At 37.9% G+C, this 60,361-nt stretch overlaps 1 protein-coding gene across 1 annotated transcript; it reads right to left on the reverse strand.

Annotated features, from left to right (window-relative positions):
- Positions 1 to 15,934: 15,934 nt before the first annotated feature.
- On the reverse strand, positions 15,935 to 38,604 carry SEC22B (SEC22 homolog B, vesicle trafficking protein). Its single transcript, XM_074188584.1, has 5 exons — positions 38,371 to 38,604; positions 28,653 to 28,762; positions 23,941 to 24,101; positions 21,857 to 22,003; positions 15,935 to 18,017 (listed from the first exon to the last, which is right to left on the reverse strand). The coding sequence occupies exons 1-5, from the start codon at positions 38,443 to 38,445 to the stop codon at positions 17,863 to 17,865; spliced, it is 648 nt and encodes a 215-aa protein (XP_074044685.1). The 5' UTR covers positions 38,446 to 38,604; the 3' UTR covers positions 15,935 to 17,862.
- Positions 38,605 to 60,361: the final 21,757 nt, after the last annotated feature.

Here is a 60,361-nt window from a genome sequence, read left to right on the forward strand (position 1 = left end):
ATCAACAAGCATTTATTTATTCTTAATTTTTAATTTTTTTTCAATTACATGCAAAGATAGTTTTAAAAATTCATGTTTTGTAAGATTTTGAGTTCCACATTTTTCTGCCTCCTTCCTCCCTTCTCAAAACAGCGAGTAATCTGATATAAGTTATATTTCATATTAGTTATGAACAAGTATTTATTAGGAGCTTACTATGTACTAATAAAAGGAGTTATAAAACAAGGCATCAGAGGGTGGCTAGGTGGTGCAGTGGATAGAGCACCGGCCCTGAAGTCAGGAGTACCTGTGTTCAAACCTGGTCTCAGACATTTAATAATTACCTAGCTGTGTGGCCTTGAGCAAGCCATTTAACCCTATTTGCCTTGCAAAAAGCTAAAAAAAATAAAATGAAACATTTCTTTTTCTCTCTTATTGCACTCAAAAAATGAATACTGGGGATATATATATATATATATATATATATATATATATATATATGTTCATCCAAAAAATGCAATTGTACATATATATTTATGCATGCACATAAATATGCATATACTTGTAAATGTGTATTTGCATATAATGTACATAAAACACATGCAATAGACATGCATATCTACAAATATATAACTACACACATATATGCATATGCAATCCATGTATGTGTTCCTATATATGACCATATCTATACCTATATATTTAATCTCTATCTAAAAATATCAAACTCTCTATTTTTTTAAAGATATTAAGTGATAGTCTCCAGTCTGTAAATTTCTACTTGTTGAAAGTAGCATTAGACCTGATAAAAAACCAAAGCTTAAAATATGGGAAAAAAAGAGGTTACTCATCACAGGCTTTGTGATGCTACTTCAGGCTGCCCACCCCCAGACCTAGTTCTTGGCTTTCTCCTCCTACAACCCCTTTATACAGACTAGTAGTCATCTTTTGATGAGGAATTCACTAGGGAGACATCTGCTTCAGAGAAACTGGTTTGGTCGTACCTTTGCTGCCCTCTTCTGGGAACAACTGGACAGGATTTTAGTTGGGTCTTTCAAAAATTCATATACTTGATTATTTATATATATATATATATATATATATATATATATATATATATATATATATAAAATAACAGGATCCCAGGAGTAGCATCATATAGAAACAGGATTTATTTGAACACTCATGTAAACAAGAATGTATCCTCATTGTAAGCCAGGACCTTTGCAACTAAACCAGAAAGAATCTGATTGTCACCAGTCCAAATATCCTTATTGGGTTCATCTTGAACAGATACCAGCCCATAGTGTCGATTAAATTCATCAAAATTTATGAAAGATATAAACCAAGAACCAGAAGGGAGCTCATGAAGTCTTAACTCCTTATTTGAGAGATGGGGAAACTAAGACTCAGGGAGATGATCCTATTTCAAAAGACTCTTTCCTTCACCTGGAAACCTTGCCTCTCCCTCCTATTTGTCACACCTTTCCCTAGTTTCGGAGTTTATTTGTTCACTCCTTTTTCTTTTTCTTTAGTTATATAATTCTTCACATCTTTTTTTCTCAGGTTAGTGGTTAATTGAACTGATCCTTCCTTTCTTCTTTGATTTCTTTCATTTGTTAGGGGTCTTATTATTTCTTGTAAAAAAAGATTTCTTCACACCCCCCCCCTCCTTTTCTCGGTCTTTAACTTGTATTCTTACCCTCCAACAATCCAGCCCCTAACTTGCTCTCTCAAAGTTACTAATGATACAATCAGTCCCTCAGGCTCACAACCTAGGAATCGTAATGTGTAACTGTACGCTTTATTAACTCTCACTCCCCCCACCCCATCTAAGTTGTTACCAAGGACTATTGCTTTCACCTTTGCAACCTCTCTCCACTATGCCCTCTCCATCCTTTCTCTCCTCTGACTTGTGATGTAGACCCTCATCACCTCACAGTTGGACTATTGTAATACTCTGTTGGTGGGTCTGCCTGCCTTAAGACTTTCCCCACTCCAATCCATCTTCCATTCAGCCACTAAAGTGATTTTCCCAAGCTCAGGTTCAACCATGTTACCTCCCTACTCAATAAATTCTCCAGGAACAAAAACAAAATGGTCTGACATTCAAAGCCCTTTATCACCTAGCCCCCTCCTACCTTCCTGGTCTTCTTATACCAATGTCTACCTTTCAGTCCAATGACACTGGCCTCCTAGCTATTTCACAAACAATACACTCTATCTTTCAACTACTGGCTTTTTCTCTGATAGCTCCCTGTGCCAGAAATGTTCTCCCTCCTCGGCTCCAGCTACTGACCTCCCTGGCTTCTGTTAAATCCCAATTCCAATCCATCTTCTATAGGATCACTTCCCCATCCCCTCTGAATTAGGACTTTCCTTCTGCTGGTTATTTCCTATTTACCCTACATATAGCTTGATATACATATATGTATGTATTCATAGCTACATATGCTTACATGTTGTTCCCCTATTAGACTGTTAGCTCCTTGAGGGCAAGGATTGTCTTTTAGCTCTTTTTGTATTCCTAGTACTTTGAACAGTAACTATCCCTGAGTAAGAACTTACTAAATGTTGATTTATTGATTATACCTATTACTGCTTTAATGTCTATCATCATTGTGGAACTAAATCTTCTAAATTACCCCTTTGAACTCCATTTTGTAAACTATTTCTATTTTACTGAGATGTTGCAAAGGTGAAATAGAATATATAATATAAATCTTATCCTTTCTCCTCATTTTTTCTGTTGTGCCCCGCTCTCTTGGAAGTTATTAATTCTTATAGGCCATAGAGGGAAGATATTAGTGTTATCTATGGATAGAAATTTTCAGGACCTAGATCTTGTGGTCCATTTCTACTCCTTTCCCTCCTCATGATCATTTCTATTCTTACTTGCCATGTAATTTCCTCTCTGGGTTCATGTCTTAGTTGGCTCCAGGAGCTCTAATTTTCCTTTTCCTGAGCTAGGATGCTGGCCATGGAGGCAAAACACTCCTATAGAAACTAAGTTCCAATCTCTCATTACAGATTATGACTTCCTCCCTTCAGGAGTATTCAATGGAATCTCTTCCAACCACTGAATCAAGATTTCTCCTTTTATTTCTTCCTGTTTCAATTTTTTCCCTTTGCCACCTCATTCATTCCTCCATAGACTACCTTTTCCCTGAGAGATTATGAGTTATTTTCTCTTTATATTTTACCATTCACTTGATTAAGAGGCATCATATCTTCCCTTCTAATTTCTATTTCCCTTTTATGCCATCCTTTCATTCTGCAGGTCAATTCTCACAAAACAAACTAAAACATTAATTCAACTGTAAATGAAGGAGGGGTTAAGTTTAGTTCATAATGTTTTGGGGTTGGTTTTCCACTATCATTTTTTCAGTTTCTTTTGTTTTCATTTTCACTACCATGGCTATTTCTAGAAAGAAATCTCTTTATGGTCCGTTTTTTATTTTTTAATTTTTGTTCCATAGTTTTTTCTTAGCTTCCCCCCCCCTTAATAGCATCTAGATAGTGTAATTTATTGGTCTACTTGTACTTTCCTTGGTAACTGTATTTAATGATCTTTTTGTGTTCCTATTGTTTGGTGAATTGCAAACATTTGGGCTTTTAGTTATGTTTGTTTTATCTTGTTTGGTATGATGCCTTATTGAATATTTATCTGATAATTAGGATCAGATTTATTGTGCTTATTGTATCTTGATATTCTTTTCAGAATATATTTTTCCATTCCCTTCAGTGGTTTCTAGTGGGTGCAGTAAAGCTTTGTTATCTGAATTTCCTTTCCTTTATATTTAAAGTCTTTCTATTGACAACTTGCAGGATTTGTTGTGGGTCATTGAAATTGATATATTTAACCACTATGTTTTTGGAATTGGTAACATAGATCTGTATATGTGTATGTGTGTATATGTTTTCCTAGAGGCAGTCTATGGATTCTTTTGATTGCTGAGGTAAAGAGAGATAAAGGAAAATAGAAAGTGCCCTGGCTGGTTTGATAGTTTTGATTGGTACTTTGTAGTCAGAAATTCTGAGCAATTTCCTTGTATTATGGTTTTCTGATTTATGCTCTTCTGGGTCATTAAATTTTGTCTATGATTTGTCTTTGAGATCAATGTGTTTTGGTTGTATAGAGATCATATGTTCCTTTAATATTATTGTATTGTGCTTCTCTTCTTCCATATTGTCTTGGACTTCAGTATATTTGAATTCCCAACCAATTGTTTCTCCTTTGCTTCTGTGGAAATACTTCCCACCATGGAATCAAATCATTCTTTCCTGTTGTGCAGGTCATAAATTTTGCCACCGATTCCTTTTTGACTTCTGCTTCCAATGTTTTTATTTCTCTCTTGAACCATTTGGGAACTACTATGGTTCTATGCTCTCTGAGAATTCTTACTGTTCTCTGCCTCATCTCATTAGGTGTTGGTTCAATGTATTTTGACTTACAATATTTAATTAGAGACATCTGCATTTATTTAACTGTCTTTGGTGGTCATTTCCCCTTCTGTTCTAGTATTATCTCTTTTGATTTATCTGTACTCTAGATTTTCAACTAAATTTTCTTCCTGAGATGTTTGGTAATTTCATTTATTCCCATTATATTCCCCCATTCATTTCTCATCTTCTTTGATGGCAGATCTTCAAGGGTAGTTGTACTTTAAAGCTGCTGGGAATGTACTTTTCACTGGCCTCACTCAATACCTGCCCCAAGGGCCTTCTGGAGAGACAGATTTAGCCCCAGTTGGATGCCAGTCCCATTTCCTTCAGGCCTGGTACAGAAGCACTCCTTCTGTCCAACACCCCCACACACACACACACACAAACACACATTCACACACCACTAACAAACTAGCCAGGGCACTTTCCACTTTCCTTTATCTCTCCTTCCTCAGCAAATGGGTGAGCAGAGTTGAAGTCCACAAAAATGATGGAGTGAGGGCAAGGGAGTGTGCTGGCAGAAACTATAGCAGCAACAATGAAATTACTGAATGGATCTCAGAGTACAAGCTAGTGGATTGAGTTATGTGTCCTGACAGAACAAGGAATTGAATAAACCTGTTAAAGATTTGCCTTTTCTCTTGCTAATTTATAAGATTGTTATCCTCTTAGGTTTCTTTGTGTCTTAGCCTTTAAAGATGAGTGCGTTTCCTTTAACTCATGTGCATAATTCCAATTTTGGAAAATTTTGAGAGTTCAGGAGGTCTTATTGGTGCTATGACTCTTAAATGTCCTAAATTTAAAAGAAAAAAAAATCTTGTGACAAATACATATATTCAAACAAAACAATACATCATCTTATCTTATCCATGCTCAATATTGAATGTATAATTCTGCACTTTAAATCGCCTCTGTCTTGAGGAAGGTAACATAGTACTTCATCAGACCTCTGGAATCATAGTTGGTCAGTCCAAATCTCCTTTTGTTATTCTACAGTGCTCAAGACAACATTTGAACCTATTCCACTGCTTCCCAAACCAGAACCTGAACTCATCAGCAGCTTTGCTCCCTGATCATCTAGGGAAACTAAATTGTCTAGGCAATCACCCATTACCTCCTGAATCTATCACCTAAGTTTTGTGAAGACCTGGAAAGGACATTCTAATTGGAAGCTTGGGAATGATTACTTCTTTCCTAAAGAATTCTTATTTCCTTTAAGATTCAGTTAATGACACCTTCTAGGTGAACCCTTTTTCTGATTCCCCTAATGGCTAGTCCCTTATTCTCAAATTACCTTGTATTTATTTTGCATACATATCTATGTATATGGGGTCCCCCCCCCTCAAATGTAAACTCTGAGAGAAGAAACTGTTTTTTTGAATTTCTGCAGCTAGTACAGCACTAGCACATAAAGTAGGCATTTAATAAATGATCGTTGATTGATTCCTTGCCAATCCAACAAGCATAAATTATATTCTGATTTTCTGTTAATCCATTTAGCTGTATTGGTGTTATCCATTTTAAATTGTTAATGCCCCAAAGATTAAACTAATTTGGTTAGATCTGCCCAATTTGAATGATAGGCATATGATAATAGGCATCAAGTGTTTGGGTGATACATGATCATTTAGGAATAGATAGAATCATCAGGCTCTTCATTACTAACAAGTTTCCGGACACCAGATCTTTGTCACTAGGACAAGCCCTGGGCAGATGTGGATTGATAGGATGGGACCTTGTGGCATCACTACCTTCCTTCTCTACTTGTACTCATAAACTGCTGAACTGCAATGGAGGATTGCACATCTCTATGCTCATTAAGTCTGCTAAGTTTGTCATCTAATCTCAACTGAATTCTCCGTTCTATATGATGATTGTTTTAGTCTTTCTTGGTTGAATCTCTATTGCAGTCTCCATTTAAGAGGATTGGATGGCTGCTAGCATACTCTCTGGCTTTTAGAATTCTATGGTTTTAATTATTTCCTCTTTTGGAAGTAAATCTTCTGTCATCTGACTATATAACAATACCATCAGGATTTCACTTTAACCAAATAAAATGATATTCTTCAGCCCAATTGCCATCTTCTGTTTTTGAAATGTCCAATTAATGACAATGACAATAACAATATTAACAACTCAAATTTATATGTTTTACAAATTGTTACAAATTACATATTGTAACTCACAGTAGATAGAATAAAATGTTTATTAAGTGTCCGTTGTGTTTAGAGAATTATCTTAGACCCGGGGGGGGGGGGGGGATGAGTTAGAGGTACTTGGCATGGAGGAGATAAGACTCAGAGGAGACATGGCAACCGTCAAATATTTGAAGAGCTGCCATATGGAGGAGGGATTAGACTAGTTCTGTTTGTGGTCAGATAGGAACTAGATACAATGTGTGAAAATAGCATAAGGGCAGATTTAGGGTTGATGTCAAGAAAAATGTCCCAATTAAAACTCCTGAAAAGTGAGTGTGCTGCCTTGAGAGGTAATGAGTTTTCCCCTTATTGAAGGACATTGAACAAGACCAGGTCAGATATATCACAGAAGGAATTCTTATCTGCATTGCTTTGGATTAGGTGGCTCCTAAAACCACTCCTATCCTCCTTCCAACTCTGTGCATTCTAGCTCTGATCATTTGTAAATAAACTGCTCTACTAAGCACTTCCATTTCTTCTCCCCTCCCCTGCTTCCCAACCTTCTGCAATCTGGCTTCCAAGCTCATCATTCAACTGGTCTCTTCAAAATCATCAATGTTAATCTCCAGACCTCATGGCTTTTCTCAATTCTTATCCTTGATCTCTCTGCAGTCTTTGACACCGTCAGTAATTCTCTTCTCCTGACTGTTCTCTCCTACTTAGAGTGGTGGCACTGCTCTCTCCCCTGGTTTTCCTTCTATTTGATAGCTCCCTAGGTCTCCTTTGCTATAGCTTCATCCAGAGCATACCTACTAACTCCAGCTAAGGCACTGTCCTGAATTCTTTTCTCTTTTTCTCTCCTTAACTGTAGACCTCATAAGTTTCTATTGGTTCAATGACCATCTCTATTCAATTGATTCCCAAGTGTATTTTATCTAGCCCCATTTTCTCTCTTGAGCTCTAATCCCACATCACCAACTACCTTCAGACTGGATGCCCTCAAACTCAACATATCTAAAAAAGAAATCAGTATTTTTCCTCCAAAACCCTGACTGTACACACACATTTTCCAAAGAAGTCACAAATGAACAACTGTTCACACACACACAAACACCTTGAGCCAAAATTCTGCCTTAGACAATAATAAACACATTCTCCTACACTCACACGCATCCAGTGGTTCATTTGGAAAAGGAGTTGAGATATTAATAACAATGTGATGCGTTAGTCTAAGTAATTAATGTTATTTTACTTCAACAATACAATGTCTTTTTTTAGGGTCTGTTTTCCTGTGTCCATACTTCATCAGCTACAACCCCTGCCAAAATTTATGAACTCTTTTGGTTGCTATGACCAAAAAAATTAATCAGCTTGTGGTTAGTCTCCTCATGACATACCTTTTTTTTTTTAGGTTTGTGCAAGGCAAATGAGGTTAAGTGGCTTGCCCAAGGCCACACAGCTAGGTAATTATTAAGTGTCTGAGATCCGATTGAACCCAGGTATTCCTGACTCCATGGCCAGTACTTTATCCACTGCACCACCTAGCCGCCCCATGACATACCTTTTTAATGCAGACTATCACATTCACTCTTCAAACTTCTTCCCTGCTGCAACACACGTTATTGCTTCTCCTATTTTTTCTTTTAAATCTTGAATGATCTGATCATCTGCTACTATCCATGCTCTCTCCTCTTCTTTTAGGCTAATCTGAGAGAATTATCTTGTTCTGGCTACCTCTATTTCCTTTCCTCACTCTATTAACCCTTCTGGAATCTGGCTTCTGATCTCATGATCTCTTAATTGCTTAATCTCAGTCCTCATCTTTCCTGTCCTCTCTGCAACTTTCTGACATTATGACCATCTCCTGGAGACTTTCTTCTCTGTAGGTTTTCAAGACATTATTTTGTCTTCATACCTCTTCTCCCTTCTCTTATCTGATGGCTCTTTCTCTGTTTCCTTGGGTGAATTTTCATTTAGGACACACTAATCACAGGTGTCCCTCATGTTTCTGTCTTGGACTTTGTTCTCTTTTCCCTCTATATTATTTGATCTCAATAGGTTCAATTATCTCTGTGCATATGACATATGCAGTACCACTCTCTCTTGAACCCCAGTCTCCTGTCACCAATTGCCTTTTGGATATCTCCAAATGAATGTCTCTTAGGTCTCTCAAACTCAACAAGTCTAAAATAGAATTAATTATTTTTGCCCTACCTCCCAAACCAGTTATTAACATCTTTGGTGTTATCCTCAGCTCCCCACTCTTACTTAACCCATGTATACAATATTATCAATTTGTTACTTTTCCCTTGACATATTATATAACTCCCCCATCCAATTACAGGCCCCCAAAACCTCTCACTTAGACTATTTTAATAGTAATAGACACTCTAATTCAAAGGTAGGGAATCTCTGGCCAGGTGCCAGGGGGCCATATTGGTCTGGTGTTGTCAAGGCAACCAATTCAATATATAGCTTTTTAGGGGTGAATTGTTTGACCAAATGTAACCTGCAAATGATGTTATATTCAAATGGTTCTTGGAAGAAAAAGTTCCCCATTCCTCTAATTGATCTCTCTGCCTTTTTCCCCCCTATTCCAGTTATCAAAATGATTTTCCTTAAGCAAGGAACTGAACATATTATTCCATCCTTCCTACCCCCCCAAAATCTAAATATTTACATTCAATTAAATTGTAATAGCTCCTTATTATCTTCAGGATTGGATTTAAAATCCTGCTGGACATTCAGAGCCCTTCCCAACCTAGCCTATCTCTATCTTTTCAGTCTTCATCTTTCAACTCCACCTATGTTCTTGCACTGGCTATGCACCATGCTGCAATGTTCTCTTTCAGCTTCTCTAACTCCTTTCAAGAGCTAGCTAAAATCCTACTTTCTATAGAAGTCCAACCTCCTTTCCTACTTCTTTGCAGTTTTTTCCTGCCTTCCATGAGATATATTTTTCATTTTCCATATATTTTGTATTTTCCTAGGTATTTACATTTGTCTTTCTTATTAGAATGTGAAGTCTTGAAAGCAGGGACAATGATTCACACAGTGCCTGGCCCGTTTTTGTAGCTGAGTCATTTCAGTTGTATCCAATTCTCTGTGACCCTATTTGGAAGTCATCTTGGGTGAAGATACCGGAGTGTTTTGTCATTTCCTCCAACTCATTTTACAGATGAGGAATCTGAGACAGTTAAGTGACTTCTTCAATGCCATTCAGTTGGTAAATATCTAAGGCTGGATTTGAACTCAGGAAAATGAGTCCTGATTCCAAGCCTAGTGTTCTATCCACTGTGCCACCTACCTAGTCATCCACCTGGCCCATAGTAAGTACCTAACAAATGATTGCTAACTCCCTGACACGGATCAATCTTGAAAAGTCTGGCAGAAGATTTTGGTTCCCTTGAAATATTGCCTTCAGGAATTTAGGACACCTCTAAATCACAAAATGAGTCATCAAAGTAGAGGAAGCAATAATTATGTCTTCTACTATGGTGAGACTACATCCAGGATACTATTACAGACCATTTGCTGGGTATAGTTCTGGAAGACACGGACAATATTCCCGAACAAGGGCAAATAGGATAGTGAAAGAATGCATTAATTACTGGAGGAAAAAAAGGGGGGTAGAGTTGGGAGAGAGGGCTTTTAAAGTATTCAAAAGGCTATCTCATTAAAGGATTCAGTTTACCCTATTTAGTGCCAGAGGGACCAAAGGGTGGCAGTCGCAATTCAATTTCATCTCAATATAAGGAAAATGTCCTAATCTTTAGAGCTGTAAAATGTGAAGTAGTCTTCCTTTGGAGGTAATGGGAGGTCAAGTGCAGCCTAAAGACTTGGTGGGCATGCCATAAAGCCCAAGAGTCAGACTTCTAAGTTTGCTCTCTGAGGTCTTAAACTATGACTATAATTAGCAACAACACGCCTTTACTGTTTCTATGGCAGGAGCCTAGGGTAAGTTTAAGCTCTTTTTAAGGTAAAAAGTTTAGGACAAATAGACTTGTCTGGAGGAAATATAGAAGAGGGCTAGCCAGAGGTCTTGGGTCCACATGGGGATACAAGGGTTAGGGAAACAAATTCCAGAAGGTCTGAGTCATCAACAGCCATAACAAACAGAACTCAGCAGAAAAAGAGGAGGGACTGGACATCTAGCCCCACAGATGGTGGGTGGACTAGCACTGGACTAGACAGACCTAATGAAGGACCTAAAAAACATTAAGGCCTAGTCCTCTGCCACTAAAGATCATTATCATTTAGCACAGAATCTGGGACACGTAGGCACTTAATGTTTACTAAATTGAAGTAATTTATAATTTTCCTGTCTTAAAATTGCTGTGGTAACTTGCCCTTTCTGTATTCTTGCCCCCAGATTCAAAAGGGTGGGACAGTTAGGCGGTACAGTGGATAGATTGCCAGGCCTGAAGTCAGGAAAACTCATCTTTCTGATTTTAAATCCAGTCTCAGATTTTTTACAAAGTTTTTGCAAGGCAATGGGTTAAGCGACTTGCCCAAGATCACACAGCTAGATAATTATTGTCCGAGGTCAAATTTGAACTCAGGTCCTCCTGACTCCAGGGTAGGTGCTCTACCACTTCACCACCTAGCTACCCCTAGCCTCAGACATTTACTAAAATGTGTGTCCCTGGGCTAATCACTTAACTCTGCCTAAGTTTCCTAATCTATAAAATGAGCTAGAAAAGGAAAAAGCAAACCACTCCAGGGTCCTTGCCAGGAAAATCCCAAATGGGGTCACAAATGAATAACAATGGTTAATGGATAAAGATGACTTCAAACCCAGAAAAACCTGTATTCAAGTTTCATTTCTGACACATACAAGCTATTTGATCTTGAGTAAGTGACAAAATTTCTCAGGAATCTCTCTAAGATTATAAGGAGCAGAAAAATTGCCATTATAGAGGGATATTTGTTGCATATACAAATGAAATCAGAGCTAAAGGTCCAATCCCTTCCACCACCACCCCCCAAAATGGAGGAATAGAATCTTAAAAAATGAAAACCTAACACATGCTGTTTTTAGGAAGCACAGCAAGTTTAGGAAGGAAAAGGTCAGTATTTACTTCCCCAGGCAAAACTGGGTGACAGGGGACTGAATGGCAAACAAAAACGAAAAAACAAGTCAAAATATCTGTAAGGGGGCACTGCAGTCAAGTCTTAATTTGGCTATAGGTCATTATAGGGACAAGGATAGTCACCAACTTGTATAATGCAGGTTATCTTGATGTTTAATGCCACAGGTGACATGGCTTTGAAATTGCAAATGTAACTATTTTCAAACCTTTTGCTCTTAGGATCCTGTACTCTTCAGAATTTCTGAGGACACTCTCCTAAAGTGCTTTTGTTTTTTGTATCTATTGATACTTATATTAGAAATTGAAACAACTTAGTATTATTATGAAAAGTTTTGATTTCAGATTCCTTCAAAGGGTCTCAGAGATTTCCAAGGGATCCCTGAGGACTAAGACAGCAGTGGACTTTGATTTGGGGAGGTAAATAAGTGGATGAAAGAAAAGGGGAGCTTAATTATCCTTAGAAGGCAGAGAGTGTAATGAACTAGGTAAGATCCTAGCTTGAAATCAAGACCACCTGGACTTAAATCCCACCTCAAAAACTTACTGTGACACTGGGCAAGTCACTTAGGACCTCAGATTCCTGTAAAATGAAGTAACTATATCCTGACTTCTAAGGTCCCTTCTAGTTCTAAATCTATGACAAACCTATGATTTTGGGGGTACAATAGGAAGGAGTTCATTTTTACTAACTGTACAAAAAGACTTCTAACTCCCTAGCTCCTTGAGGGCAAGAACATATTTTTTTTTGTTTTTGCCTCTCTTCATATCCCCAGGGGCTTAGCAAGGTGTAGCTCAGAGTAGGCACTGAATAAATGAGAGATAATAGGCAAAGTACATTGACAGTTAATTTGAGTTTTTCCTTAGAGAGGAAGGTGCATTTTCAAAACCATTTTCTGTTAAACTTAGAAAACATCACGTTTGTCAAGGTGGAAATATTAGTCTTAAAGAAATCATAAAACTGGTAGTCCAATCCAGTCTTCCACAACTTTCACAAGAACTTGTTTATTAGATTGTGATCCTTTTGAGAACTGGGATTCTCCCTATACTCCTAATAACTAGTGACACCTAGTAAGTAATCTAGATTGCATTCCTTTAGGGCAGTGATTTTTAAAATACTTTGAGCACTTCTACCAGTGTATGTCTATTTATCTATCTATACATATATGCATTTATATTTATTTATAAATTTTTAATAAAATTTTAATAATTGTGTTTACTATAAAGCACATAAAACAAACTTAAAAATGAGTAAAATTGAAATATTTGGTCTCGGAGGCAACAGTGATCTACCTATTTGTATCAAAGTAGGAATGACATGGTCAGATCCACCCATGACAGAGTTGTTGGTGTTGGAACAAAGACTGAAGCACATCTATTATTATTATTATTTGGGGGAGGGTGCAGGGCAAATGGGGCTGGGTGGCCTGCCTGGGGCCACATAGCAGGGTGATCTTTGGGTGTCTGAGGCCAGATTTGGACCCGGGTGCTCCTGGCTCAAGGGCCAATGCTTTGTCCGCCACCCAGCCACCCCTACTATTGTTACTATTTTATTTTATTTTGGGTCTTTTTTTTTCTTCTTTTAGGTTTTTGCAGGGCAGTGGGGATCAGGTGGCTTGCATGTCACATGGCTGGGTGATTGTTGGGTCTATGGGGCTGGATGTGGGCTCAGATGCTTGTGGCTCCAGGGCTGGTGCTTCGTCCATTGTGCCACCTGGCCATACCTACAATTATTTTTTTTAATTTAAATTTTTTTCTCTCTCCCCTTTATCGCCCAAGCAAGTCTATATTCATGGGGGGAGGGGTATTTTGTTTACTCTTAAACAAGAATATTTTATTAATGTAAAAAAAATTGTACAAAATAAGAATTAAAAATAAATTCAAAAAAATAACTAAATTTTAGAAATACCAATTGGGTGGCAGTTGTGTGGAAGATGGACTGAGTAGGGAAATCAAGTGGGACTTTACTGTCACAGTTCAGGGGATAGGTCATGAGGGTCTGAGAGGTGCCTATGTTGAGTCAAGTGAGAATGAATGAGAGACGTTCTGGAGGCTGTATCAACAAGACTAGCTAACTGACTGGCAGAGGTGAATGGATAGTGGTCGACAGATGTTTAGAAAAAAGATGGGCTCTTAGACAAAAACAATGTAGTGGGATTTTAGGTACAGATTAAACCCTATCTATATTTGATCATCCTGTGCAACTCAACTAGATGTCCCACCAAAATGAAAAAAGATGCATGGGTTGGGGGAAGGGAGGATGGTTAGGGCTCTTATCAGACACTGCCTGGGTGTGCTGCTGGTGCAGGTATCAGGGATGCAATTAGGCTATGATTATCTAGAGAGGCTGAGGCCTGGAACAGAAAGAGGAGGTTGGGGGCTAATACTGCTACTAGGGAAGGGGAAGGATTAATGAATGTTGGGGGGGATGAGTGAAGGGGGGAATATGGGTTATATAGAGGAAAGTTCCAGGACTGACTTGTAGAACTGAAGCTTCAACTCTCTACTATCCCCAGATAGTTCCTTCCAATTCAAATCCATATCTGCAACTATTCTACAACCAACCATCAGAGGTCTAAGTCATGCAGTCAGGATGACTTGAGACTTGCACCCGAGTTTTAACTAATAGTCGGCTCTTTCTGCATGATTTCATGAAGCTGCTCACTAATGTTATTAATATTTGTAGAATGCCTAGAACTCCAATCTCTATCCTGTCTCACTTGACTCCTTATGCCATTTGTCTCTTTAAGGAGATGCAATTTAACAGTATTGAGAACAAGCTATTTCTTTTGTATACAAGCAGTACACATGAGAAGCAGTGCAGATAGAATACTGGCCTTGGGAGTAAGGCCTCAGCCACTTATTAGTCACTTATACTACACATTCCTTACTTCTTCCTCTGCCTACAAAAGGTGGTTGGGTTGTTCTTTGCAGCTACATTAACAATTAAGTGATGCTTCAGAAAAAAACAATACTGTACAATATTGCCTGATATGGTGCTCAATATACATGGCGATCAAAAAGTGCTTGTCTCATTTACTTCACATGACTAGAATGAGCATCACATGAGGAAAGAGATGCAATGTTTGAGTGTAATATTATTCACTCAGTGTATTCTAGCACTCCAAATTAAAGAACATTTAATCTTCAATTGTCCTTCTCATCATTCTTTTGAGGTGTCACCAAAATCCTTCTCCTGTAGTTAAGTGGTAAAAAGAAAACTTACGAGTAACATCAGGGTGATCTGGTTCTACCATTAATTACATGAATTAGGCACATAACTTGTGCCTAATACTCAGTTTCTAGCCAAAAGCAAGTCTTTTGGGGAAGGAACTCGGGAGGGGGGAAAGTTTAGTTTGCAAAATAAGTTGAGGGAGAGAGAAGAGGGGATGACAGATTCAGGATTATGTCCAAACTTCTCACTGACAAGTAAACTGAGACCCAAGGAAGGTTACCTGGCTTGCTAAAGGTGATTGGGGTACAAAATGGCAAAATCAAGATGGACACATAGGCAAATGATTTGCTCCAAAGGACAGAATGAAGACAGAGGAGGGCAAACTGAAGAGAAGCTGATTTCAACTCAATCTTAAATTGGAAAACTTCTGAATAATTAACATAATTGTCAAAACCCAGGATTGGCTTTTCTTAGGCAGAGGGTGGATTTCCCCATCAAAAGAGCTCTTCAAAGTGAGGGAGAGTGGCTGCTTGATGAGAGGGGAGCCCTTGTTTAGGTAGGAGTTAGAAAAGATGGCCCACTAGAAGGTTTCCAAGTCAGAGATTTTGCAACTGGAAGCATGATGGACTAGTTAAAAACAGGGATTCTGATCCCAGCTCTGAAATCTTAGAAGAAACTAATTTTCTTGCGTTTCTTCCTTTGTCCCTTCTAACTCTAATGTGATTCTTCAAATTGGGAACTTTATCCTTTCTGATGAACTGTAATCAAACTAATTGTTCTAGGGAGGTTTCACTGATTTCTCTCCACAATGGTTTTGAGTTTTTGGTTTTAACCTTTTGATAAATTCCATTTAGTTGTCTTTCAATCAGTGTCCCTTATCTAGAAACACTATCAGGAATACTCAAAGTGAAAATCTTGTCCTCTTACTTTTTTATTTCCCCAGATGCTCATTTCCCAAATAAAGCAAAAAAAAAAAAAATTCCCCTACTCCTTTATATCCATTCAATAACTTTTTCCTATGAATTTTGAAACAAAAATGTACTCAGGTCAGCATATCTGGTAAAAGTATGGATGTACATCATGAACAAAACTAGACAACAGCAAACTTCACAAAAGAAGGGGATATTTTTAGAAGAAATTTATTTCATTGCTGACTCTCAAGTGGCAGCATTCAAATTTTATCACACTGCCACATTCTCCACTGCTGAATGGCACCAAATCTTAGGGCACCATATTGGGTTCAATCTTCAGTCTTTCACAGACCTATAGAGCACGAACATTCAGCTGTGTGTAGAGACAAGATTTGGGGGGGACTATTTCTATCTACAAAGAGCAACTTTTGATTACCCCAAAAAACCAATCACAAATTGTTTTTTGATCTTGGACCAGTTTCTGATGAACTGTAGTCACACCATTCATTCTGAGGTCTGCTGATTCCTATCCATGCTGAGGTCAGAATAGTTGCTACTATACCAAGTTTTCTCAGAAGGTTCTAAGTAAATCAGGAGAGACAAATCAAATTTCTTTTCATGTCATAGTATATGAGAAAACAGTCCCTCCCAACTCCTAATCAGCATACAGGAACTGGATCTTGGATAACCCTTCGAACTGAAGACATTTTTAAAGTGCTGAGGATTAAGCTATTTCTTAAACAATATTTTTTTCCTCTGGGTAGGAGATACTAAAAAGGCTGTGTGAGATCTTTCCTCACCTTGCCTCAGTCCTTATGCATAAATTCTCTCCTTTTCAAAAAATCCACTTCCAAAAGTAAAAGAAAATTTCTATCACCCTAGGGTGGGAAAAACAAAAGAGTCAGGAGCTTAAGAAAGAGCAAACAGGTGAGGGAAAAGAGTGGATATGAGGTCAGATTTCATTCTATTAGGTATTAAAAATATAGCAAATGAGATTTCTATCCTTAGAAAGATAACTTTCTTAGAAAGTATACACAAACAGGAGGAACAATGATTTTTGACAGACTTCCTTGGTTAAAAATATTTGTAATAAAATGCACAGAAAACTGAAATCAAAAATTGATTCTCTACATGTATGAAAATTTTCTATTTTCTACTCTGAATTATAACTAAAAATGTTGGTCATGAAGCTTAAGATTGTTGATCAAAGTGACCTTTTCTGTCTTTGCTCCCCCAAGTGCCCATCACAGAAATAAAAATGGGGAAAAACAAAAAAAAAGCAAAAAGTGAATAAATAGAAATGAGAGAGGAGCTGGAGCAAGTGCTGAGCCTCTACCCAGCATTACTATTAAGTCACACTTGCTCTCTTCACTGTATTATATGAAACAAGATTTAAGGAAGAAAATTAAGATCTTTCAATAATAGTTAACTTTTATGTTTAAGAATTAAGTTGTAGAATGTCTGTTACCTTCCTAATCAGGGAGGGGATACGGTATAATTTCAAGGCAGCTCAATTTAATGTTCATTTAACCCCAAAGCAATTGTGCAATAAGCAAAATATCAGAAAAGGAAAACAACAAAGTTAACTTATCACAGGAAGAAAAAGACATTAAGATATGTACAGATATCAGCCTTCACATAGAGGAGTCTTGAGTGGCCATTGAAGATCCAGATTCCAGGAAAAAACCAAGCATTACCCACATCAGGAATGTTCACTGGCACTCAACAGTTTCCATTTGGGTTGCCCTCGCTAAAAGGAGGAACAAGTTGGTGCCGGCAGAGGTCAGTTAGTGCGAATCCCACTAATGGATCCATTCCATAAAGGGAATGCCCTTGTCAATGCTGCCTAAGGTTCAAAACAAAAGGGGAGGGGGGGTGTCCTACTGTTCCCTAACATAAACAATTTGCCACCCAAGAAAGTCTTCAGTCCCCAACAAGACTTTCTTCAGAGGGTTAAGCTTCACTAAATAAGGGGTGGCCTGTGGTATTCAGGACAACATTCTTTCAAGGCCTCCAGAGTCACAAGTCCCATTTGGATCCTAATGTACCCGGGCCTCAGCGTCCTGCAAAGAGACGCCTGCCGTGGTTCAGGCTCTCCCCTGCCAAGGATGGCATTCACCAGCTCAGAGCCACCAGAACCGTACGTACACTATCAACATGATAAAAAACACGGCAACAGCCGCAAGTTTGGCATAGGTGGAACGCATGTTCAAATACTTCGCATCCTGGCGGTATTTCTTGGACAAACTGGACAGATTGTTGGCTTTGGAATCCAATGCTGTCAAAAAGTAGAAATAGAATAAAACAAATTAGCTGATGAGAGGTATGACCAACATCTCTTCAATACAATCAAAGCCCCTCCTCTTCTCTCTTGGTTTATTGTGCTATGGAATTAATAATTGTCATGAACAGTACTCACTCACTGAGAATATCAAAGGATTCACGTAATTTAGGAGTAAGGGGAAAGCTGCACCAAGCTGTGTGGATTCCTAACTGTACCATATAAACAGGCTCTAGGGGTTCTCTGAATTCTTAAAATATTCTGATACCTGTATTTCAATAGAATTATTTCCATCGTAATCCACATTTAAAACATTATTCTGAGAAAGGTTAAAAAGTTTCTTTAGATTGCCACAGACATTCATGACACAAAAAAAGGTATATATCAACATAATATATCAATATCCCTTTATCAATTTTAATAGAAATAAATTCCTCAGGAAATGACAACTAGGACCCTTTTTTTTTCATTTCAAGATTATGTTGAAATAAACCAGTGAAAATCCAAGAGTCACTTTCCCATTATAAAAATGATTCGTTATTAAAAATAAGCTTCCATTAACCAAGTTCTAAACAAGGCATTAAGATGGGGGAGGGGAGGTAGAGGAAGGCTAGGCACCGACTAGGGTCTGTCCTGTGTCACTGTATAATCCTTAAGGACCTTCTGAAACATCAAAGACTAAGTTATGCATAATGGCAAGGGATCAGTCTTATTAGATGAAAAAAGGTTCAATAAAAGAAATTTATTCAGAATGGTACCTGCCATTGCTGGGGAGGAACAGATTTAGACTAGTCTCTTCCTCATGCTACATATAGAGAGCCTTGTGTGAATAAGTTCACGTTCAGAATGTGGAAAGAAAAGAAACTGTGTCATTCTTACCATCCTGAACTACCTAAAGCAGGGAAACTGAGTAGACTTTTCTTGATTCTTCATGAGAAGGGCAGCAATCAAAAGACTTTATTGCTCATCCTTTAATGAACCAAAACAAAACAAAACAAAACAATAAACCTGAACCCTCCAAGCATTTCCTTTAATTCAGGTCTGCCCACAAACTACTTATTCACGGCAAAGAGTGAGTGGCCTAGACTATGAGAACCACTACAACCATGTCCTCTTTATGTGGTATTTGAAGATTTATACAATGCTTTCCTCACAACTCTGAGAGTTAGGGGTACAAGACTTTTTAATCTCCATTTTAAAAATAAGGAAAACTGAGGCCCTAAGTGGTTAAGTAACTTATCCATGGGCACCCAACTAATAAGTGAGGTGGTATTCCTGACTGCAAGTCCAATACTCTATCCATTTTATCAGTTCTAAGTCTATGCTTCCAGGAAATACTGGAATACTCCATGCAAGTCTGACACTCTGAAGCTTCATTTTGGCCTACAAAAAACCCTGGTTATGGAAGGTTATACTAAAAGAATGATGCAACCAAAGGGGCTATCAAGCTGGAAAGGTCTCCATGGACCCAGCCAAGGATACTTATGTCTGCCATCTGAGGACCGGCCTACCTGGTCAGACAAGGCTGTGCACAGACTGAGGATGAATTTTTTTAACCACAGCAACTCATGAAACTATTTAAGGCATGAAAAAATGGTCTTGCGATTATATGCACATGGTTATCTCTCCTTCTAGAACATATACTAAGGAGGCAGACAGGTTTTTGCCTTTCTTTCTATCCCCAACATAATGCCTAGAACATAGTAAAAGTTAAAAAATGCCTAGTTGATGGCTTGATGGAAGAACTTTCCATCTCAATGACTTTACAGATTTTGAATTAACTACTTGACAAGCTTTATTAAATGCTGACAGATGGCTATTTGATGTATTTTTTATCATATTTAAATTATTTAAAAATGGATCACTTCCCCACATATGTATTTATATTTGTTTGATGCCCACATGCCAAGTCTTAGGAAGACTTCAATTTTTAAACCTAATTTTACCAATGAATTTAGCAATTCATTAAACTTCTTTATAACAGAAAACTGTCATGAAGGTAAATATAAAGCTATTTCAGAAAACAATATAATTCCTATATTTCACCAAAAGTATAAATAACAACTACAATAATATAAGCTCAAGTTTCACCAATATTCCATTTGCTAGACACTGTCATGTCCTTTCCCATTAATAAGGGTCTCTCTTACGTCAGAAACAATAGGAATACTTTCTCAATATATCTAAGACTTTTTATACTTAATGGTTGAAAGGTTTAGGAAACAACAATAAGTCAAATTGGACATAAGATTGGAAACTAGGATTCAATTACAACATTTAAATAACACAAATGTTACTACAGTTGAAGTGAAAAAGAATTTCCACTTAAGAGTTCATTCTTTTACTCTTTTAAAATTTTGCAAAATTTGCTTTTTAAGCTAAATCTGTATGGGTGTTCCTTAGAGAATGTTTTTGGGGAATTGGGTGTGTTTGTTGAAAAAATTTTGCAATGCACTTTTGATGAGGGAAAAGGTGAAAGGAGAGAGAGAAAAGAATAAGTGGGGATTGGGGGGATAATAAGATAGAGGAAAATATAGCTAGCGACAGCAACTATGGGGGAAAAAAATTGAAACAAGTTTCTCTGATAAAGACCTCCCTTATTTCTCAAACATAGAGAACTGAATCAAATTTATAAAAAATAAGAGCCATTCCCCAATTGATAAATGATCAAAAGATATGAAGTTTTCAGATCAGATTATCAATATAAATATATTTTTTAAACGTCCTACCTCAAAACTGATAGGAGTGGAACAAATTTGAGGTACTACCTTATACCTATTGGATTGGCTAATAGGAAAAGAAGGAGAAACATGACAAAGGGTGGAAGGGATATAGGGAAACTGAGACAATGATGAACTGTTGGGAGAGTGCCACTGCCAGGTCTATATTCCACAAGAGATGAAATACAGGAACGAAAGAACCTATGCATATAGGGATACTTAGAGCAGGGCTCTTCTGGGGCCTTGGGGAATGGTGATGAATAAACTGAGATGAAATGCTGTTCTGTTATGGGAAATGATGAACAAGATGCAAAGTAAAAAATTTACAGGAGCAGATGCCATGGAAAATGTACCTTATACAAAGTAACAGCAATTTTGCAGGATGATTAGGTGTGAGTGACCTACTTTTTCTCAGTAAAGCTGTAATCCAAGAGAACTCTAAAAGACTTAGGGGATTATGTTTACTTTTACAACATGACTTTACTTTTACAACATTAGTACAGTAATGTTTTTCATGGCCAAACATTTTTAAGCTACACCAAATAACTTGCTTTCTCAATTTGGGGACCAGGGTGAGAGGATGGGAGAGAATTTGAACTCAAGGTTTTGGAAGGAAATGTTGAAACTTGTTTTGCACATGGCTGGGGGAAATTTTTAAAATAAAAATTTAAAAAATATCAAAAGAAAAAAAGAAAATTTTGCAAGGTTAAACTAAATGTGGGCATTGTATTTACTTTTAAGTTACCCATTAGCTCTATGAGATAAGGCTAATTATGCAAGAATGTGGCAAATTAGGTAGGAAAATAAATGGAAAATAGGAGGCAATAGTACAAACAACCTTAGTGGTTGGCTTACCACTAAGGGTAGTAAAAATAATAGCAAAAGGAGACATCTGGCATAGAAAATATTCTGTGCCTTCTGAACACCAGTACCGATTAAAAAACGAGAGAAGCTAGTGATAGGTCTTACAGAAAGCAACCAAAGAAGTTTCTCAGATCTCTTAAGTCTCTAAGAGGCTTCTTACTATAAAGGACCCCTTAACCCATCTACTACCCATCCTTTTGAAATAAGAGTGTCCTGTTTACCAGAACCCCATTGCTCTTAGGACAAAGGTACCTGAGAGTGTTTCCCCTCGCTGTAATACTTCTTCAATATTAGCCACCATGATTCTCTGCACATCTTGTAATTCAGTGTTGATGGAGCCCAGGTTTCTTCGTGCACGGCTGTCAATGTACAGTTTTTTGGTTTTCTGAATGTAGGTATCTGGAAAAATGAAGCAAGGGGACATTAACAAATACTCTCATATGGGTCTGGAGTTCCCCAAGACCCATACTGAGGGGATACAGAACTTCCTGACATAAGATAACTCATTTTAGGGCATTTCTAAGGAGGTGTTCTTGAAATTATCAGATATATTTCAGGTCTGTTGTTAGAGCACCTAAAATGTTTAATAATGAATTGCTCCTTTTCCAAGAGGAAAGACATTAGAATTCCTTTATGTTATGCAGCAATTATGTAATGTAAAGGAATTCAAATAGGCTGATCAACCAATCTCCCTACTAAGAAGACAGCAAAAAATATAAAAGATTTAGTTTAAACTAAAACCCCTATGTAATAATTAATTTATAAGCCACTATTAATAACTAGTCTCAGGGGCAGCTAGGTGGCGCAACGGATACAGCACCTGGAGTCAGGAGGACCCGAGTTCAAATCCAACCTCTGACACCTAGCTGAGTGACCTTGGGCAAGTCAAATCACTTAACCCCATTGTCTTACAAAAACCAAAACAAATAAACCGAAACAAAATAAAATAAAAAAAATCACATGCAATAATGATCAAACATAGAAACTTGCCAGAAAACTAAAGGAAAAGCACAGAGGAACAAAAATGCATTGTGGCATGAATTACTTCAAAGTGAGACTTTTCAAACTGCATTCCAAAAACTCTTTAGTGGTCAATTATCCAGGTATATGAACATCTTTCAGGAATAAAAAGTCATTAATTCTTCTTTTTCTTTTTAGGATTTTGCAAAGCAAATGGGGTTAAGTGGCTTGCCCAAGGCCACACAGCTAGGTAATTAAGTGAGTCCTGATTCCAGAGCCAGCGCTCTATCCACTGCGCCACCCAGCCACCCAAGTCATTAACTGTTAATTCTTGCCTGCACCATCACAACTAGACCCTGAACTTTCAAGAAAAAAGGCTGCATGTTTGTGTTTATCATTTCAACTTTTAGAAGTTGAAAACTACCTGTTAAAAATATTCTCCAGTTATTCTCCACTATCCATCACCTTCTCTAACATACATGTTTAACTTCAGTACTCTCAAGTTTGAGGATAAATCACAAATTTTGAAATCAAATCTTACAGGAAAAGTTTTGCAAAAATATTTATTGTTCTTATTATCATCCTATCTTCCTATCTGTACTTCTGACAGTCCTGAACAATGAAAGTTTTGCATGCCTTCCATTTTTATTATAATGACTCTCATGGGCTAATTTTAACTTGTTCCTTATTCAAATAGAGCTGTATTTTGTTTATGAGTGAAATTTCAAAAACTAAGCTATAGACTGAACAAATTAGCATATACTAACACTTTCTAAAATTACACAATACAGAAATTCTTTTTCCATATTTACCGTTTCTGAAAAGTCTTGATGAGCCAGCCACTCCCCACTTAAACCTCCAGAATACAAGATAACAGGTGCCTCCTACTTTAAGGCATATTCTTGCTTGCTTACATTTCAGAGGCACATACATGAGTATGGCTGGCAGGTGGGGGGACATTTAACCTGATTTCAACATGGGGAATGTTCCACTTAACTGCTTAAAGCAGATATCACCCTCATATCTAAAACCCAATATCACTTCCTACAACCTGAGACAGATGCTGATATCCATGCACTATTTGTTCATATGCTGAGGGTATTTTCCTGTTTTTCAACAAATGAAAAGACAACTGATATTTCATCATAAATGGGGGCAGCATCTGATACAGTCACCGATCTGAAATTGCTTCTGGGACTCTAGATAAAGCTACAATTCTTATTCTAAGTAAAGCAAAGAGCCACTTCAGATCTTCAGTATCACCATTAATTCTTTCCCCCAAGCCTGTGCCCTTGGTAGTACAATACTTAATAAAGCAAAGAACTCCTTCTAGTTGTTCTGACACATCAACAGCACAGGACAAGATAAAGCCTCACCAAATTCAATGAAGGAGTAAGGTCTGGAGACAGTGGGCACCTTCTTTCCATGTTGTTCATCAAATTCAGAGTGCAGATCTTCAAGGTAGGCAAATGCCAGCTTTTTGGGGAAAGCAGCTTCACACAAAACCAGGTAACACACTCCCTGCTCAATAATGTAACTGGAAAGAGAAAAAAGTCAAAAAAAGCAACCATACAATCAATGAAGTTTCTAGCATGCAAATGCTTTCCTGAGTTCTCACATTTCCTCTTGTTGCCACAAGAGGGCTTGGCTCTTACCTAGGTCTTCTTCAGCCTGGAAAGTCAGAAAGACAAATCATAAATAGCACGTTATTTAGGTCAGAGAATAATAAATTTTCCATTAACTAAAAGTATATTCCAAAAGTAGGAATAATTTGTTTGAATAGCACTTTATCATTTTACTACTAAAACTTTGCTTGTTAGTAACAGAATTTCTTCACAAACAAATCTTGAGAATTTTTACTTGCAAATCCATTCAGACTATAATTACATTTATTGTATTTATACTTAAATAGCAATGTGAACCTTTTCAAATGTACCTAAAAATTGGATGCCAACCCTAAAATTATGGAAGAGGTTTGAGATCATTTAATTCAGACAAGTCACCCCATCTGCTCAGTTCAACAGTCATACATTCTTTGCCTTCTATGTGCTAAACACTGTAAGAGCTACCAGGGAACTGGAGCAGGTACTACCAAAAAAAACCCCAAAAACAAAAAAGTCCCTGCCTTTGTGGAGCTTATACTCTAAAAGAGGAAGGAGTCACACCAACAATGTTAGATTGAGGCAGGTTCACAGGAAAGTCAGAGGAGGAGAAATGATCCAAGGAAAGTTTTCTGCATGAGGTGACCCCTGAACTGGGCAATGAAGGCAGGAAAAGACTCCAATGGGTGGAGATATGGGCAGAATCCACTTGAAAGTTGAATATGAACACACAGCACTGAAACAGAAAAGCTTCAGGAGACCGTGGAATCACAGTGGCCAGGAACAGAACTGAGCAGCAAGAGAGACCAGTGTTGGGGAGGCCCTGTTAGGAAGCTGTTCTGGCTCTGCTCCTCTGCCTCTCCTCTCTTTGGTGGCCTGGAGAAGTCCATCTTCAATTGGTGCCTCTGCTTCCTTTCCTCTCACTCTCGCTTTAATTCTCTGCTGTTTGGCTCTCTCCAAAGTTACTAATGATCTCTCTTCAAGAAAAAAAAGTTTTTAAGGGGATCTTTATTTTTAACATCATCAGTTTTCTCCAGTGACTCTCCCCCCTCCCAGACAGCTATCTCATATTAAGGAAAGAAGTAAGGAAGAAAGGAAGGGAGGGAGGGAAGGATACATTGGAAAAAATTCAAAAATGTGAACAATTGCAACACTTCTGAACCAACATTCTCTATGCAGGGGTGGTTTGAAAATGTACTCTCATGTGTCTTCTTTCAAATCATCTTTTATCTTTACAATTTGCCACATTCATTTTTGATGTGTGTACCACTGTACTTTCCATTTATAATATTATAATCAACGGGCATATTGATTTCTTGGTTGTGCTAACTTCACTCTCATATTCATATTGATCTTTTCATGCTTTTCTGTATTTATTATATTTATCATTTCTTACAGAACAGCAATATTTCATTACATTTATGCACTGCAATTTGTTTAGCCATTCCTCAATCAATGAGTATTCTGTCTCTAAATTTCTGCTGTCACAAAAAGTAGTTCTATAAACATTTTGGTGTATATGGGGGTTTTCTTCTTATCGATGTTGTATATAAGTACTAATAATTTCTTTATTTTTAATTTAAGTAATTAAAATCTCCTCCCCATTATCTCTTAATTGATAAATTTAATGGCCTGTTCTCAATTCTCATCCTTCCTAACCTCTTTTTACAGACTTTGAGATAATTGATCAACTATTTGATACTCTTTTCTCTCTGGCTTTTCATGACATTATTCTCTCCAGATTCTCCTCCTCTCTGATCATTCCTTTTCAGTCTCCTTAGTTGGGTCTTCACATCAAGCCTAATTGAAGGAGTTTTTCTAAGGCTCTTTCCTGGACCTTCTTTTTCTCTCTCTCTGTAATTTCTTTTGGTGTTCCCATAAGGTATTATTATGTCTATGCAGATGACTCTGAGATTTTAGTTCAGTTTTAACCTTTGTTCTAAACTGTCATTTGGAGATCTCCTCTTGAGTCCAGTGTTTCAGTAACACGTTTTCTATTTAGATCTGGTCTTTTCATCAGGAATGCTCAAAAATTCTCTATTTCATTAAAAGATCCCTGCCCCAACACACACACACACACACACACACACACACACACACACACACACACACCAATTATACTCAGTTTTGCTGGATGAGTTATTCGTGAACCAGGGTGAGAAAGCAAAACAAGAAAATAGATATGTGACTGGAAGAATGAAAATAAAAAGGGCAAAAAAAAAGTCTGGATAATTTTATTTATCTTGGTCCAAGAGAATAGATGATAAAAATCCCTTTCATCTGTTCTGTAGAGAGGTAGGGGACTTATGGGGGGGTGGGGGTGGGGATACTGCATCCATTGGTTTTTCTAAGCTATTTTCCTTTATTACAAGGGAAGGCCAAATGGAACAAAGGAGGTACATTGGGAAATAATTCATGTTAAAATAATAGCTGTTGTTTCTTAAATGAAAGTGGATGAGATCACTATTGAACAAACAGAAGACCAAGAACAGGATCTAAGACAGACAGAGACACTGATCGACCAAAAGACAAAAAGACAGACACACACAAGCTGGTCACAGAGATAAAACAGAGGAAAAAACCAAGGCAGTACAGTGACATGGAAGCTAAGGAAAGCAAGAATATTAAATATTGAGCATGTAAAAAGAAAGAAAAAAAAATCTGTGCCTGTTTTTAAAGAATACTGAGGTATAAAATGAAGCAGGCCACTCAACTACAAATTTGTTCTCCAGCACTAAGTGCTTGTTTATGATCTTCTAAATTATTCAGTTTTAAGTACTATGAGAATTCTTATTTATTTACCCTTCCTTCTTCCTTTTTCATCCCTTCAATCTTCCCATTATATTTCAGATATAAGATAGATGAGGGATAATTGAGGAGGTGAAAATGATCAATTAGTCATCAGTTCTAATAAGATATATCTGGTAGGGGAAGAGTTTAAAATTGGATCTGTGAATCTATTATGCTACTCTTATTTCTCATTACTAAGAATAATTTAAGTTAGCTGTACATGTAAATACACTTTGTTCACACTCCCTCTGGTGCAGGACTATATTAGTTTATGCAATAAATTATCAAAGATGAGCACTAACCTGATAATACTTAAGTCAGAACATCATTCTGTTCAAGTGCTCCCTGTTATCAATCTAGGTAATCATTTGCATCCTAGGTAATCATTTGCATCAGTCAATAAAAATCATACAATTGTTTACTTTTAAACATAAAATAGCTTTGCTAACTTTTTTTTATCACTTTTCTTATCCTTTTGTTTATGGTATTGATCTGCCTGCTTCATCTATCACCAGGACTACTGAGTCAGCCTAATACCCTGCTCCCCCATACCCTCCATTCAATATCCTTTGCCCAGTCTCCAAATTATTATTTTCAAAACAAATGTGTGATCATGTAATTCTCCTGGTCAAAAATCTTTGATAGTTCCTTACTTCCTCTAGGATGAAACATCAACTCCTCAACCTGACATTTAACACCCTCTGCAATCTGGCTCTCCACAACATCTCAGACTTCTTTCTGATTAGTTCCTCTTCAGGTCCTGTGTACCAGGTAAAAGGAACCACAAGCTGTCTGTCCATCGCATCGCTCTACCTTCCCCCATCTATCCTTGCTCAAGTCTGGTGGAAGGCCTAGGGCCCCTCTTCTTCTTCTTCCTCCTCCTCCTCCTCCTCAGTCTCTCAGAAGCCTGATACTTTTTCAAGAATCAGCTCAGCTGCTGTTACCTCCTAGAAGGCTTTTTTGATCTTCCTCAGATTACACTGTATGTCCTCATCCTCAGACATGTTTCCTCGAGAAGAAAGCTTATGGAGGCCCAGGCCTGTTTCCTTTGTCTTTGTATCTACATGTGATAGGACTTAATACAAGTATGACGAAATGAATGACTTTTTTCTTCTCCCAAGTATATGTAATGCTTCTTACCTCTTCCTTGCTGTATCTGATATAACATTTAATAAAACTTTGCAAATATGGGTCAAATTGCCTCACTTCTCTAAATGATGGTGTCAAGTGTCAAAGAGTTTTCCATGAATGTCCTAAAAATTATTTTCTTTTTTTCCCCTTGACTATAAATATGCCATTTATGGAATTAAAGGCAAATTGTTCTTAAAAGTTCCATTTACAAATGAAACAGAATAATGCAAGTCCTATTCTTTCTGATAAAACATTTTTACTATTTAGGTGATATTTGCAAAACCAATATATTTTCCTGAGTTAATTTTCAATAAATGAAAGATCCATGAATAGTTCAATGATACAAAAAGAAGTAAATTTATTATTAGGGATTTAGGGGGACTTTTATTAATTGATTAATTATTTTCTTCTGTAGAATGAGGTATTGATCTTTAACTTTCCTCATTGCATATTCCATTTCCCTTAAGTTCAGATCTTCCAATTAGATTCCGACATCCTAGTCAAATATCCCCAATTTAAATCACTTCACTCAAATGATCATAAACAAATGAATCAGTTATACTTACTGAAAAGTCATGGCTCCTGCTTCCAATGTACATCTTGTAGGGGACTGTTCATTCAATTTGCGAAAAAGTTGCTTGGCCTGGCTCTGGTACTGTTGAAGGTCCCGGCCAGACTGAAGGAGAAATTTGAAATTCACATAAGAACCAACAAGAAAGCTGATTTATTAAAGAACTTCACCATAAACCTCTCTGAAAAAATACTCTGATAAGAATTTACTCTTCTACAGAGTTTTAATATTTAGAGAATACTTTATATTCCTTTTATTATTATTATTATGGAAAGTGGAAACCATATTTCTATTGCACAAAAGAATATGGCCTAAAGTCACTTAAGAAAATTCACATAAGCTATCTACCTAAAACCTACATGAGCATACTTTATATATAATTTAGTAGTCAGCTATATAGTTTACTATAAAAGCCTCAAATTGGAAAACAAAACTTCCAATCCCAGTCCCCAAACTGGGTTTACTCTATGGCCCACATTCTTTTTTTTTTTATTTAGGTTTTTGAAAGGCAAATGGGGTTAAGTGGCTTGCCCAAGGCCACACAGCTAGGTGTCAGAGACCAGATTTGAACGCAGGTACTCCTGACTCCAGGGCCGGTGCTTTATCCACTATGCCACCTAGTCACCCCTATGGCCCACACATTCTTATAACCTGCATTCATTCATTTATAAGATAAGGAAAAGAATATTTCTGGCACACAACTATAAATATTATGATTGGAAATACACCACATTTCATTCTGTGAGAGAGAGTGAGAGAGTGTGTGTGTGTGTGTGTGTGTGTATTACAGATTTTTTGACCTAGAGCTTGAAGAGTCCATAGAGCACATTAATCAAGCATTCTTGTTTTTATACATGAGGAAATGAGAAAGAAAATGCCTCGCCTAACAATCCACAGAGAGCAAACAAAACCTAAACAGAATGCAGGTCATTTTTTTTTCAAACCTCTCTTGGTCTATTATGCATGTGGCCTCATTCAAGATAAGTTACTCATAACACTAATAAACTAGACTTATCAAAAGACAGTTCAGCATTATGACAGGAACTGCCCTGCTCCTTATCTTTTTTATTTGCATTATCACAACATAAGATGCCATATACTTGATTTTCAAAGAAGTTCAAGGAGACAACCTGGGAACTATAGCCTGATGAGTCTGACTTTCAGATCTGGAAACTGGTAGAATTGTTTTAAAAAACAAAACAACTCAGACTATTAAATAAGTAAGAAAATGAGAAAGTCAATAAAAGGAAATTACATTTAGAGTATATCTGGGTAAATAAGTGACTAGGTGGAACCAGTGTATAGAATTTAGCTATATTTTCAAAAGGCCTTCGCTATGGTTCCAACATGATTAAAAATTTTATCATGTGATTGAACTGATGTTTCATCATGGACAATTACTTTAAATATAGGAATTATGCTAAGTTAAAATGTCCACCTTTCTAGTCAAAGAATATTAGGATTCCCTGGTGGAATCCAAAGTGGAGATCAGAATCTGATGCCAAGGGGGTTATGACAGCTTGAGAGATTGATATGGTGAGACACATCATATCCTGAGTCTCCCTCATGACAGACTTGTAGGTAGGGCTTTCAACAAAGCTCTCATTACACCATTTCTGTCTGTCTCTTTCTCTCAAATTCTCTTCCAAACTTCCCTGCTATTTCTGAGGACATATGAACCACTACTTTTTTTTAAAGAAAGAGTTTATTTATTTATTATGAGTTTTACAACTTTTACCCCTTTCTTGCTTCCCTCCCCCAACCCCCACAGAAGGCATTCAGTTAGTGTTTACATTGGTTCCATGTTATACATTGATCTCAGTTCAATGTGATGACAGAGAAATCATATCCTTAAGGAAGAAAGATAAAGTATGAGATAGTAAAATTACATAATAATATAATTTCCCCCCCCCCAATTTGATTGTAATAGTCTTCAGTCTTTGTTCAAAGTCCATAATTCTCTGGATACAGATGGTATTCTCCATTGCAGATAGCTCAAAGTTGTCCCTGGTTGTTGCACTGAAGGGATGAGCAAGTCCATCAGGGTTGATCATCACCCCCATGTTGCTGTTAGGGTGTACAATGTTTTTCTAGTTCTGCTCATCTCACTCAGCATCAGTTCATGCAAATCCCTCCAGGCTTCCCTGAATTCTCATCCCTCCTGGTTTCTAATAGAACAATAGTGTTCCATGACATACATATACCACAATTTGTTAAGCCATTCCCCAATTGAAGTACATTCACACTTAATTTCCAATGTTTTGCCACCACAAACAGGGCTGCTATGAATATTTTTGTACAAGTGATGTTTTTACCTTTTTTTTTTTTATCATCTCTTCAGGATATAGACCCAGTAGAACCACTACCCTTCTGATTAGCCAGGTTTACAGTCTCATCTGTCAACGTCAACCTCCTAACCTCCCCCCACAAGCCAACACCTGTGTCCAATTGTGACTGATTCTATACCCCTTACTTTTAACATTTGTCCCCTTTACTCCACTTACACAACCATCACCTTACTTCAAGTTCTCATCACTTTTCACCTGGACTATTGTGACAGCCTCCCTTAATCGGCTTTTCTGACTCAAGTCTCTCCTCTTCCAACCTTTCCTTGGCTCAGCTGCCATTATGATTTTCTAAAGCACTTTGACGTTCATTCACAATGATGACCTTCAGTCATCAAGAAAAAGTTTTGTTTTAGTGTTCTATGTATTCTATTTAAGAGGTTAGGAGATGCAATTTGATAGAATCTAATTTAGAAAACGGTTAAAATAAATTTTTTTAGTTTACTCCAGAGTTAAAAAACCCCATTCCCAAGGTTTTACCATATACATTGCTGTACACTAAGTACCAGTTAGCTCAAGAAATGTCAAAAAACAAAAATAAAAGTTCAATAGGATTTAAACAAATTCATTAATAAGAGAAACTAGAAAATTTCAGAATATAATTTAGGTGGATATCACAAGAGGGTAATCCTTGCTTTTATCACAAATAATATCACTTAGTGATGTTACACAACATCAATTAAACCTCATTTGGCATAATATTGAAATTAGATATTCTTCTACAGGATTTAAATTGCAAAAAAATTTGTTACCTCTAAGGATATTTTTATTTTCTGTTTGTTCTTACTTATCTCTTTCTTATTCCTATGACTTCCAATGACCTATATTTTAAAAAGGGGCTTAATATTCTTATAAACCCAAACTATTTTTAACAGCCTGTGAACAAGAAAAATTTCAATTAATAGGATGTAAAAATTTAGTCTAGAATAAAAAATTAATGCCTTTAAAGCAGTAACACAGTTCTTAGTGACAAATATAGAGGGCAAGATCATAAGATGTAGGCCCCAAGTAGACATTATCCATCCACATAGTTATCTAGTGTAATTTCCTAATTTTACAGTCTAGTAAGTCCCATCTAACTCTAAGATCCTGAGAAAACTGTAGAAACTTACATGTTAAAAACATGTAACAGTTCACAAAAGGCACTTTCCTCACAATAATTTTGTTAAGATTGGTAATATAAATATTAATGATCATATTTTAGAAATGAGTAAACTGAAGTTAAGAGACAGAAAGTACAGGAGGACTATGGATTAAAAATTGTAACTGCTACCTGAAATCTCATAATCTGAAATTCTCTACAAAGTATAAACATTATTTCTTAAAATGCTTATTTAAAGCCCATCCCCATCCCCACCCCAATCAGTTATTATTACAATATTCAGTATTATTTCTTGGCAATCTTGGTATAACCTCATTTGAAACTATGTTGTAATAGATTTGTCTTCTTTCTTCCTTGTTTGCATCTGACCCTTCTAACTTCTAACAAACAGAAGGATGATACTCTATGCTAGAGCAAAATACCAAGAAGCTTTTGTGAACCTCCTTTTACGTTCATACAGCTTTAGTTTGTTTAAAACTGCAATGAAATTTAGACATGGTGAATAGAAAATTATTAAAATTTAGCATATGGCAGCAATTTTTCTATAATTTATCAAACAGTAGTTTTTTGCCTCCAAATCATATTAGATTTGGAGAACTACTCTACTATTTAAAATACATTTTACAATGAATCTTGTTATGAAGCAACATTTTCATAGGTATTAAAACATGCCCATGAACAGAGATGGCAGGTATTCATTTGGAAGGTCAAATGAAAGTAAAGACACCAATGCAAATTAAACTTCAAATTCTTGTTTTACAATAAGCAAATGCAAAAATTTCACTAAATTGCACTGGTTTCATATATTTAAAAATCTTTTGTTTAAGGAAATGTAATATTTTTATTATATATATATATATATGTATATATATATATATATATATATGCATTACAATGTTGTAAAGGTAATTTTTGTTATACTGCACAAAAAATTTACACTGAGAGTTATCTGACCAATTAAGCATTTTAGTATATTCTTCCATGGTCTAAGCCCTATGTAAGTGCTGGGAATATGGGGAACATCATTAGTCTTATTCACAGGAAGACACCGCTTAGTTCCTAACCTTAATCTTGAGGGTCCTGTTTATTATTTAATATTATGGTGAATAGTTCAAGTTCAGGAAGCCAGATCTGACAACTATGATTGATCTCAATATCCATAAAGTATAAGTACTGCTTTATAGATGCTTCTTATTTTCAATCGAGGTCCACACAGGACCAACTATGCCAAGTCCCCATAGAATATGCTCTTCTTCTTTATCCTATTTTCTATTCATAAAACTGTGGCAATAAAATAAAAATGTGACTGCAGGCAGCATAAGATGACAGAATAGATTAAAATCCCCATTCCAAAACAAAATCTAGGGGTTTTTGAAAAGTTAATTAAGAAATCAACTTTCTATTTACAGAAAATGTTATAGGCAGTACAAGGTTTTCCTCCCTTGGACTGAACAAGTGGCAGTATCAAATGCTGTCTGCTGGCTTCAAAAGAGTGCTTAGCTTAGCCCATTCCATCTTAAATTTCTGTTTACCTCAAAATGTGGCCAAAAGCCAGAAGTAATAAGAACCTGCCTCCAAAAAGTAATGAGATGTTCAATAACTGGCTTTTAAAAATTCTGCTGCACTATGGATAATTTGTTGATGTGAAGCTCTTTCTTCTGCCCCCCCCCCCCCCCCCCAGTAGCTTTACCTTCTGCTTCACTCTTGTCTCTGCCCCGGCCAAGCTAATTTAAGAAGAGGGAGGAACACAGTTCAATTAGGGAGAGCAGGCCAGAAAAGAAGGAAGACCTAAAGAGAGCTTGAAATAAAATTAGGAGAATGGAGGACAGAGCAGCACAATGTGTTTGCATCTCCTGCTGTCCACCACACTGCTAGCTAAGCATCAAAGAGGAGAAGGTTTGCAAATAACTGTCTATCCCTGTGTGAGGATTTTCTGTTGCTTTACATCATGGCAATCACTGTTCGTCTCCAATCCTGTAACTAAGAAGAAAGTGCTTAGAAAGGAAGTTTAAGGATAAAATTCTTGATCATTTGATCCATAGCTTCCCCAAATAAGGAGTTAAGTATCATAAGGCTTTATTCTGGGTCCTCTTCTGTTTTCTTGATATTTTCTTTCGGTGGCATCATTAGGTCACAGATTTAATCATCATTTTACTGCTGATGACTTCCAGATCTATCTACCCAGCCTTGGCCAGGCTCCCAGTCTGACTGTATCTTGGACATTTCCATCTAAATTTCCAGTAGACATCTCAAACTCTGTGGATCACTGTCTTTCCTTCAAAACACCCCCATCCCACTTTCATGAACTTCCTTCTTTCTATTGAGGGTGCCACCATCCTTAGTCATTCAGATCTGCAATACTGGAATCATCCCTAACTCCTCAGTTTCCCCCCCATGTATACAATTTGTTGCCAAACCTTACCCATGTTACCAAAACAACAAAACCCATATCCATGATCCTTTCTCTATTTACACTCAGTATTTAGTGTTCAAACCCTCAACATTTCTCATCTGAATTACTGCAATGGCTTTTTTATTTTTAAAAATATTTTATTTATTTAAAGCAATTTATTTAAAGCAAATCAATTTAAGTGAGTTGTCCAAAGTCACACAGCTAGGTAATTATTAAGTGTCTGAGGTAGGATTTGAACTCAGGTACTCCTGTCTCCAGGGCCAGTGCTCTATCCACTGTGCCACCTAGCTGCCCCCTGCAGTAGCTTCTTAACTGACCTCTCCCCTCTTCCAATCCAATGCACAAAGCTACCAAAATGGTATTCCTAAAATACAGGTTTTAACACCTTTGCTCAATAAATTCCAGTAACTCCCTATTATCTCTAGGGTCAAAAAAAAATTCCTTTAAGTAGTCTCTCCACCACATGTTGGACAGAACAAATATTTTCAGCTTTATTACAGATGGTTCTTCTTTAACAATTACAGTTCAACCAAAGTAGCTTCACACAACACTACTGAACTATCTCTGCAGACTGCTCAAGGTCATTTCTTAGACCCCAGCTAAAGTGCCATCCTCTTTCTCTACAAAGTCCTTCCTGGTGGCTCCCTTACCCATTACCTTATGTTTATTTTGTGGGCACCTTATAAATGTATCTTGTCTTTATCTCCTCGGTGCTTAGGCATGATCCCTTGTACATGGCAGGTTACTAAAATGTGGACTGGAATGTCTTTTCCTCACTTATAGAAGTTAGTTCTAACTTTAAACAGGAAATAATTTTTAAAGGTCTTTCAACAAAATGGCTACAAGAGAATGCCCTCCTACTCCCTACCTCTGATTTCATTAAATGGGTCTGAGAAAAGTCCTAATATGATTTCATGTTTTAACTGGATCACCTAAATTCAATTACATCCAACAAGCCCTGGAGATCTGAAGACGAATGATGAAGATATCGGTTCTACTCTTGAGGACTTTATACTCCAAAGAGGAAAAGAAAGTCTATTTACATAGCACATACCACAAAACAGAATGTCTTAAGAGATTCAAACCAAGTGCTAGGAGACTTCAGAGATTAGGAAGGAGCCCCTGAGATGGGTCTAGCAAGAAAGGAAAGCTGTTAATAATTGGATGTAAACAGGGGCATCTATCACAAGCTCAGGGGAAAATGTCACCTAAGGCCTAGATGGATGGAATCAAAGAGGAAGGTCAAGCAGTACAGAAAGGATTGAACCCTGAATAGAAAATACTTTGAATCTATGACATAGCTGGGGAGCAGCATGAATCAGCTTAATTCTCCAATATCACATTCTGGATTTAGAAATTCTTTTTAGCACTGAAATGAACTGCAATAATTCCAGTTTCCCCATTTACAAATGAGAAAAATGAGCTCAGAGAAATCTCTAAACCTGAACAAAAATAGTTTAAAAATCAGCAAAGCTAGGTTGCTGACTCTAAATGCAGTGATTGTTCCACTATTTCATGGTATCATATATTAGAAAAGACAAAAAATTGTTCTATTATTCCAGCTCAGGAAAAGGCACACCTATTATTAACTGATTTCACTTTTTTATAAAGCAACTTCATTTCAAGATTCTGTGGTTCTTTTCAACATTCTTTTCACTTATATTTGTTCAGAAATAGTTTCAGTCCTTTAATATATTTTAACTACATACCTCCTCAGCTTAAATTTTGGTTGCTTTGAAAATCTGAAGCACAAAATTTTCATTTGTATTGTCCATTCCTATCTTTTAATGTCAAAAATAAATGGCCAATTTTAGTAAAAAAGCTTATCAAATATAATACTAACTTTTTAGATTAACTGAAGCCTGTCTTTAGATGCTTTGATTCCAATAAATTCTGATAATTTAGAACTATCAAACTACCATATATTCAAAATTTTAAAGTTATTCACCTGTATTGCTTAGCTTTCAGCTGTAAAATCAAAATCAAATGTCCTATCTGAGAATGTGTTTCCATAGGTATTAATAGAACAAAGATGCTATTTCTTATGGTAGCTGAAAACAATCTCCACAGGCCTCATCTCTAGCTCTGAAGGACAGTACAGTCTATGGCTCATCAAGAACTTCAGACTTTGTGAGATAAACTTATAGTAGCAAAGCTTTTTATCCTGGATAAAAGTCTTAACTAAAGAGGTATGATAGATAGTAGTTAGTAAAATTAAATTATAACTTTAGAGGTTCCTAACTGTAGAAGTGTTCTTGACAAATTACAGAATCTAAGCTTCAGTTTTCTCATCTACAAAATGGCAAACATACGCTTTTGTCCTTTCCTTCCCAACATGGATACTGTGAATAAAAAAAACTAAAAGGATGGCAATGGATCCCATTCATCAATCTCAATATTATAACTCACATTTACAAAGCATTTTAAGTTTTGCAAAGCCTTTTCTACATAACCATGTGATGTAGGCAATGAGAAGCAAGTATCATTATCCTTATTCTGTAGCTTCAAAAAATGAAGTGATTTGTCCATTATCAAAGAACTTATCAGAGTCAGGAGTAGAATTTAGGTTTCCAGGTTTTTCACTCCAAAGTTCCTTTACTACACTATGTTATCTTTTATAAAGCCCTTGAAATACCACACTTGCATAAGGAGGCTAGGTGGTTCAGTGGACAAAGTCGAGTCTGGAGTTAGGAAGACTCGTTTTCCTGAGTTCAGATTTAGCTTCAGATAGTTACTAGCTGTGTAACCCTGAGTAAATCACTTAACCCTATTTGCCTCAGTTTCCCTCATCTGTCAGTATTTCTCTATTATTTCTACCAAAAAAAATCTCCAAATGGGACCACAAGAGTGGAGTGAAAAGCAATTTAGATTTTTGAGATTAGCTCTCTCAAGATTTCACCTTGCAGATTTATGCTCAACACGAGGGAAGACATCTTAACTATTAAGGGGTGCTTAAAAAATCATCTTGGGAACTATGGGGCTTTCTCACTGATTTTGATTGCCTTTTTTTTTTTTGGCAAGGCAGTGGGGTTAAGTGACTTGCCCGAGGTCATACAGGTAGGTAATTATTAAGTGTCTGAGGCTGGACTTGAACTCAGGTTCTCCTGACTCCAGGGCCAGTGCTCTGTCCACTGCACCACCTAGTCGCCCCAGATTTTAATAAGTTTAATGACCTGCTTTGGTTTTTTGCAAAGGTTTCCAGTTGTGCTTAAGGCGGTATTCGATGACTTCCAAAATCACTCCCTACTCAGAGATTACAATCCGATGACTAGCTTTTGGTTGGCACGAATATGAGAAGGTCAGGGTCACCTCCTTGTGAAGCCCTAAAAAAAATGTTACTTTTCTCACACTTTGGGGATTTTTTTTAAAGTAAAGATTTTAAAGAAATCGGGCAAAAATTTAAATCTTCTCATCCTTTAGTAACTCTAACTTTGCCCGGCATGTAAGGGTAAAATAATTCAGACACATTGCCTCATCAATCGTGAAATGAGTTCAGTGAGCTGGGTCAAAGGCTACTGACAGGCCCTCCTTTACAGATAAGAAAGGGAGGCGAAGAGAAACGCTTAACTCGTTCAGGGTTCAGACAGGTCTCTAACCAGGGCAAAGTGGTGGCTTCCAACTGAGCTCCACAAACTCACTAGGCGGGGGGTGGGCACAGGCCCGCCCCTCCTCCCAAGGACGCGAGTTCCCGGGGGGCGGGGGGCTAACAACTTCCTCCGAAGCCCAGAGCAACACGTGCACCCCGAGGAGCGCCTTGCTCCCCAGCCGGGCGGCCAGGTGCAACAGCCGCTCCCAGCCCCGCGACCTCGGGGCCTTCTCGGGGAGTAGGGGGCGGTGGCGCTCCCCGCCTCACCTGCTCGTCTTCCTGCATGGAGGCCGCCAGGGGCAGCCCGTCCGCCACCCGGGCGATCATCGTCAGCAACACCATGTCCTCCGCTCACAGGGGAGCCGATACCGCTCCCCGACGATGGCAGTCTCGAGAGTCCTCCCTAGCTCTCCGCCCCGAGACGGCTCAACCCTCCGCGCCCGGAGCTGCCTTCGCCTGCGTCTCCTCTTCCCCCGCTGAGGTGGCCGGAAGTGGGAACGCACAGGCTTTCCCACTTCCGGTCCCTCCCTCACCACGGACCGGTAAGGAACAACCGGCTCCAGCGCATGCGTTCCTAGCCCTCGCTCCTTCGCGTTGGAGCGGAGCCCCACAGGCCCCGCCCGCTTCCCCATGCGCATGCGCGTCTCTGTGTTTTTTTTTTTTTGTGTGTGTGTTTATATTTGTATGTTTGTATGTGTGACAGAGAAATAGAGACAGACAGAGACAAAGAGAGAGACAGAGAAACAGAGAGAGAGAGAGGCAAAGAGACAGAGGAGAGAGAGAAAAAGAGAGAAAAGAAGAAAGAAGAAGATGAAGAAAAAGAAAAGAAGAAGAAAAGAAAAGAAAAGAGTCAGGTTCCCTGGTTTGAAGGAGGCCCCAAACTCTGAACTCTCTTGTCCAGCCTCCTCTGTCCATGTGCTGGAAGCCCCTCTCCCACACCCCTGGCAGGAGAGGAGCCCTCTGTCTCCCTATAAGAAAATCCTACCCTGGGGCTAGTTTTTTTTGACAACTCAGATTATTAGAAAATTCTTCCTTGCAACTTTCTTCAGCCTGGTTCTATTTTTACCCTCCCTAGAACAATGCCAATTTATTTATTAATTCATTTGTTCATTCGTTCATTTATTTGTTTATTTATTTATTTATTTTAGGAGGCAGCTAGTGAAACGGCCAGGTGGTGCAGTGGATAGAGCACCGGCTTTGGAGTCAGGAGTACCTGAGTTCCAATCCGGCCTCAGACACTTAATAATTGCCCAGCTGTGTGGCCTTGGTCAAGTCACTTAACCCCATTGCCTTGCAAAAACTAAAAAAAATTTAAAAAAAAAGAAGGCAACTATATTATCTACTCATTTCCAGAATAATGATCTCTAGTTCTTTGGACCAATCCTCTTTGTCTTATTCATTATCTCAGTCACCTTCTTGCTCCAGTTTGGCATCCTTCCTCATGGAACGGGTGTGTCTCTGTGGCTCACATACATTATATGTGTCCACATGAGTCTGTCCAGTTGCAGGGAGACAATGATAGCCATCTCTAGAGTCATCTCGCATCCTTTTCCCAAGGAAATTTTCGAGAGAACAAGAGATTGGGGTTTTGAGGCTGGCCACTTTATTCTCCTCAGAGAAAAAGTAGCAGTCTAAAATGATATCAGTTTGACACCTTAAATGTTCTTAGTCTAGGGGAAATAACCTTTAGGCTCAAGTTGAATTTCTTTTTTTTTTTTAATTTTAGGCAATGGGGTTAAGTGGCTTGCCCAAGGCCACACAGCTGGGCAATTATTAAGTGTCTGAGGTCAAATTTGAACTCAGGTTCTCCTGACTCCAGGGCCGGTGCTCTATCCACTGCACCACGTAGCCCCTCAAGTTGAATTTCTGATGGATGTTATTGGGATAAAAATACCCCAAGCTTTATGTCTACATCTTGATTCCCTCTCCCCTCCATACAAGTTACACAAAGACCACATATGGAAAATAACACATAAGTCTATTCAAGTCTATAGTAAATAGAAAGTAGGGAAGTTATACAGTAAGACTATGCCAAAAGATATAGAGTGAATGAACTCTTCCATTAGGGGTGAGATAATCAAGAGAGAAAGTCCCAGACCTCACTTGGGGAGAAATTCTTAGAAGGCTCTAGTGTGGTAAACTGGGGATAAGGATATGATCAAGGTGCCAGCTTTTCTACATGTCAGCTTCTTCATAGTCTTTCTCTCCTTTTTTAGGGACTGCTCCCTAAAAAGAATCTGGAAACCCATGCTTTCTTTCTAGAAGCTCGAGGCCAGAACACCAAGAATCTTCCCCCCCCCCAAGTTCTCACCAACTCTCACCCTTCACACAGGCATTGAAAATTGAGTAACCAATCTCCAATGATGGGGAGAATCTTATCAAATAGACTTTAAACTCCTAGTTACCCTAAAATGATGCTAAAGAACTGCTAAGACGTGATCTAAAAAGTACACAATGGGGCCGCTAGGTGGTGCAGTGGATAGAGCACCAGCCCTGGAGTCAGGAGTACCTGAGTTCAAATCCGATCTCAGACACTTAATAATTACCTAGGTGTGTGGCCTTGGGCAAGCCACTTAACCCCATTTGCCTTGCAAAAAAAAAACAAACTAAAAAAAGTACACAGTGATTACAATCTCCTACATCCTAGGTTTCTGTTAATGAAGGCCTTGTGAAAGTTTTATGTCTTACCTGCTATTGTGGCCAAAATGAAAATCATAGTTCTCATTTAGAAACTGCATTTTGGTTTACAATGAAACAAGAGTGGAACTTGGGAAAGAGAGCTGGATTGGAATCAGAGTATCTGGATTCAAGAGTATATGAAGTGTTCAAAGAGAACTAGTATCTCTGGTAAAAGAGTTTGCTAAGCCCTTTTCAGGGTTCCTTATCCACCTTTGATATCTACCTAGCACCCAACTCTGTCTCCAAGAAGCTATGGCATGTGAAACAGCCATACCTCAGGAAACTCTTAGCAGATGGGCCACACTAGGTGAAGATAACTGACAGGTCTTTAGCCCCTTGGTGAGTTAGGGGGTCTCTACTCCAAATATGTAAAGACTTCACATGGCAGAAAGGACAGAGAACCACTTGTTCCAATGACCATGAATGTAGTTGAATGAGACATTGTGAAACACTTAGAACTTGGTCAGATATCAATGATACCAATGTCATCCACTACATCCTAGGCCATGGTCAGTTGTCCTGACTTTTGTCCTACCACTGGACTTCAATAACTCAGGAAGAGAAAATGAAGCCGATGGCTTTGTACAACTCTGCTTCACTTAAATCCAATTCACCGATGAGTCAAGATATCACCCCATCATTGTTCTTCTTCAAAAACCAAAGACAAATGACAAGCTGAATTCAGATCCTCACTCTACCATTCATTATTTGTGAGTCCTGAAGGAAGTCACTGAATCTCTTTAAAACTGTTTCCCCATCAAGTAAAATCATAGGACTTGAACCACAAGAGCTCTCAGGCTCCATATAGTTATAAATCTACAATGCTTTGGAAACACTTTGCCCTCAACAACTCTGAGGTAGGCAGCAAAGCATTATTATTTCCATTTTATTAATTAAAAATTACTTTTCCATTGTCTCAGGAAATTATAGAGCTTGGACTTAACTTGTAGGTATAGAACTGGGAAGGACCTTAAGGGTTATCAACTCCAATTCCTCATTTTATAAATGAATGAACAGGCTCAAAGAGATGACTTACCACTGCCACATAGCTAGTAAATATCAGAGGTGGAATTTGAACTCAGATTTTAGCTGTCTCTAAGCCTATTACTCTACTCACTGTCTACTATGCTGCCCAACATTTTTCATTTTTACTTTCCATTTCCAGGCTCAGTGCTCTTTAATGTTTCCATGGCTTTCTTCAAGTCTCACCTAAAGTCCCACTTTCTATAAAAAGCTTTTCCCATCCTCCTTAATCCTAGCACCTTCCCTACACAATAACCCATAATTTATCTTGTCTATCTCTTACTTGTGCATAGTTGACTGCATGTAATATCCTCCAATAAACCTTGAGAAGAGATTTTTTTCTTTTTCATATAATAGTTTAACTCTATATAAAAATAAATATATATAAAATATTTAAATAAATATATAATATATAGGGTATTTATATACATAGAAAATAAATATATAGGATATTTTTAGATACATAAAAATAATAAATACTGTCAACTGAACTGAACTGGTTTCTAATCTGTAGATGGCCAGATACAAACAAGGTCAGGCTAGAGACAGGAGAATCAGGAATCAAACAGAAGTTTAATTTCAAAGTGAGGAAAACAGTTTGCAAGTAATGACATAGGAGCCTACCCCAAATGGGGTGACCCCCTTTAATGTGGCTGAACCTTGATTTATATACATGGGGCTAGACAAAGAATTAAATACTATAGTGTAGAGTGTAGCAACAGTGGTAAGGTGTAACAACAACAGTGAGTTGTCTGGTTAAAAAAAAAGTCCATTCAAATCAGGACTTTAACCTCTAGGAGCTCATGCTCAAGGTATTGTCACGACAAGCTCCAGGCACAATTTGGTTCTTGGGTCTTAACTCTGGAAAACAGAGCCAATAGTAACTTGACAATATCTACTTACTGAAGAGAGCATACTTTTTGGTATTATTTGCTTTTATAAAAATGTCTATGAAAAAACTGTCTCATACTCCTTTTGAGTTGAACTTTCAGAAGAACAACTGTTAAGGAATGTTAAAGGTTCCCTTGAACTTTTTGAGTTGCCATATTTTCCAGAAAATTGAACCCAGAAAATGTAGGAGATCCTGAGCTGACATAATATGTTGTTTGTACCCCAAACTGGACTCCCCATGTGTCCTTGGGAGTTGATAGGTACCAGTCAGTCTGTACCAGCCTAAGAAACTGCTTCTGCTGGTGGGACCCTTGTAGATAAGCAGAACATCAGATCCCAAGGGAAAAGAATGCCACTTTTGCCATCTTGCTTTTGCTTCTTGCCTTTGGGAGTATTTTTCCCCTTTCCCAACTTTATTGCACCTTCCCCCTTCCCATGCCATGCCCCTTTTAGGTAGAGATTTGTGTTTCTTCCTTCTTCCTTGGTTGTACTTTTATAAATATGCAAATTTCTGTATGGATTGTAAACTCTGCGCTTTTGTTTAGGGTTCCACGTACATGTTCACTTCTTCATAATAAACCTTTTCGTAAAATAGTTTTTAAGTTTCATGAAGTTGTGATAGCCTGTCTACATATTCTGAATTTAATGGAAGAGGAGTGAGATTTATTAAAAACTCAAGATGAGGAGTGGCTAGGTGGCACAGTGGAGCACTAGCCCTGGAGTCAGGAGTACCTGAGTTCAAATCCGACCTCAGACACTTAACAATTACCTAGCTGTGTGGCCTTGGGTACCCCATTGCCTTGCAAAAAAACCCTAAAATCCCCCCCCAAAAAAACTTAAGATGAGTACTTTTTCCTGTGCTTCTGTTTCAAAAACCAATTTGAATTAAGTTAAAATGTCATGAGATTTTACATGCTACTTAAATAGAGATATTATATTATTTTATATATTTTTATATATTATATATATATCATTTTATATACACTATACACACTTTGTATATATATGCACACATTTACGTATATATGTATTTGAGGGTTCCGTGGGAGAATCTGATTCTGTGGCAAAGGCAGATATTTGTAGAGGTTGATGGGTAGTGTAAGAGGGAGTGGGCATGACAAAGTCATTTTCTTTCCTATCTATTGTGTTATAAGAAGATGTGGAACAGGCTAGGAATCTGTTCAGACCTATCAGATAATCTAACCTTAATAATATCACATAAGTTCTGAATGACCTGCAGCTGGTGTCCCATCACCTGTTAATATTTTTTTTCCTTTCAAGAAAGCAATAAGGTTTTCCCAATACAAGTAATTATTTCTGGGTAAACTTCAACTTACATAAGTTTGTGATTGTATTTTTCTTTTAAGTTTTTGACTCTTCATATACCTACTATTATCTGCAATACTCATTTAACTTTATGTTACAAATTTTGTTGAAATTAAATAACAGTTTTAATGAAATAAATTGCAACTTGGAAAGTGCTTAACATAACATAATAAAATACATCAGACATAATATGAATCTTGCAGATAATAGGAAGCATATGAGATTTTGCTGAACTGCTTGTTTTAATTCTTGCAGAATGTTTCATATAAAAATTTTCATAATTATATTGCAATTAGAGTTTTTAATTTTGTAATTAGAATATTTTAAATTATAAAAAATATTTCTTTGTAATATTTGGCTTGGAGTCTATATCAAGCCTTATTTTTATGTTTTTATTTAATTATTTGTTTATTTATTTATTTGTTTTTAAGGTTTTTGCAAGGCAAATGGGCTACCCAAGGCCACACAGCTAGGTAATTGTTAAGTGTCTGAGGTCGGATTTGAACTCAGGTACTCCTGACTCCAGGGCCAGTGCTCTATCCACTGTGCAACCTAGCTGCCCCTTTATGTTTTTATTTAAAGCAAGAATAAAATGAAAATGCTTACTCAAATATTTGACAGAAAATTATAGAGAACTTTTACAAACTCTCTTGCTGAGAAAAGGAAATTAATTTTTAATTTTTAGCCATTTAACCAATTGATATAAATTAACAGGTAGTTATTATTTAACTATATATAATAAAAATATTAATGTTTATAAATATAATATAACTATATAATAGATCCTTTTGACAAGCTAATAACAAGTGCTATATTCAACAATAAATGTATTTAAAATTCAATGGCATATTTTGCTTCATTTTTATCAATGTTCATATATAAACTAATCATTCAAAATCTCTTCAGACATTTTATTTTTTTCTACCTCTGGCACACCAGCTATGCTCTCAAAAAAAAAATCAGCATTTAAAAATCTGCTAGATAGAAGAGTAATAAAGGTAGAGAAGTTTAAATCTCTCACTTTAGTGAGAGACAATATAATGTTTGCTTCTGTTGAATGCTTATGATTGTGATAGTTTCAAGATATATGCATCCATGATTATGGTATTCAAACAGTCATATTTACTCTGCAAAAACTTGAATGTTAATAATATCTTCAGCACATGGTTGCATAGATATTAAGCTACAATTACACGTTAACAAGGGGAATGAAGGAATTACTTTGGAGTGATGTATGGAATAGAAATGAGGGTATGATCACAAGTCTGCCTATCCATTGGGAATTGTTTTGTCCTTGAATGTCTAATCCTTTTGGCAGGTTAGAAACAATAAGAGGTAGAGAAACTATAAGAACATATTTCTATTAGGCAGAAATAATCAGAGTTTGATATAATTGCTGCATGAACACCAAAATGGTGTGCATGTTCTTGATGGTTTTGAATTGCCGCAGAAACATATCTATAACCTTTAAAATATGCACATGTTTGTTGTCACAAATTGTTGTCACAGAGAAATAAATATATTTATGACATACTGGGTCATTATTTTCTGCTTAAGGTGTCATTAATTAATTTTTAGAGTAAATCTTTTGGGCATAAACTTAAATCCCTAAATAGGAACTGCTCTAATAGAAGAAAATAAGCTATATGAGAAGTGGTAGCTGAGCAATAGTGTTCTGGCAGGAAAGACAGAGTAATTGATTGGCATATTCTTTCTGGGAATGGTAGTGTTGATTAGTGTTCTCAGAGAATCAGGGCAATTTATAGAGAATAGATGACTTGATTAGACATGAGTGTTACTACTGATGTTAAGCAATGCACATTTTGAAGGAAGTATAGTGTAATAGAAAGGACACTTCAATGTAAGTTGGAAGTTTCAAATTCTGGCACTTCTATTTATTTCTTACATAACCTTGGGCAAATCACTTTTCACCTCAACATTATCAAAAGCTTCAGAGACCTCAGGGAGGATGAAGATTGAAAAAAGGTCATCCTATTTAGCATTTGAGAAATCACTGTTAGTAAAAAAAGAAAACAGCTTCAGATTGGGAAGTTAGATCTCAAGGGATTGAGAAATAATATGATGAACAAGTATAGACAATAAGGATAGATGAATTTCACTAGGCACTTGATAACAAAATGGCAGAAAAATATGGGACAATAGTTTGAGTAAATGGCAGAGACAAGCTAAGTGTTTTCTTAAGGGTGTAGTAGACTTGAACACATTTTAGGAGTGGAGAAAGATTCAGTAGATAGAGAATAAAGATGAAAGAGAGAATGATTCATTTGGCAAGTTTTTGGAGGTGATGTGAGAGGATTTCAATCAGCCTTCACCCAAGAGGAATTTCACATATAAGATAGCCAATAGTTGATCATTCAAGCTGGGTTTGAAATCCTTCAATGATGGAGAACTCACTCTACTTCCTGAGGCAATCCATTCTGTTTCAGGAAAGCTCTAATTGTTAGAGAATTATTCTCCAACATATTGTACTGAAATTTCTCTTCATCATCTACTTGATCCTCTTTCTGCTTTCTGGAGAAAACAAAAAAAAATGATTAATAAAGATAGGTATTAATTAATAATAGATAAAAATACATCTTTCATATAAAACCCCCTCAAATATTTTAGTCAGATAACAAGCACTTATTAAATGTCTTCTAGGATACAGAGAAAGAAAGGCAAAAGACAGTCTCTAAGAGGAGCTTACAATATAATGGGGAATTTGAAGACCATTTGTTGATTTTTTTTCTCTTTTCTTTTTCAAGTTTAAACTGATCTATTTTCCTATGTGGCCTCCAGACTTCTCACGATTCTACAGAAGAATGGAAAAATATTTATTAAATGCCTACGAAGTATGTGATATTGTATGTTACAACTGGAGATAAAGAAATAGACCAACATTTCCTGATCTCAAGGAGCTCATAGTCTAATATGGGGAGATAAGTAAACCACTATTTACCAAATGGTCCCTATCCCTCAAACAAATATACATAGAGTACAGTCTTAAATTTAATCTGCTTTATTAACATCTTCTCCATCACTTTCTGAAGTCTACATAATCAAACAAAAAATCAAGCTCTGATCTGTAGTATTTGTCAATTTATGAGACGTTAAAGCTCATACTGAAAATTTAATAATTAGCTCTTCCAAAACCCAAATAAACTGGCTCTAGCTTATGATTGATCATGACCATTTTGACTCACTTCTTTCTTTTAATACCCTTCATAAATGTGAATAATCAGTTGTACTGGGTCTAATCCTATTAATTTCAAAAGTCTTCTTATAGTAGTTGGAAGATAATGGAACAATGAATGCTTAGACAATTGGGGTCAGTTAAAATCCTGCCTCAGACATTTGACATATATTATCTGTGTGACCTTAAGCAAGTTACTTACCCCAGACTACCTTGTGTCCAGGAAATCTCCAGTTGTCCTGATTTATATCTGGCCATGAAATCCAGATGACTCCAAAGGAGCTCCAAGAGAAGTTCCGGAGGAGCTGGTGATTTAACACAGCACCCCCCTCATTCAAATTCATAGTATTTATCACTGCATTACCTCCCTGATGTCATGCTCTTCTTCATGAATGAAGGACAAATATTATTGTCATTAACAACCTCTCCTATCTTAGGGTTTCCAAAACTAATTTGGACAGGGAACATTTGGGGAATTGAAAGACACTGACAAAATTCACAAATGTTGACCTCAAAACATGGAATTCTTCCAGGATAAATGGAATTTAACAAAATTTTAGACCAAATTATGTCTATTTTAATAGCCCCCAAATTGTCACACATAATGGTTCCTTAGTTATTGAAGATCAATATGACATCACTGTGCTAGAGAAAAATTACAGTGTGTCTGACTGTGGCTGATGAGACCAATATAGCTAGGAATGCCCTACCACAAGTTGGGCACAAATAGTCCATGTGAAGATCTGAGGTGTTTATTCTCAACTTACATATCCCATGTTTTCTTTGAGTGCTTTCATTCTGCCTTGTTTATGGAGCACAGCACCCTCTATAATGAAGTCATGCCATGCTGGGCAATCCTGTCCTAGTGTCTCCCATCATACACAATCAATTCAAAAGTTCTTAAAAGAGACCTTCAACTTAATGAGAGAGAAAGAGAGAGAGAGATACACACCTTCAAGGTGTCCCAGTATCTCTTCTTCTTATCCCCTTATGAGTGCTTAGCCTGTGTCAGTTCTCCATGAAATAGTCTTTTTAGCAAACATACACTTGACATTCTAACAGGTCTAGCTCATAGCTCATCATAGTTACACTCTCTGTAGAAGCATTGGAATGCTTGGCAGTTAGCTTGAGAAAGGACCTCAGGGTCTGGTATCTTCTCTTAGCAGGTGATCTTCAGTATCTCTCTAAGACAATTAAAATGGAAGTGATTCAGTTTCCTGGCATGACACTAATAGATTGTCCAGCTTTCACAAGCATATAGCAATGAGGTCAGCACAACAACTCTGTAGACCTACAGTTTGATAGTCAGTCTAATACCTCTTTCCTTTGGAATCTCCCAAGAACTGAACTAGCTCTTGCAAATGCATGTGTCAATCTCATTATCAATGTGTACCCCTCTGGAAAGTACACTGCTAAGGTTAACTTACCACAGTACTCAAAACTTCTCCATTTGGTCAAAGGATATGCAAAGGCAATTTACAGCTGAGGAAATCAAAACAATCAATAGTCATATGAAAAATTACTCCAAATCATTACTTATTAGAGAAATGCTAATTAAAGCATCTCTGAGATACCACCTCACACCTCTCAGACTGTCCAATATGACCAGAAAAGACAATGATCAATGTTGGAAGAGATGTAGGACATCTGGGACACTAATACATTGTTGGTGGGGCTGTGAACTCATTCAACCTTTCTGGAGAGCAATTTGGAATTATGCCCAAAGGGCAACAAAAATGTGCATACCTTTTGATCCAGCAAGACCACTCCCATGTCTATACCCTGAAGAGATGCTAAAAAAGGGTAAAAAACATCACAAAAATGTTTATAGCAGCCCTGTTTGTGGTGGCAAAAATTTGGAAATTAAGTGAATGTCCTTCAGTTGGGGAATGGCTTAACAAACTGTGGTATATGTATGTCAGGGAACACTAGTGTTCTATTAGAAATCAGGAGGTAATTCAGGGAAGCATGGAAAGATTTACATGAACTGATGCTGAGCAAGATGAGCAGAACCAGAAAAACATTGTACACCCTAACAACATGGGGGTGATGATCAACCCTGATGGACTTGCTCATCCCTTTAGTGCAACAACCAGGAACAACTTTGAGCTATCTGCAATGGAGAATACCATCTGTATCCAGAGAAAGAATTATGGACTTTGAACAAAGACCAAAGATTATTACCATCAAATTAGAAAAAAAAAGCATTATATTATTATGTCATTTTACTATCTCATACTTTATTTTTCTTCCTTAAGGATATGATTTTTCTGTCATCACATTCAACTGAAATAAATGTATAACATGGAACCAATGTAAACACTAACAGAATGCCTTCTGTGGGGGTAGGGGAGGGAAAATTGTAAAACTCAAAATAAATAAACTGTTTCTTTAAAAAAAAACTTCTTGGGGCGGCTAGGTGGTGTAGTGGATAGAGCACCAGCCCTGGAGTTAGGAGGACCTGGGTTCAAATCTGACCTCAGACACTTAATAATTACCTAGCTGTGTGGTCTTGGGCAAGCCACTTAACCCCATTGCCTTGCAAAAAAAAATCTAAAAAAAACTTCTCCATTTGGGATGGTATAGTACTGGCTAATGAAGCACCTGGGTTTTTTTATGTTCATTGTTAGACCAAATTGTTAGACCAAAATGAGTACAAGCAACAGAGAAGCAATCCATCCTTTGAGAAACTGCATTGAATGTACAATCATCTGCAAACAGAAGATCATACACTAATACACCCTCCACTTTAGTCTTGGCTTGTAGCCTTTTCAAGTTGAAGAATTTTCCATCAGTGTGATAGCTGACCTTGAGGCCATGTTCATCCTCAGTGAAAGCGTTTGATAAAATAGCTGAAAACATAATGCTAAAAAAAATGGGAACAAGGATACATCCTTGTTTCACTTCATTGGTAATTGGGAGTTCCACTATCCAGAACCTGTCCAAGCATGCTGTCATGAGATTGATGTACAATACTGATAAGCAAGGGGCAGCTAGTTGGCACAGTGGATGGAGCACTGGCCCTGGAGTCAGGAGGATCTGAGTTCAAATGTGACCTCAAACACTTAATTACCTAGCTGTGTGACCTTGGGCAAGTCACTTAACCCCACTGTCTTACAAAAACAAACAAAACAATGCTGATAAACTTCTCCAGTCAACTAAATTTTGTCATACTTTTCCATAAGCACATGAAAAGAACTTCTTTATGAAGTATCTTCCTTTACCAATCCAGGTCAGCACCATATCTTTAATCTTGGAGAATTACCTAGAGCACTAAAAATTTAAATGACTTACCCAGGAATCCAAGCCTTCTCAGATCTGAGGCCTAGCATTGACATTCACGTAGAAACCTCCATATTTCATGTTGTGTGAAGGCATCAGGGTTCCTCAGGTCCCACATTCAAATAGAACTGATCCTGTTGATCACCTACTGACTGTGAAACCACAAATTAACATTATCTCTGTTTCATTATGTTTTTAATTTATTTTGTCAAACACTTCCCAGTTACATTTTAATCTGGTTCTGGCTGTTCTTGGAGTTTTGAGGGCTGCCTGGGTCCAGGAGCCAGGAGTTTGATGCTTTGACTGTAAAACACTGTAAAATATACAACCACCACCATCCTTTTAATTGTCTCACCTCTATCATGGTGGTTGCTCCTCCCCACTCTGACTTGTACATGTCTTGGTGTCCTTTGACACAACTTTCTGGGGAGCAGGGATTGTGCTTTCAGATTATTTTTCTCTGCCTTTTTAGCATTTCCATGTGCACATTACTTCTTTGTAATATTGATTGATTAATTGAATGAATGAAAACTCAGTCTCTCTGCTTATTTTCTATTGCCTCTATTGAATCATACATTAAGGGGCATCAGATATTAGTAGAAAGGTATATCCTTGAGCAAACAAACCAATCAAATTTCATGCCAGATGTTCCCCATGTCTACTTTCCTTCCTTATCTGTGCAGGCTACATAGGGATCAACTATGCATCTCCTTCACCCCTAAAAGTAGTAGTAAGCACCTTTATTATGCACCTACTGTGTACAGGTGTGCCACACCTACTGTGCTAAGTGTTGAGGATTCCAAGTAAGGTAATTACCATCCCTACTCTCAAGTAGTTCCTCATCTAATGGAGGAAATGATAAATTAAATACTGGATAAATAGGAAATAAATAGAGAGGGAAGGCATTGATTAATTGAAGGAATGAAATTTTCATTAAGAGGGACTGGGAAAAATTTCCAGTAGAAACTTGGGGTTTTAATGGAGGCCTAAAGGAAGCCAGGAGATAGAGATGAGAAATGGGAATATTCCAGTTATGGGGGAGAGTCAATGACAATGCCTAGAGATTAGAGATAGAGCTATTTCATTTGTGGGACCATCAGGAGATAAGTGAAGCTGGATGAAAGAGTATAGACTGGGGAGTAAGTTGTGAGAAAACTGGAAAAGTGAGGACTGAAGGTGGAACTAGGTTATGAAGGACTCTGAATGTCTGAGAATTTTGCATTTGATTCTAACAGTGATAGGGAGCCACTAGAGTTTATTAAGTAGGTAGGATGATATGGTCAGGCCTTTTGCTTTAGGAAAATCACTTTGGGGGATGAGTGGGGATTGATTGATAGGGGCTGAGGATGGATTGAAATGGGAAGAGTAAGGAAGATAAACCCACCAGAAGATTTTTGCAATAATTCAAGCATAAGGAGATGAAGGCCTGTACCAAAGTAGTGGCAGTGTCAGAGAAGAGAAGGGGGCACATTCAAGAGAAATTACAAAGGTGATAGTGACAGCTCTAACAACAGGTTGAGTATAGATGGTGAGAGAGAATTAGAATCAAGGATAATACCTAGATTGCAAACCTGGTGGACTAAGAGGTTGGTGGTGCCCTCCACAGTAATAGGAAAGTTTATGCAGAAAAATTAAGAATTTACTTTTAGATTTGTTGACTGCTGTACATTCAGTTTGAGATGTCTGAAAGGCAATTAGAGATGAAAGAGTGAAGTCAATAGACAGGATAGGGCTAGATAGATAAATTGAGAATCAACAGCATTGAGATGGTAATTAGATTCATTTAGGAACTAATGAAATAAGCAAGTGAAAAGTATATGAAAAGAAGAGAAGAGGGCAAAAGAAGACTCCTATGGAACACAAAAAAAGTGAATTCTATGGTGTCATAGATGAAGAACTTGAAGTCAATAGTCCATCCCATGCAATTCATTGATGAGGAAACTGAGATAGAAAAAGTTTAAATGGCAAAGTTTTGATTAGTCTTCATAGGACAGTAGCTAAATGTGATCCATGAGAGTTCAACCTAACTTTTTCTTTTTTTTTTTTAGATGAGTTTTACAATTTTCCCCCTAATCTTACTCCTCCCCCCACCCCCAACAGAAGGCAATTTGCCAGTCTTTACATTGTTTCCATGGCATACATTGATCCAAATTGGATATGATTAGAGAGAAATCATATTATTGAGGAAGAAACAAAAATTATGGGATAACAAGATCAGACAATAAGATAGCAGGTTTTTTTTTCTAAATTAAAGTTAATAGTCCTTGGTTTTTGTTCAAACTCCACAGTTCTTTCTCTGGATACAGATGGAATTCTCCATTGCAGACAGCCCCAAATTGTCCCTGATTGTTGCACTGATGGAATGAGTGAGTCCATCAAGGTTGATCATCGCCCCCATGTTGCTGTTAGGGTGTACAGTGTTTTTCTAGTTCTGCTCATCTCACTCAGCATCAGTTCATGCAAATCCCTCCAGGCTTCCCTGAATTCCCATCCCTCCTGGTTTCTAATAGAACAATAGTATTCCATGACATACATATACCACAGTTTGCTAAGCCATTCCCCAATTGAAGGACATTTACTGGATTTCCAATTCTTTGCCACCACAAACAGGGCTGCCATGAATATTTTTGTACAAGTAATGTTTTTACCCTTTTTCATCATCTCTTCAGGGTATAGACCCTGTAGTGGTATTGCTGGATCAAAGAGTATAGATGTTTTTGTTGCCCTTTGGCAACCTAACTTTTTCATTCATTATAGGAACAATTAATCATCTCTGTGTAGAATAGTTGTTTAGTATGAAGAGTGCTGAACAATAGTCTAGAGATGTGGATTCTGTTCCTGGCTTTGCTGTTATCTCAGTGACCTTTGTTAAATCACTACTTCTCTGTTAATCTCTGTTTCTTCTTGTGTAAAATGGGAGATGGGTGGGATTCAATAAGAATTTGCAGAACTCAGATGCAGTCCTATCACTTGGTGACCACACTTTCTGAAATGCTTTTGACCCTTGAATCAGCTTCTTAATATAATCAAGATCCAGAGAGCTTATAACAAGTTTGTTGAATAATTCAATATGGTGCAGTGGAAAGAATGCTGAATTTAGAATCAGATGATCTGGGTTCAGTATCTGATATTATGTGTATGACTTTGAACCATTTGCTTAGCCTTTCTGAGCTCATTTTTTTCCTTTCTGAACATTTTTTTTAATATGGCCATACACAGTTTTGATTACTTGATTTGGAAAATGTTCATTGTAAAATAAGGGAGTTAGACAAAATGACTTCCATAATCTCTTCAGACTTGAAATCTTTGGTTTTCTGATTGAGAGCTTTAAATTATTTGTGTAGGTTTTATTTTACTCATTTATTGGTATATTCACTACAATGCTGGAATTTAAGTTAGAAAGTTCTGGGTGTGAATGAACAAGTCATTCAATCTTTCTGAGACTCAGTTCCTGAGCTACCTCTTTAGGATCATGGACCCACAGAGAAGTCTGAACTTGGAAGCGGTTGCCTGTTCAAGGTTGGAGGTGGGAGTGAGGATGGAGGCATGGATAACCTAAGTTAGATTCTACATATTTAAAGAAATCTTTTACAGATTAAAATTCTATATAAATTTCAGCTATTTTTACTTTGTTGCAAAATATAAGAACTGGAACATGTCTAGATATCATGAGAATTAATTTAGTATTTTATTTTTCTCAGTTATGTGCAAAAAGCATTTTTCTTTTTTTTTCTTTTTTTATATTTTTGCAAGGCAATGGGGTTAAGTGGCTTGCCCAAGGCCACACAGCTAGGCAATTATTAAGTGTCTGAGGCTGGATTTGAACTCAGGCACTCCTGACTCCAGGGCCAGCGCTCTATCCACTGCGGCACCCAGCCGCCCCAAGAAGCAATTTTCAATATTTTTCTTCAAACTTTGAGTTCCAAATTCTTTCCCTTCCTCTCTTTCCACTCTACATTCCACTCAACATTGAGAAGGCAAACAGTTCAATATAGGTTATGCAGGTATAGTTATGCAAAACATTTACATAATAATTTTCATAATGCTGTGAAAGAAAATATAGACAAAAAGGACAAGAGAAATAAAGTCTTTATTTAGACACCATCAGTCCTTTCTCTGAAGATAGCTAGTATTTTTTTTTCTCATAAATCCTTCAGAGTTGTCTTGGAACATTGCATTGCTAAGAAAAACTAATATTCATAGAAGATCATTTTGCATATTGCTGTTACTTTGAACACAATACATTTCACTTTGATTCAGCTCATGTAAATCTTTTTTTTTAAGGTTTTTTGCAAGGCAGATGGGGTTAAGTGGCTTGCCCAAGGCCACACAACTAGGTAATTATTAAGAGTCTGAGGTCATATTTGAACCCAGGAACTCCTGACTCCAGGGCCAGTGCTTTATCCACTACGCCATCTAGCTCTTGTAAATCTTTACAGGCTTTTCTTCAAGCACTCTGCTCCTCATTCTCCACAACATAATAGTATTCCATAATCATATAATTTGCCATAAATATTTTTGTACATGGGGTCCTTTTCCTTTTTTTAAAAAAAATATTTTTTGGAATAAAAACCTAGTAGTAATATTGCTAGGTCAAAGGGTATGTGTGGTTTTATAACCCTTTGAACATAGTTCTAAATTGCTCTACAGAGTGATTGAATCGGTTCACAACTCCAACAGTGTATTACTATCTCATTTTTCCCACATCCCCTCCAACATTTGTCATTTCCCTTTTCTGTGGGAGGCACATCAGAATTGTACTCATTTGCATTTTCTCATTGTTTTTCTTATGGTCATAGTCAGTTTTGATTACTTAATCTGAAAATTGTTCATATCTTTTGATCTTTATCAATTGGGGAATGGTTTTTATTTTCATGAATTTGATTTAGTTCTCTCTTCTCTATATGTGTAAGAAATGAGGCCTTTTTTTCAGTTACTATTGCTAATTTATTCCCCCCATTTATTCTTTTTTTTTGCAAGGCAAATGAGGTTAAGTGGCTTGCCCAAGGCCAGGTAATTATTAAGTGTCTGAGGTTGGATTTGAACTCAGGTACTCCTGACTCCAGGGCCAGTGCTTTATCCACTGCACCACCTAGTTGGCCCTCCCTCATTTATTCTTTACTCTCTCTCCTTTCACCCTGCCCCTCCTCATAAGTATTTTGCTTCTGACTGCCCCCTCCCTTAATCTACCCTCCCTTCTTCTATCACCTTTCCCCTTTCTCTTATCCCCTTTACCTCCTATTTTTATCAAGGGAATTAGAGGAGGAAGAGATGAAAGAAGTTGGGCAGAAAAATTTTCAAGGATAGAATTGTAAGAAGGGATAGATGGGAAAAAGAGATATAAAGGTCCTGAGAAAAGAATGAAATAGAGAGAAGATATCAATGTGCCTAGTTTAGTGGGTAAGAACATGGGAAAAAAAATAACTAAGGTGGAACCTAAGAGAAGAGAAAGGAAACTGGTATTGAGAAAAACTTTTTCAGGGTGTGGTGTTGGAGGGAAGAGGTTATGCTAATTTTTTTTTTTTTTAGGTTTTTGTAAGTCAATGGGGCTAAGTGGCTTGCCCAAGGCCACAGAGCTAGATGATTACTAAGTGTCTGAGGTCGGATTTGAATTCAGGTACTCCTGACTCCAGGGCCTGTGTTCTATCCACTGCACCACCTAGCTGCCCCATGATAGATTTTTTATGCAGGATTTTGAAGACATAAGGAAGAGAATAAGATGAGTGAATGTGGAGGGAATAATTAATCCTCTAGAGAAATTTAAATGGTGGAAGAGAAGAGTTAGTATGAAAGGACAATCCACCCCTTGGGCAGTCACTTTAGGAGTCAGATCTGTTCATTTAACTAGATCGTGATCTAATCTCCCATGGCATAGCTGAAGGTCCCTGATACTTCCTAGAAACTAAGAGGAGACTGAAGGCAGATGTCAGATAGGATAGTATAAGGACGATGAGTACCAGGAGGAGAATCATGACTTATACCTCTGGGAAGAATGACTTAAACAGATGATGATGATGATGATGATGATGATGATGATGATGATGATATTTATCTTTCTTTCCCAAAGAAAACAAGTCAACAAGGAGGTGTTGCCACGACAAGCAAGTGAATTGGATTTGAGTGAGGAGGGGGCTGTGCTAAGTCTTCAGCCTCACTTTCTCTTCTGGAGTCATTTGGGTCCAGTCGTTAGAGAGGAATCAGGGCGATTAGCCATGGCCCTGAATGCCAGACAATGAGGGTTAAGTGACTTGTCCATGATCACAGAGTCGGTAAGTGTCAAGTATCTGAGGTCACATTTGAACTCAAATCCTCCTGCCTGCAGGACTGGTGCTCTACCCACTGTACCACCTGGCTGCCCAGGAGTCTCATAAGAATGGAGATAGCCCTGGATGTGAGGCTGTTAGGTTAAGGGACTTGCCCAAGGTCAGACCGCTAGTACGGATTTGAACTCAAGTTCTCCGGTGTGTTAACCACTGCCCCAGTGAACAGGTGACAAGTGCCAGGACCACCAAGGAGAGGCAGCGCCCCATAAACATGACTCGTTTGGGTTAATTATTCCCCCCAAGGTACTTGCCCCGGGGGCAAAGCCCCAGTACTTGGGACTGCTCAGGGCTCAGGGCAGGAGCTTGCAAGCTTCCGAGCTGAAGCCACGGCGATGGCTCGCTGGGGAGGGGAAGTGCGAGCGGAGGATGCGTGGAGCTGAAAATAGCGGGGAATGTGGTTGGGGGTTAAGGATGGAGTGAGGCTGGAGCGGCCCGGAGGGGGGGGGAGGGGGCAGGGCGCTAGGTCTGGGCGGGGCAGGTGGCAGGGGGGAGGCTGGGAGCAGCCGGGGCTGGGCTGTCCGGGGTTCTCTCGGGCTCCGGGCGCAGGGGCCGGAGAGGAGACCCGGAGTCCCCGGCCATGAAGAGGCCCAACAGGGGCGCCTGCTGCTGCTGCTGCCGGGCATCCCGCCGGGCGCACCACGCGCCCTACTGCCCGGGGGACGCCGGGCAGCCTTCGGCCCCGGCGGCGCAGCCCCTGCGGGAGCGGGAGCGGGAGCTGAGGACCCGCGGCTGGAGCTGGGCGGCGGCCGCAGAGGAGGAAGAGGAGGCGGCGGCGGCCGCCTTGGCAGCGGCCCAGCCGCGGAAAAGGTGAGTACCGCGGACAGCGCCCGGGAGCCTGGTGAGGGCAGGGGCGCGGAGGGAGAGCTGGACCTCCGCCCGGATGGGGATGCTGGGCGCAGATCTGGAAACGCCCAGGGAGAGAGCAGACGAGGACCGCTGGGCAGCGCCAGCGGAGAATGAGCCTGGGGCGGGGGGCACAGAGCTGGGGATGCGCGGCCCGGCGGAGTCGGAAGAGATGGAGGGATGGCTTGGGCAAGACCAGCCTCCTTCTTCAATCTTCAGTGCTGAAACTGGCAGGAAGGGCAAGGTTGAGGGTGAACAGGGCAGTGGAAGGGTGCCCGGGAAAAAGACTGGCAGGGAAGGTGGGGCACGAGAAACGGAGACTCAGTGGAAAATAAATGCATTTGTGGAAAGAGTTGAAAGAGTGGGCCATTCTCTTGCTCCTTTTCCTTTTTTGGAATTTCTCTTTGGGAAGGCGGGGGTGGGAACAATAGCCCCTCTCCTTTTCACCGGTGTTTTTATGAAGAAGACCAAATTGAGCTAAGAGCCAAAACTGAGTCTGCTAGCTGGTGGGGAGGCTGAGGCACAAAAATCACCAGCTAATCCAAATGCTTCTGGTGCTCTTTGTTCGACCATAGGTTCTTGTTAGGCGGATCCCCTCTGCGGGCTGGGTTTAAGGAAGAGACAAATTATTTGTAGGGATTATTGTCACTTGCTCGGCAAGCATTTCCATTATAATAAAAAATGTCTCTTAATTGACAAGGATAATTGACTCTGAGGCCCAGCTCTCCTATTCACCCTGCAAGCTTGGACAACTCACTTTCTTTCACTTGAAAAGTAAAGGGTAGGACTAGATAATCTCAACTGTGCTTTCCAGATCTAAATCTCTCTATGACTAAATATCTCTTAGACACTAAACCCTTTGACTTTTTAAGAAACTGTACAGCCCAATCTATCCCCAAACTCCCTGGACTCTATATATCCCTTACCCAGTATTTTTAACTATCATTGATGTCTACTTTGGAATTGGAAGAGTAGGGACACATGACAAGATCCACATGCATATTAAAAAACATCTTTCAGTTTGTTGCTAAGAAAGTATTAAGTGAAGCAAATAGCTTTTTAAACATACCCAGTATACTTGCTGAAATATCTTCTTTTGACTTTTTCCATACATGTTAATTTTTTCAAATGAATGATGATAAAAAACTTAGTTGATGCTTTGAACTAATATGCATTTGTATGCATGCATATCTACATACATATAGGTATGACTAGCTATTGAAACCTTTTTAAAAATCTCAAGAAATTAAGGAATTAAAATTTCATGAATATCACTAAAGGCTGTTTGCTAGCCTGCTTTTTAAAGTCAGTAACCAGAAATATGCATTATTCTAATTATTTTTTTCTCTCAAGCACAAGCAATTTTTAAAAGAATTTGAAATTTTCATCTAATGTGTTAGGCAGTATTTCCTAGGAAAATCTGGATTTTAAGGAAAAAAGTAGAAGAATAAAAAGTATATCTGAACAAGTGCATACACTTTTAAGGTTTCTTGAGTATCCTGGGGTATATACTTTTAATCTTGGAAGAAACATTTGGAATATAATTTTAAAAGTTAGAATATAAGAGATCCAAGATTAAATAGGCAAAATTGGACAATAGAACACTGATTTTAGATTTGATAATATTTCTTATCTACTTGCCTACCGAATTGTATAATAAACCTAGTTTGGCTCAATAGGTGGATAAAGCATGATACACTTCATTTCAAGGGTATATGTTGAGTTGGTAGGATTGCATTTTGTGGAAGCAGCATTATGAACAGATTTGTTAGTGTGGCATCTAGCACTGAATTTCAGTTCTGCCACTTACCATCATTATGACCTTAGGTAAGTCACTCTGGATCTGTTTCCTCTGCAAAATTTGATAGTAGGTACATATGATTTCCAACCAAGTTCCTTTTTCCTATTAACTCCTATTGTGGGAGGCATTGTGGTTTAGTGGAAAGTGTGATGGGTTTGGTGATAAGGTATCTGATTTCAGATCCTTTCTCTGCCATTTACTCTTTGTGGGACCATAGACAAATCACTGGCCATCAGTTTCCTCAACTATAAAAATGTGTGGGAGAGGGTATGAGAAGGGGTTAGACTAAGTGAATATTTAACTCTACTAGAATATTCTAATTCTAAATATATGATTCTTTTGTACTAGTTATAAAGACTCCTAGTTCTTTTGGAAGCAAACTGCACAGAAGAACTAAGTCCTCATCTTATATACTCCAAGATATCATTGAAAAGATGAAACAGGGGTGGCTAGGTGATGCAGTGGATAGAACACTAGCCTTGTAGTCAGGAGTACCTGAGTTCAAATCTGGCCTCAGACACTTAATAATTACCTGTGTGGCCTTGGACAAGTCACTTAACCCCATTGCCTTGCAAAAACCTTAAAAAAATAAAAAGATGAAACAAAGCTTGAAATGACTATTTCCTCCATTCCTTGATTGCATATAGAATTGAAATACATTACTATTTATGAATATAGACATATATAATTATGAAATGCATTGTTCAGTTGTGTCCAACTCTTCATGACTCCATTTGGGGTTTTCTTGGTAAGGATACTGCAGTGGTTTGTCATTTCCTTCTTCAGTTCATTTTAGATGAGGAAAGTGAACCAACAGGGTGAGATGACTTATCCAGGGTCACACAGCTAATAAGTGTCAAATCACCAGATTTGAACTTAAGAAAATGACTCTTCCTA

This window comes from Macrotis lagotis, chromosome 5, assembly GCF_037893015.1.
Source record: "Macrotis lagotis isolate mMagLag1 chromosome 5, bilby.v1.9.chrom.fasta, whole genome shotgun sequence".
In the NCBI taxonomy this organism is placed as follows: Eukaryota; Metazoa; Chordata; class Mammalia; order Peramelemorphia; family Peramelidae; genus Macrotis; species Macrotis lagotis.

Coding starts and splice junctions, on each gene's coding strand:
- SEC22B (XM_074188584.1), bottom strand. CDS start 38,445: ATGGTGTTGCTGACGATGATCGCCCGGGTGGCGGACGGGCTGCCCCTG. Junction 24,102..28,652: donor GCAGGAGCCATGACTTTTCA/GTAAGTATAACT, acceptor TTCTCTTTCCAG/TTACATTATTGAGCAGGGAG. Junction 18,018..21,856: donor GCGAGGGGAAACACTCTCAG/GTACCTTTGTCC, acceptor ACTTTTTGACAG/CATTGGATTCCAAAGCCAAC.